Source organism: Panicum virgatum, chromosome 8K (genome assembly GCF_016808335.1).
Source record: "Panicum virgatum strain AP13 chromosome 8K, P.virgatum_v5, whole genome shotgun sequence".
Taxonomy (NCBI): Eukaryota; Viridiplantae; Streptophyta; class Magnoliopsida; order Poales; family Poaceae; genus Panicum; species Panicum virgatum.
Window position 1 is genome coordinate 50636868 of NC_053143.1, and position 71875 is coordinate 50708742.

The 71875-nt window shown below is 48.0% G+C and overlaps 2 protein-coding genes and 1 long non-coding RNA gene across 7 annotated transcripts; 1 reads left to right on the forward strand and 2 right to left on the reverse strand.

Annotated features, from left to right (window-relative positions):
* Positions 1-8077: 8077 nt before the first annotated feature.
* On the forward strand, positions 8078-11112 carry LOC120645083. Its single transcript, XR_005664123.1, has 3 exons — positions 8078-8298; positions 8403-8883; positions 8999-11112. It is a non-coding gene; the product is annotated as an uncharacterized LOC120645083 (long non-coding RNA).
* Positions 11113-11230: 118 nt separating this feature from the next.
* On the reverse strand, positions 11231-50095 carry LOC120645079. Of its 3 annotated transcripts, none has more exons than XM_039921828.1 (4): positions 49878-50095; positions 47625-47795; positions 22741-22920; positions 11231-11588 (listed from the first exon to the last, which is right to left on the reverse strand). In XM_039921828.1, the coding sequence occupies exons 1-4, from the start codon at positions 49960-49962 to the stop codon at positions 11509-11511; spliced, it is 516 nt and encodes a 171-aa protein (XP_039777762.1). In that variant the 5' UTR covers positions 49963-50095; the 3' UTR covers positions 11231-11508. The 3 variants fall into 3 exon arrangements, 2 of the variants coding, with proteins under 2 accessions (XP_039777762.1, XP_039777763.1); XM_039921829.1 differs by having other exon boundaries at positions 47625-47805; XR_005664119.1 differs by lacking the exon at positions 47625-47795 and having other exon boundaries at positions 49878-50089.
* Positions 36390-40599, reverse strand: LOC120645078 (translation initiation factor IF-2-like). Of its 3 annotated transcripts, XR_005664118.1 has the most exons (4): positions 39245-40586; positions 38472-39157; positions 37481-38386; positions 37272-37402 (listed from the first exon to the last, which is right to left on the reverse strand). XR_005664118.1 is itself a non-coding variant. In XM_039921827.1 (2 exons), the coding sequence occupies exons 1-2, from the start codon at positions 38645-38647 to the stop codon at positions 37855-37857; spliced, it is 708 nt and encodes a 235-aa protein (XP_039777761.1). In that variant the 5' UTR covers positions 38648-40599; the 3' UTR covers positions 36390-37854. The 3 variants fall into 3 exon arrangements, 1 of the variants encoding a protein (XP_039777761.1); XR_005664117.1 differs by having other exon boundaries at positions 38472-40587; XM_039921827.1 differs by having other exon boundaries at positions 36390-38386; positions 38472-40599.
* Positions 50096-71875: the final 21780 nt, after the last annotated feature.

The following is a 71875-nucleotide window of genomic DNA, read 5'->3' on the forward strand; positions in this document are numbered from 1 at the left end:
GAGGAGCAAGGGATTGGTCTTCGGAAGGGCGGTGGCCGCGGCCGGCAGCGGACGGACGTGCGGGGCGGCCGCTGGACTTGAGAGCAGGACCCGACCAAAACCAGGGGTGATTTTGCAAAACTCGAGAGCGGATGGACGTGCGGGGCGAGGGCTACCCCTAAATATAGGGCTTGAAATGCAAATATCCGGATCGTAATTGGTAATAACGATCCGACTTAGGAGTGTATATGAAAATACAGGCGTTGCTAGCACCCGGACGTCCGATGGAAATTTCCCATCGGACGCTCCATTGCAACATTGTAAATACACACTTGCAACATAAAAAATAATATTTGCAACATCGAAGTACGTATTGAACACACAGCAAGCACGTGGGATGCGAAGAGTTAAAATTCCCGCTGCCCTGTTTCATTCAACATCCATTAAAAAATTATACAACATCAAAATAAGACTATTGCAACATTTCAAATCAACCATTTGCAACATACAAATCATTCTACTGCAACACCATAGCAGCCTCGCCGCTGCCCCAATCTCCCATGGCCTGTGGGCTGTGGCCTGGAGCTCGCCGGCGGCGGCCTGGAATTCGCACGCCGGCCTCGTGCGCCACCACCCGGACCTCCTGTGGCCGTCCTCGCGTGCTGCTGCCCACACAGGGCTCGCCGCCGCGGTTGGGGCCTGGCCGCTGTTGGTACTTTGAAACTTCACGAATAAAATCCGTAAACGCACGGATATCACTGTAGCTTTCACCCAAGAGTATTCCAGAGTATCGTATCCACTGGAGAACGTGAGTATGCTATCTACGGGTTCAGGCTCATCTAAAGACACACACGCCGGTGTAGGAAAAACAGAAAAGAGGACTTCCTAAGATCTAGAATCTATGTCGAGAAGAAGGGATCACGTCGCCGTTATACTTCGAGCTACTGGTTTCGACCGGCTTATACAAGCTGATAGCTCTAGTAATACGTGCTCTATCCAATATTCGAACGTGGAGGATTACTAGGGCTCGAACAGGGCTGTCACCACCTGCCGGCTACCTCTACAAACTGTGGAACTATCAGACAACTGAGTGGTATAGTCCAGCCTAGACACCACGTCTATGCCTTTCCCTACTAACCTAGCCCTGGCCAAGACTACCCTTTTTTCTATCCGGAGTCTTAAGCTAAGATCAAATGCTACTCTCTAAGCATACACATCAACTTATATAAGGCAGATATGATAACTTGCAACCTAAACTCTAATTCTAAATAAAAAAGTTTCTAATACTTACAACCGAATAAGCATCCATCGAGATACAAGCGGAGAAGAGTGCCGACAACCCCGGCGCTTCCCCCGACTCCTCCTCACTCTCCCCGTCTTCTTCTACACTTCCTAGACTACCTAAGCATCTAGGATGAAGGCCTCAAACTCTAAGGGAGAAAGGTGAGTTGAGTTGTGTTGAGTGGTGTGTTTCATTTCTTCACCCCCTCTATATTTATAGATGGGAGCCACGGCCAAGGGGAGCGTCTTCTGCAGCTGAGCCTCACCAAACTGATGTAGGCATCCAATGATCTTCCTCCACATGGCAAGCTTAAGTTGGTGGGGCCCACGAGCTGGTCGGCCGACCACCCTGTGGCCCCAACCGACCTCGGCCTTCCTCGGTTGGGTTGTGTTCTGGGCCCACATATCATTGGCACCAGTCTTGACTTTTGGTATGTCGGTTTCTAGCTCTTTTGGGCCCTCTAATCTATCTTCTGACACGTGTCGTGTCCTGATTTGCTGGAATGTTGTGTCTTGGATCATGTCATACCATTACGCTGCAAAATTAGCTAAAAATCACCTACACGCATTCTAGAACATTTTCTGTGGAATTCGTTAGTAAATAAGTCTATCCTAGCATTTATTCCAAATTATGGTTCAATTTTGTGCATGAGTTGACGGTCAAAATGGGTCGTTAGTGATCGTCAACAAGATCCCCCAAACTTGGCCCTTTGCTCGTCCCGAGTAAAGGTCAGGATTGAGGTGCCTTGGCATCTTCCTGATAGAATGTCCTGCACAAAAGTTATTCCATACCTTGCTTTTGCTTGTGAGCTTGAATGTGTCTACCATGATGTGTTGAAATGATCTTGGGTTCAAGTGTCATTCTGTCATACTGCTAGACTTGGGTATTTTTTTAAAAACAATTCACAGAAAAAGTGTTCATGGTCTTACTCTTTTATCTCGATGTCACTCTCAACTTCTTTACCAAAACTTACCCTTACTCTACCTCACCAGCCTTGATGGCGTATGTGGAGTTTAATTGGTAGGGTAGGAAGGCATCTGCTTGACTCAAATCTTGTCACACCCTGAAATTTTTGAATTTCAGGATGTGATTAAAATTAAAAATAAAACAACAATTTTCTCACAATTTTAAAATTTTCTCAACATTTATTTTTCTTCACAGAGAATTTAGTGTAAAAGAAAATAAATATTGGTTGTTTTTCAAATTAAATGATGTCGTTCTTCTGGTGATGCATTCATGTCACATGCATAGTGTTGTTGAGTGTGAAAACCTTTCAAAACGTGTTCTATCATCAAAAGTTCTTCCCAGGAATTTTCCGGATTTTTCTGGATTCTTTCCCCATTTTCCCTAGAGCAAACTCTAATTTTTAGAGGCACTTCCAAATCTTCTCATTAGCTCCAAATATTTTATTTGAGTTCGTTAGGTCCCAATATATTTCTTTGATTTTTCCTAGAATTTTCGGGCCATTTGGAATATTTTTCGGACTTTAAATATGAATTCTAGATTTTTCTAGAATTATTTTAATTTCGAAAATAATTAATTCCGAATTTTAAATGGGCTAAGTCTATCAAAAGTACATAAATCTCTAATGGACCTCAAGGGCCCATTCGTGTGTTCCCTAATGGGCTAAAGGCACGTAAAGCCCATTAGCATGGGAGGGAGGTTTAGTACCACATTGCTAGTTGATGTGGGATGGTGAGACTTTTCTCCCTATATATTAAACTAACCTCTCATGGCAACTCCACACAAAAATATAGACTACCCATAGGGAGGCTCCTTGTCTGGAAATCCCTAAAATAATCTTTTCCCCAGAATCCCACCATCCACCGCATCCGTGCATCTCCGGTGAAATCCGACACCACCCTAGTGCTCAGCTCGTCGTCCCCTTCGTCGTGGTGTCTTCCTTCTCGCGAGTCGTCGCCATTTCGCCGTCGACCCCGTGCCTTCTCCTCGACAAGTTCACTGACCCAGAGTTTCACAAGGTAGCAAGGGAGCTCTCCGACCCTTTTTTTCCCCTCCCCTTCTCGCTCCTGCGATCGCGCCCGCGCCCGTGCCCGCCGCCGCTCGCCACAGAGCCGCCTCCTACCGCGCGCAAAACCCTATCCTCCGCAGCCGCGCCGATTGGAGCTCGGAGCCGCCGCCGCGTGGCCGTTCTGTCGCGCCCCCGCCGTCTTCGAACCATCTTGGAGCTTCGAGTCGAGGTAGAGGAACTTGCCGACCCGTTTCGCCCTCCCTCGTGCTTGTTTCCGCCCGGTCCTGCTCACCGTCGCTGCCGCCCCGCCATGAGCCGCCGCGAGCTCCACTCCGGCCATGAGAGCCCGCGCCGCTGCCCTAGATCACTTTCCCGCCGCGTGCGTTTGCTCCCCGGCCTAGTCGCGCTCGATTTCGGTCCCCGGACGGCTGTTTTCGGCGAAGTTCGAAGACTCTCTGTCGTGCGCCGCCGCCGCCGCTCTGCGCCGCCGCTAGCCCACCCCAATCCACTCCGGCCGTCCGATTTAGATCCAGCGGCCCAAATCTAATATGACCCGAGTCAACTAAACCAAATACCGGTCAACCGTGATCATTTTTGCAAATAAACCCCTCCGTTTTTGCAAAATCAACCCTCCGTCCATCGCAGTTCAAAACTATTTTTGTTTTAGTCCAAATCTTTACTGAAAACACCCTGAGCTTTTCCAAAATAGAACCCTCCATCCTTAGTGCGTAGTTTTGCAAGCTAGCCCCTGTAGTTTAGGTTTAATATCGTTTTAGTCCTTGGTTTCTTTATAGCTAGCCCCTTTTCTTTCAAATCTATCGCAGATAAGTCCCTAGAACCCTGTTTTAATCATAACTTCTTCGTTTCAACTCCGTTTTCATCGAGTCTTGCGCTCACGTGATCCTTGTGACGTGTGCAATAGCTTTATGACCTTGTTATCCTCTATGAGCACAGTTTTTTGTGCCTTGCAAATCTTTTCTGTTAGTCCTTAACCCTTTGGTTAATCGTGACTAATAAATTCCTGACTCACCGTTTAACCCATAGAATCGCCGTTTTAGTTCCGTTTTCCGCGTTTCTTGAGCTCTCGTAACCATAGCAGTGAGCCCTATCCTTTAGTATGCCCTTTTAAAGTCTTTCTTTTGTTATGGTGTAATGTTCTTAGTTGTATCTTTTTGTTTGCTTTGTATGGTTGCTCGTTGATCACCTCGAGTAGAAGGATCGCCATTCGAAGATTGAAGAATCAAGAATTCCAAGTGAGCAAAAGCTGAAGAGCAGTAAGAGTAGTTTTTTGTTGGAGAAAGGCAAGTGACTCTGACCATCTTTCTATCTATGCTTATATACAAGAGTACTTGATTTAATTGGAACATGGAGAACCACCCAAGAAAACCGTACAACCACAATACTATATGGCTCTTGTCTTGGCTAAGTATTTAGATGAACTATATGTTGTGTTGGGGTTGTTCGCTTGGTGGTTATGAGTTTGTGTTGTGGAGCGGGTGAAGGAAGCTGCGTCTTCTGAGGGACCGCAACGGCAGGGACCAACACATACATATAGGGATTCTTTGTAAAGGCCTCGTAGCATCCCTATGCAATCACACCTCGGAAGTGTGGTATTGTGCCTAGCTAGCACATTGTGTGGTTGGGTTCAAAGTTCTTCGGAACTTTTACGCGAATTGTGGTGAAAGTGTACAACCTCTGCAGAGTTAAAACTAACCAGTTAGCCGTGCTCACGGTCAAGAAGGCTTGGACCCTCACATAATTAATTTAACTTAAAGATGGATTTAAATCATTTTCTGGTTATTTCTTGTGGCCTTGCTGAGTACCAACCAAAAGTGTACTCACCCTTGCTTACTGCTGCTCAGAAGGAGAAAGTTGTGGTGAAGTCTTTTGAAGATGTTGCTGAGTTCTAGGCGTACGCAACCCCCAGTCGATTGCCTGTGAAGTTTGGAGCCTTCGTTTCCAGGATAAGCTGTAAACTCTGATAGTCTTTTATTTGTTTTAGTTCTCTTTTTTGGATACTGTACTGATTATTCACTTATGATGTCTCTATATGTATGAAACTTGATCCTGGCATACATATAGCTATGCATTCGGTTTTGTCCTTAAAACCGGGTGTGACAAATCTGTTGCAAGGTCAAAGATTGGATCCATAGGTTGATACTTATATTTACGAACTGATTAGGCTAGTGCACAGATAATCACATGCTTCTTTTCATGTCTGACTTTATTTGCTAGGTCATGCTTTTTTGGCATGCCATCTTTTCTCTCTATCTCTCTCTTTTTTGGGTCATGCTTCTTTATCATGCCATCTTTTCATCTCTCTCTCTCTTTTTGTATACTATTGTCAGACAGTATTTAAGGAGCATGGGTTTCATCTGAACATATAACCTTTAATCAAGAGTGTAAACAAAGTAAACCGTGATGGGTCACAAAATTTGATCAAGCTCAACATGTAGTCAAGAGACATATGCACGGGATTTTCAAGTGGAAAGTAACATATAGCTTTGGTAGGATGGTAGGTAAAGAGAAAAGACCATGAACTCAATTTTGTTTTTATAAATACAATTCCCAAACTGGTCAACACGAACGAGATGAACAACTTTAAAAAAGACATATCACGTTAGTCAACAACTAAGCATCATGGGTTCCTATAAGATACGGTTCACAAACTTAAGCGCAGCATGAAAAACATTTATGCAAGGCATCTATCAAAACTCCTGTTAGCATATTCTTAAATAATTTTAAGTATTTGGAATGTTATGCTCATGTTTAGAAACGCTAAAGGGAGGAAACAAGTGAGGTGGTGCAAACTCAGGAGTCGGAACGGGAGGTGCGTGTGATGTGTGAATGTGATGTGAATGCATGGCGTCATGGGATCCCCCCCCCCCACACACACACACTTGTTTTCGACTTGCCAATTGATCATAGACAAAATAAAATATGAAAGATAAAGGGGCTCTGCCGGCACTAACACCGGGGAGCCAAAGTTTTTCAATCCAAGCAAACTAAATAAACCTGAGGCGTGACTAAACTAAACTAAACCTAAACGAAATAACTAAAGACTAGCGCCCAAACTAAACTAATGATAATGACCTTTTTAGGAGGTGACTCCTAATAAAGGTCCTTGTGACCCGTAGCCTCATACAAGCGCTGCAGCTTAGCGCTCAACCCACGACGCAGAAGACGGAGGTCGTCCCGAAGCTCTTCGACCTCGATCTTCCTCTCCGCGAACTGGTCCTCAAGGCGCCTATTCTCCAGGCACAGCTGCTGGACCATCGCGGTGAGGTCGGCGATGGTAGGTCCCTCTGGTGTAGCATCGCCTTTGGACTTTGCAGGCGACGACTGAGATTTGGTTTTCTTCGGGGATGGACTAGCAGCTACGCTCCTCCTTTGAGCGTCCGGAGTCTGAGTTGGGGTTGCCCCTTGTACAGGCTCTGGGGCGCTCCTCTGTGGTATGGGAGCGGTCTGTGCAATCTGAGGTGGCGCAGACGATCCTGTTGCCGCTCCATCCTTGAAGAGCTTCTTTGCGATCGGCCTAAGTAGGGACAAAACTTCCTTGGAGGGTCTTCCGTATGGGCTCTACGCGCGTGCCCTGGACTTCCCGATCTTGAGGGGCGATGGCGACCTTGCGGTGAAGCCGGGGCGGTGGATGTCACGCCCCCTGGTCGGCCGACCAGGGTGGTCGGCCGATCGGTGGGTGGCGCCCACCGGCCCTCCGCCGCTCCCCGTGGCAGGGATCATCGCCAAGGGCTGCACAAAGGTCGCCTCATCTTTCAACATTGCTTCAATGGCAGGGATTAGTGCTTCGGATGGCGCAGGACTCGCAGGATGAGTTGCAGCCGGCGTGGTGGCTACGGTTTTGGGGTTTTCTTCGCCGGCCATGGGTTTCAGATGGTGGGATGCTGACGGGAATAAATAGAGGCTTTGGGAGTAGATGGAAACAAGGTGGAGAAGAGAGGGTTTAGATTTTCTGAGAGAGATTTACGAGAACTCCTATTTTCTCCTCGCGAACGCCGTCGTCCCTCACGGATTCGGGCTCAAGATGGGTCAAGAAACCAAAGCTGGGCCACATTGGGGCCAGCCCATGCTCGGCCGACCATGCTGGTCGGTCGACCATGGCTAGGCCCTAGTGGGCCCCAGCTTGTTGGTCAACAGGTGGGGTTAAATGTATTTCAGGTATAATGGGCCCACCTGCCCTTTTGGCCTATAGGGCTCTTAATTAGATATAAACATGTGATTGACTAAGTCAATCACGTATATCTCTTCATCAAGAGCTTTATTATGGTCTAGGAAGAGCTTAAGTCATTGATCATTTACCTTATAGACGTTACCGTCGTCATCTTGTATTGTGATAGCTCCATGAGATGATGTGTCGATGACTCGGTACGGCCCTAGCTATTTACTTCATAGCTTCCCGTGACCAAATGACTTGATCTTGGAATTGAAAAGTAATACCTTATCTCCTGGGTTGAAACTCTTGGGCTTCAACCGCTTATCGTGCCATCTCTTGGTTCTTTCTTTGTAGATCGAGGCACTATGATAAGCTTTGTCTCTCCATTCCTCCAGTTCCGAGATCTGACGCCTCCGGTACTCTCCGACTTGTTTTAAATCCATGTTCCATTTCCGGATAGCCCAGTGCGCTCTGTGCTCCAACTCTACGGGTAAGTGGCAAGTTTTTCCATAGTCGAGTTGATAGAGTATCATCATTTTATTACATGTGTGATTATTTTCGTGAATTTAAATAATTTTTTTGTCATGATTTGCACAAATTTTTTCGAATATTTAGTTTTCACCAAATATGTTCCTGTAAATATCTCCCGGCGGACATGGCAACCGTGGCGGACTCTTGCTGCCACCGGCGACGTCTGGTATCCTCGCGGCCGTGCATCCTGAGCTCGGCCTCCGTAGATTCCACACGCCTGGTCGTCGCCTCAGGACTACCTGGTGCGCCGCCGCTGGCTGGCTTTCGGTCAGAGCCCTGCTCGCGGGACCTCTGGCACCGTCCCATGGCTAGCATCGCCGGCCCATGGCTAGCCTAGCCGTCCTCGTGCATTCCACCTGCAAGGTATCGGTCCCTTCCTTAATCCTCCAATGAGTGCCATGGTCTCTCTCGCCGGCGCCGGTCTGTATCTCCGTTGATTGTTGCCCCCGCATCGTGCGGCGCTCCAGGTGCTCGATGCTTTGCCCACAAGGAGGGAAACACAGAGTTTGCTACCGCCTGCCCTGTTCACTAGCAAGCCAGATCAACTTCCATGGAGTGGAGAGCCTGCAATCGGGGGAGATGGAGGCTGAATTCAATGCAACTAACCAAGGCCACTCAGCTTCCAATCTATGGTGGCAACGGCGATCCGTGTTCTTGGTAGAAACTGCTTGGAGTGATTCTTTGAGGAGATGCAGACAAGGAGGAAAAGCCAACCCGGAGAAATTATTTCATCTGAATAAAGAAGTTTGTGGCTCTATACTGAAGCCAACGTACAGGATGATGCTTGATGGAAGTATTGTAGCCTCCAGTAATAATCTGACGGTGGCTGATGTTTTCAAGGGTTGATGAAGGAGAATTATGTCTAGCAGAACTTCATTATTCGGTGAGAGTCTGAAGGCCTTGGAAGCTTTGCAACAAGATTGTGCAACGAATTCTCTAATAACCACGGTAAGAAATTCCAGTACAAATTTATGTGGAAAATAACAATTCCTCTAATTCTTACACTGCACTCTGGTCTACTTTTTCTGAACTTGTTCAATATTTTGTGTTTCTGTTAATGGAGATCAAGAGAGGATGGATCTACCTTACCTGAAAATTTAACAGCACTGGACTACGAACAGGGACAGAGTAGATGCTGGTTCCATTTTTCTTTTGGGACTCTGCAGGACTTTGACTTCTGACCTGGAATATACGTTTCTCAAGTGATACGTGGCAGTATAACTTGAAATCTACAGGTTACATAGAGAACATGACAGCACATGTGGCAGATTTGGGCATCGCAAGATTTTGAGTAATGACAACTACTTTATCACTGCAAGCACGCCTGGAAAACTTGGGTACGTGGAACCAGGTACTGCCACTTGTAGGCCCTGTTTGGGACCGCGAGCGTGATAAGCGCGAGTAGGATAAGCGCAACTCGGCTCGCAGCCCGCTTATGCGATTCTGGGCCACGCAGTTCAGTCTTCGCGATTTTCAGTTGCCGGCGGCCGGGCAACGCGCGTTTAACGCGAGCCTTTTGGCGGGTTTATTCCGCTTATTTGGCTCAGAAGCGAAGCCAACGCGGAAACAAACAGGGCCATAATTTGCTGAAATAAATCCTATGCTGTTTTCTCTAGGACTACTTGGATATGGATGTATCATCGTGAGCAGAGTATGGATCTCTCGGGAAGGCATGGTCAAGAGCCATGTGTTCAGTTATGGAATCATGCTCCTAAAAGTCTTCACTGGAATGAAAGAGATTCACAGATCCTATATATGTTCCTTGGAGAGATGAGCATCAGGCTGTGGGTTTGTCAAGCATTTCTAACTGAACTTCCCTCTGTTCTGGACAAGCAGCTACTGCAACTGCAAGATGCTTATCAAGTGACTCACCTGACGAAAGACAACCTGATGAAGAGAAAATAGGCAAGGCTGCACCAAATGTTCTTTCTGCTGCTGCGATAAAACGATACATCACCTTATCTTTGAATGCCATATGGCAAGGTTCATTCGGAATGCAGTCTATATCACTTTTGGTATTCAACCACATTCTTTTTTTAGATAATGGATTGAAAATCCGGCTTCATCAACCTAATGGTAGAATTAGACTGATATTACAACGTTCAACATCTAGCACAAATCAAAGAGAGCTGTAGGAACAAAGTCACAGCACTTAAGGTCTCAAACAACCGAAATAGAGTTTATGACTACGCAGCACCAACTCTCCTAAGAGAGAGCCAGCCATTGGAGTGAAAGAAGTGCAATGCCGAAGATTCAAGATGACCGGCTGCTTGCACAAGTTCTTCACAACGGTCCTCATGACGCTGAACCTTTGCCCACATTCTGGTGTATCAAATCTGTTTGGTTCTTGGCTTGGAAGTTTTTCTTCGAAGTTTGGTTGAGTAGAAATGATGTAGCGTTCAAAAAGACCAAACCTAACTCTTTTTTGCAGGTCACTTTCAGATGGACGTACCGGACAAGGTGCTGGTCACTACTCTCTAAAGAGGAAGAGGAGAATGCCCGAAAGAAAAACTATCGTCTTTTGGAGATCACAGTGATGGAGATTCTAAGCAAGTTTGGATGGAAGTTCAGCAACAGAATTGAAGCTTGAGTCCTTGCTTTTATCTTTCTGTTCTGCTGTCTGTTTTCTATGGCCGTATGACAACTTGGGCCTGAGTACATGTTTTGTGTGGACTCCAGTGGCTGTAAGCATCCACTTGTGCTTCGATTCCAGCCAAGGTGATGGCAGCGGCGGTTGCAAGCGGATGTGCCGGAGCGGGAGGTGCCGATTCAGGCAAAATCAGGGGCCATATGCAAATATTTAGACCACGATTAATAATCGCGATCCAAACTAGGGGGCTCCTAAAGGACATTCTTCGTTACGAAAGCGCTAGCTAGTCTTTAGTGCTGTAGGAATGAACAGCAGTTTCACTAGTCTAATTCCTCAAGCTTGACCTGGCAGCTCCTCATCAGTTTTTGTTATGGGTCTTTATTTGCGATTTTGGGCTGTTTCACTGTCTCAGTGCTCTGCCTCAACGTATATCTGGAGCTACTCCCTGCACTCCGGAGCGCCTGCCCTATCCTAGGCATCAACACCTGATGGGCTGGGAGGCTGTTTCCTATGGTCGTCTCAAACATGAGTAGTCACTAAATAGGTGGCCATGGTGGCCACGTCTGTTTCTTGCTCTAGGAGGGTTGTGTGCCCTACTTTGTCAGCGTGAGCCCTGCTCCGCGGTTGTAAATCAAACATTCCGTTTTTTTAATACAATGATGTGCAGCTCTCCTGCATATTCAAGAAAAAAATATTCTAGATATGCACATGAAGTATCAAAATAATATATTTTATTCACAGTACGTACATAGAAGATTTAACCATTCACAAATTTTCACGAAACTGTACCCACTACATGACACAAGCCTTCTGCACCCATGGAAGGTGGACTAGAAAAGATATATTTTTTTTATCTCACAATCATGCGTGCATGCGCAGAGAGACAAGAGAACCTGTGAATTCATTCCCACTGAAGTCAGCCTTTCTCACCGGTTTGAAAACGTGCATTATTGTAACACTGCTCAGATCCTGAGTCCGGACAACTAAGAATTCGGACATGGTGGCCGAGGACACGGCTTATGTCCAGGATCCGGAGGGCAGTATACACTGGGGTCGTTGGTACCTTCCACATAATTGAAAAGGTAAAATATCAGGATGTAATTTATCACCGTGTGTTCTCCTTACAAGAAAAACCTTGTTCTAGAATCCATGTACCATAAGGGAATCATTCGATCCTTTCATATACTTCATAAGCTGCAAAATCTAATTTTAATGTTTTAGTTTTAGATGCTAAAACCTTTAGAATTCTACAATGAGAATTGATTAAGGCAATGACTAAATTGCGGCATACAATTTCTTAAAAAAATGGCTGTGACCTTCTCAACGTTGCGGCACCAACAAAAATATGAACCTTGTGTTGCTTGAAATGCTTTGCTCGTTGTCATGTGGCTGCGCCCCTTTTTACGCGTGAAACCAGCATGATAGCCCACACAATTGCGTGGGCAATTTTGTGATTTAGGCTATATAGGAGGCTCAGATGATCACGTGACATCAACTTTGCGTTATTGTCAGTTTTTCTTTAACTTTTTATTCAGGTTTGAGGACCAAGGGTGGTCACCCTTGGATAATGAGTGATTGGCAACATTATGCGAATTTGATATGTCTCTTGGCTCGTGATGTGCAGATGCAGGATGTGACGTGGTGGTCGACGGATGCGGTGAAGGTCAAGCGAAAGGTTCATGCGGATGGACCAAAGGCGGTGAAAGATAGATGCGAGTAGGCTTGGACCGAGGGACCCGAGGAGTCTGGGCAGAGTCACGGGCGATCCACGTGGTGCACTGAAGAGCAGGAGTACATGACGGATAGAGACGGCGTCGGTCGAGTCAAGCGGGACGGAGGCGTCAGAGGCTTGGCGGAGACTGGACACGCGTTGACATCAAGAAGGTCATGTGGCGGCCAAGTGGAGATGGACGGCTTGGGTGGTTTGGGTCTCAAAACCACCGTGCAGGCAGGTTTTCCGGTTTTGGCCTCAAAACCGGGGCGCGTCCGGTGTGGCCGTATTGTCGAGGTGGAGGGCATATGGCGCTATCGCGAAGCTTGCGTGGAGACGAAGCAAAATCGTGAAGACGGCGTATCCGTCCGATACTTCTGTAAAATGATAGACCGTTTTGCCCCTGCTTAGATGGTTATCGTAGTTATTAGCAAAGGGTTTTTTAGTCTTTCCTAGAGACCTTATTTAGAGTGGTATGGCTAGTTGGAGTGATCTTTCTCTCCCTCTCTTATTTTTATTTTCTTCTTGAATTTTTTATTAGGGTTTTTTTGAAGATTTTGATGGGAGTGAAGGCCCTAACCTCCTTCTTGTGTCCTCCGAACTTCAACATTTGAGTGATCTTCGTGTTCACTCTTGTTCCCTTCCTTTTTCTTTTTCTACGATTTTTGAGGTATATTTGATGTCATTTTTGATTTGTAAGATATACTTAATTTTTTCGCAAACTTCTTTTTAGATCTGTTAAACATTGAGGTTGCGCATTTATGGCTCGAGTTTCCTTCCGATTCGTGGTGATTTGAGCGAGTATTTTCGATTTGAAGTTCGGTTCGCGAGTGTGTTGCTCCTCTCGTTTTTCTGTTTCTTGTTTGCTCGGTTGCTCGATCTGGCCATCTGGGAGAGGAGTTCGCGACGCTAGCTAGCAGCAGCAGGGTCGGTCAGCGGGGCGGCGAGCGACGGACGCGCGCGCGGCGCGACGGCGCTGCAGGCGCTAGCGGCGGCGGCGCTAGAGCAGGCGTCGAGCTCGGGGTAGCTCGAGCGTCCCTGCTTAGCGGCGCCCAGGCTGCACAGCAGGCCGAGCGCGGCCCACGAGAGGGCAGGCAGCCCACCAGCCCAGGCGGGGCTCGGCACCAGGCAGCCCAGCACGGGTCCCGCAGCCCAGGGAGACAGGCCCAATGTGTAATTTTTTTTCAAATTTGCAACGAAGTCCCTGGAGAAAAAAAAACAAGCCCTGTCGCCCGTTGGGGGGGCGACAGGGGCCTGTCGCCCGGCCCACGGGCGACCGTCGCTGGGCCCGGCCCACAGCCGCGGCAGGGGGCCTGTCGCCCCCCCCCCCCGCGCGGGCGACCGGGGTCTCCCCCCTTATAAAAGCCCCAGCCCTCCCCTTCCCTCCTCATTTGAGCCCGAAAATTCCACCAAAAATCCAGAAAAAAAAGAGAGGAGTGAGGAGAAGGAAAGCGGCGAAGCCCTGCCGGATTCAGCACTTGTGATCTGCAGGTTAGTACATTTAGTTTAAATATTGTTATATTTAAGTACTACGTATTTAAATATGAGTAATTTAATTTAATTAGTGCTATAGTAGATCCATTTAAGTAGGAGTTCAATGATACTTTAGTTTGTAGTTACGTAGTAGTAAATTAATTTAGAAAATTAGTTCTACGCATTTATTATTACAATTGCAGTGCTATTAGAGACATGTTTATAAATTAATTATGATTTAGAATAGAATTTGGCATATGCAGTATAGAATTCGAGAGTCATCACGTAGTTATGAATACTTATACGTTGTAGTTGAATTTCATACTTAGTTTTTACGGATTATTGAATAAGGTAGTGAAGTAAAGAGTATAACTCGATAAGTATTATGTGATATACAGATATGTCGAGCAAAATGCAGTTTCAAGTATTTTATGGTGAATACAATGTTATGTATGGGCCAAATGGAGTAGATCTTTCTGCCTTTAAGCGCACATCTAGCGGCATAGATAAACCTCTGAAAAGGAGTTTTGGTTCCATATGTAAGTGGCTGCAGCGTGGGTTCCATGTTGATCCGTTGACACATGTGATCACTGTCCAGTCTCTTGTTAATTGGGAGGTAGAAAGTGAATTATGGGAAATAATGATGATATACAGCACTGATGACTGGCAGAAGTACATGCAAGCAGCTCTAGAGCGTGGGTGGCCTCTGGCCATTCTTGTTCAAATCCGGGAGAAGACACAAAATGAAATCCAACATTGTGCAGATCAAGGAACTCCGAGTATTCGAAGAGAGACCAATTATGTTGAGCAAGATGAGTCAGAAGAGACAGAGAACCAAAACATGGGACCACAGGGCCTTGCTGATGAGGGAGAGAGGATACATAGCATTGTGGACGAGATGGAGGCAGAAGACCAAACCGCAATAGAGATGGAAGAATATGAGGACTCATCTGATGACGAGCAGTACTCATTGCCAAAAGAGTGGAAAGAGCATGGTTTTGGCAGTCATATCGCAGAAGATGTACGAAATCAGGAGTGGGAGTACAGAGGGAATGAGGTAGTGCAAGGTGCAACATATCCAAACATTGAAGCCGTAAAAGATGCTGTGAGACTATGTGCAATCTCATTGAAACGAGAATTCAGAGTCGTGAAGTCTGGCAGTAAAGAATATGAGGTGAAGTGTGTGAATGCTGGATGTCCATGGCGAGTACATGCATTCAATGGAAAATAGAAGTCAAACTGGAAATGTTCCATTGTAACAGAGCACACTTGTTTGCTGTCAGAAGTTATTCCCTCGCATCGCAATATATCATGCGACTTTGTTGCAAAGCAAATGTATGGGTTTATTATGGACAACCTAAATTATGAGCCAAAAATGATTATTCGACACATTGAGCAGACTTACCAGTACACTATCAGTTATTTGAAGGCATGGCGGGCTAAACAAAGGGTGTTCGAGATGCGGTTCGGCACATACGAGGCATCATATGATAACCTACCTCATATGTTATCCCAGGTTGCTGCTAGAAATCCTGGAAGCTTTTATGACACATACCTTTTACCAGCCGTGACTAGGGGACAAAGAATTATGCAACGAGCCTTCTTTTGCATAGGTGCTTGTGTTAGAGCATTTCAGTTTTGTCTTCCGGTGATCTGCATTGATGGCACATTTTTGACTGGAAGGTATAAAGGTCAGATACTCACCGCAATCGGTGTAGATTGCAACAACCAAATTGTTCCGCTCGCATTTGCATTTGTTGAGAATGAGAACATAGACAGTTGGTATTGGTTCCTTGAACGAGTGAAGAATCATGTTGTTGCTGCACGTCCAGATGTGTGCCTTATTAGTGATAGGCATGCAGGTATCCTGCAATCAATACTGAAATTGCAACGTGGAACTGCGACAACGCCTCCATTATGGCCTGATGTCCAAAACAGGTGGTGCATTAGGCATATGGGTGCAAACTTCTATGAACACTTCAAGAACAAGGATCTTAAGAACCTGTTTAAGAGGTTGTGCACCCAAAATCAACAGAGAAAATTCAATGCATTATGGCAGATGCTTGATCAGTTGACTGCAGAGCTAGTGAAGGTAAGGGCATCAGGAGCAGGCACGAGTCAGGCTGCAGAGGCTAGGGATTCAATTGAGAAGCCATTTTCACACTGGATTCGAGGTGCACCTAAGGAGAAATGGTCATTCCTTTATGATACCAACGGAATACGGTATGGTATTCAGACAACGAACCATGCAGAGTGTTTCAATATGGTTATGCGTTCTTGTCGTGCCTTTCCACTTGTGGGAATTGTTGAGTTCATCATGTATGGGTGCATGAAGTATTTCAGAGAGCGTTACACGGCTGCAAGCATAAACATCAGCAACCCCCAAATTCAGTTTTGCAAAAGAGTGACACAATATATGCAAGAGAAGATTGAAAAGGCAAAACTGCACCGCGTCATATCCACAGGTACAATGGAGCATAGATTTGAGGTTCTATGTAAGGATAGAAGTGGTCGTGGTATCCGTAGAGATAGAGTGGTACAGGAGAGTTTGATTACAGTTGATGGCAAAGCATTCTGCTCCTGCATGAAGCCTAAGTTATTGCATATGCCATGCTCCCATCTCATTGCGGCATGTGCAGAGTCTGCGTTACAGCCAGGACTATTTGTTTCACCGTACTTCAGCAAGGAAGCAGCTGTATCCACATGGGGACATGAGGTATACGGGATTGGAATTGTGGGGCCTTTCACTCAGGATAATGAGAATAAGATGTTTATTCCTGATCCAGCCACTAAGAAAGGCAAAGGCCGCCGTCAGACACGTCGTATTCGGAATGGTATGGACGAGTCGGAAGCAAGCAAGGCACAAAAGCGTTGCAGCCATTGTGGATCATTGAGTCACAACTACAAGAAGTGTCCTCAGAATGCACTTCACGATGCTGCTGACGTCGGTCCTTCCGGAAATCCCAGAGATGGAGCACCTCCTACGTTCAGACGAGCATCGGCGAGAATTGCTCGTGGAAGGCATTCGGTGTCATGATCCACAATTGTATTTCATTATTTGTAATATGTAGTAATGAAATATGGCAGGTATGTAATGAAGTATTATTGTATTTATGTGTCCAGTTTGTATGAAATATATATTTACCTATGTGTTCTCATATATTTTTGAATGCAGGTATGGAGATGGACTCCTTGCTAGACCCAGTGATCGACTCGAGCCACAGGTCTTACTTTGCAGCTGTTGAGCACCGAGCCCTAGAGGTGCTACGTCCTCGTCCACCCGGCGAGGCGATCTCTATACACCACGATTGGTGTGACCGGTATGTAATGAAATATTATTGTTTATCACTTTTGTATTCGCCGGTATTCCTTTGTTTCGACATTTTTTGTTTTTTTGCAGGTTACGTGAGGCCGGCCTACTGACTCTGAGCCGTCTTGTCGAGGTTGGGCCTATTCAGCTCGACCGATCCCTCTTGACGGCGCTCGTTAACAGATGGAGGCCGGAGACACACACGTTCCACCTCCCGTGTGGGGAGATGACTCCTACGCTGCAGGACGTGGCCTACCTCCTCGGCCTCCCTATCGTCGGGGAGGCTGTAGGTCCGCGTGTGGTGGCGGCCTCGTGGAAGGATGAGCTGGAGGCCCGTTTTGCCCTGGTTGACCGCGTGGACGAAGCAGGTCCGATCAACCCGCACCCGCGAGCAGCAGGTCCTTCGAAGACCTGGTTCCTATAGTTTACAGTACGTATTCATTGCATATATAAATTTAATTGTTACAATTCACATGTTCCATTGCCAGTTGAAACCATTAATCTTAATTGTTTATGCAGCCTGCCTTGTTGGCTGCGGATGCCGACGAGTACAGTGTGACCAGATCGCTGGAGGCGTACCTACTTTGGTTGTTTGGTTACATCATGTTCAACAACACTCATGGCAACTCGGTCGATAGGATTCTCCTTCCGTATGCACGGGAGATTGCGGATGGGGACGAGGACGTACCGCCCTACAGCTGGGGTGAGGCGGTACTTGCAGCCACTTACCGTGGACTCTGCGATGGGTGCATGAAGACACATGGGAACGCTATCCTGTCAGGGTGCCCACTACTGCTACAGCTTTGGTCGTACGAGAGGCTAGCCGTTGGTCGCCCCTTGGTCAGCCACGAGCCTTACCACGGGGGCATGTACGGCGACGAGGAGGACGAGAGGCCCACTATGGGAACTATCTGGATCTGGCGTCAGGTATGTTCGCAACAAACCTAATTTTGTTATTCATTGTTACATGATGTATTAGCGCAATTTTAATTTTACTTATTCGGAATGCAGAGGTCCTGGGCACATGCGCGGGTTAAACGCGCATATCCTGAGTTTGTTTCGGAGCTCGACATGCTGACGCCCGAGGACGTTGTCTGGGAGCCTTACAGCCCAGAGGCTGTGGCTACCCGTGCACCAGCAGGCCTGTCTTCGCACTGCTCCGCGAATGCGAGCCTGTGGCTTACTTCCGCCGTCCTGGTTTATGACATCGCGGTTGAGGCATATTGCCCCTGGAGAGTCAGGAGACAGTTTGGGCAGCGCCAGGAGTTTCCGGTGCCCACCGCGTTGGAGTGTGTCAGTCGCCAGGACCACAGGTAATTATGAATGAACTTGGCTCATACATTCGTGTTGAATCTAACGATTATTCGTGGTCCACTTTGTAGGTTGTCAAGGAGTGGCTTGCCGTGCTCTGATGATTGGCTCACCAAGATCCAGCCGTGGGTGGACCAATGGGAACAGGCAGACGAGCACTTGGTCCATCCAACAGGACAACACACAGATAGCTCCTTTAGGGCTTACCTCACCTGGTACTTACCCCGGACTCGGGCTCGTCTGGTTTTTGTTGACACTCACCCGCAGCCACACCAGGCGAGGCCTCAGGATGGCTATGCCCGGCACCACGTGGAGGCACTAGCTGGCGCGGTGAGTCTCTTGATCATATTTGCATATATATATAATCATATTCATAAGATAATTCATGTGTTTGTAACTTTACTGAATTGATGCAGCTTCGCCTTTGCAACATGATGGAGACGGACTGCTCGACTTACCTGACGAGGGTACGTGCCGGATCCCCAATGACCCAGTTTGAGCAGACAGAGGCATGGTCGAGGCAGCGTGATCAGTTGCGTCAGGTAGCGCACAACTTCGGAAGCCGTGTGCAGTACGAAGACAGCCACGGGTCGTCTCAGGCCTCGTCGTCGTTCCCGTGTCCGTCGACCATGCACGGGCCGACGTCGCAGTTCTTCCCAAGTGCAGGTAACATACATATCTCTTTAAAATTACATCAAGTGTTCCTACATATTTACTAATATCACATACAGGATACGATCCAGCTACTGCGTTCGGCCATACTGGAATGTTTAGAAGGACAGCACCAGTTGGCGGACCGTATCCAGGGATGGTACCGGGGCCACAGATACCGGCCTACACAGGTTAATTTATGTTTCGTATTTCGGTTTCTACATGTCATTACGAAATATACGAGCGTACGCTAACATCCACATTTTTTGCGTAGGATTCTACCCCGATGCGGGCGCCGGACCTTCTTCTTCCTCCTTTCGACCAGATAACGAGACATTCACCTTAGACGACTTCGACAGCCTGAGTCCAGAAGAGCCTGCCGCGCAAGGTGACCCCGATGTCTTGGGGTATTCACAGCTAGGAGGAGCACCACTTGGGATCTCTCAGCAGCAGACACCGCAGCCCCTTGCGCGTCCTGAGCGACAGGTGAGGTCTCCGGATGTTCTCACCTACTCCGAGGGACATGTCCGTGCCCAGCAGAGGGCTAAGAGGGTCCGATGCCCTAGGGGTGGTTAGATGTATATGATGTTTATTTGTAATGAGATAGCTGTGGACCGCTTATTTGTATCCGATGTTTATGATTGTGGTAGGTTACTTGTCATTTGTTTTTATAGATATTATTTATGTGAACTTATTATGTTTGTGGGTTCCATAATGCTCGTGAAATAAGGGAAGTTCTTGTGATTTTTTTCCGTGATTTAATGAAGGACAAGTTACGTGCGGTAGGAGTTAGCGGCCGAGATCTTGCCGACGATGATGACGAATACACGCTCGAATAGCTCAAAATAGGTCCCTGCAAAAATAAAAGTCCGAGAAAAAAAAGGGGGGCCTGTCGCCCCCCCCCAACGGGCGACAGGCCCCTGTCGCCCGTTGGGGGGGCGACAGGTCCCCCCCTTTTTTTTCTCCAGGGACTTCGTTGCAAATTTGAAAAAAAAATTACACATTGGGCCTGTCGCCCTATGGGAGGGCGACCGGGGTATATTTTTGAAATATTTGAAAACGGACATATATTTTTGAAATTTTAATTTTTAAAAAATATAAAAATGAAAAAAGTTCGGAGGGACGCACGGTGCAGGTCGAGTGAAGCCGAAGCAGCCCAATTTGCAGCGCACGGTTTGCATTTTTATCTTGCACATGCGAAGTATTTTGGAAAAAGTCCTTTTTGTCTCTCTGAACTTTGGGCCGAATCCGTTTTTCCTCCCTAAACTTTGAAACCGGCCGACCAGCCTCCTCGGACTCTCGAAACCGGTCGCATGACCTCCTTGAGCGGGTTTGAGGGCGGTTTTACTATTTTTCTTTTATGTCTATTTTAAATGAATCATAAAATAGAAAAAAATTATAATTATTGGATCATGTATGACTGAGTTTTAAATTTATCTTGGTTTATCTATAGATTTGTCTAGATTTTTTTTGTAGATTTATCTAGTTTATATAGATAAATATATTGATCAGTCAAACATTATTCAATAATTATAAAATTTTTACTACATCTCAATCATATAATGATTAGTCTGCCATAAAAATTTCACCATAATTGGACGACGAAAACTGTAGCTATAAATTAATTATAAAAAAGTATATATCTAAATCTACAACAAAAAAATGTACTAAAGTATAATATGTTCACTGCGTATATCTACTCATGTGGAGTCCAACGAAATTGGATTTTCTATTTTATAATTTTTTTTGTGATTTACTATGATTTTACAAAGATTCAGTTAAAATAAACATAAAAGAAAAACAGTAAAACCGTCCTCAAACCCGCTCAAGGAGGTTGTGCGACCGGTTTCGGGAGTCCGAGGAGGCTGATCGGCCGGTTTCAAAATTCAATGAGGAAAAACGGACTCGGCCTAAAGTTCAGGGAGGCAAAAAGCACTATTTCCATCTATTTTCTGCTGGATTTATTTACTCAAAACTCCATTGCTTTAGACTAGTTAATTAGTAGTTGCTTTTGTTAATCCCGGTTAGCGTTTGCATGGTTAGTTAGTTTTTGTTAACTAGCTTTTGTTCTCGCTAATCTTGGCTAGATCCTTGCATGCTTGGTTAGTTTGTTTTAATTAATATTTTTTCTTGTTAATCTTTGCTAGTCTTTGCATGCCCAGTTTAGAGTACTCTTTTAGTGATGAGTTCTAATTTTTTTGGTGAGACTCTTGATCGACTTTTTGTAAGGCTTTGCTTCTGCTTGGTTTTGGGCTGTGCTTATCTTTGTTAAAACATCGCATGCTTGGTTATGTGAAACTTTTGTTGATAACTTTGCTCGAGTCAATTGCTTTAAATTTGCATCCACTTTGAATCGAGCTTTTTCTAATCGTTTCTAGGATGAGCATGTCACCAGTTGACTTGTGTCATCTTGACGATTAGATGAGAGTTGTTTAGGGCAGTGAATTGGAGTCGGCTTTAAAAGATTTTTTAAAGGTTCCCATTCATCCCCCCTCTGATCGCCCGTTTTGGTCCCACAAAGTTAAATGATAATTTAAACGGATTATTAAATGTACACGGCTAGCTACCATCTAGTTTTACATGGCATGTAAACAGACTAAACAACCGGGCGAACAGTGGTTTTTTATGACGTGAAGAAGTTGCTATTTGTGGAGGCACAGTTCATAGGTGACAAGCAATAATGCTCTTCGTTCCACTGAGGATGCAGGAAAGGCGTGTAGTGTTTTAATCTCACCCATGTAATTGCCTAGATAATGTCTAGGATAGAGATAGCGTGTGGACAACAGTGATTGTATTGTTCTAGTGAATTAATGCATTTTGCTTTCCATAATAATTTGAGAATTTTTACAATGCTTGAAAAATGAGAGCTGTCAATCTGACAGAATCATACAGTAGTCAATGCAGTAAGTACCAAAAAGTACCTCGACTAAAGTAATTGGTGGTACAAAAATGTGGGACCAAGTACCAAAGAGTAGGACCGAATACTAATTTAATCTAATTTTTTATAGATCAACGGCCAGAAAAAATTTAAAGAAAAAGTACCTGAAAGTACTCTTTGGTACTTTAGAATCATCGTAACAGAGCTCTAATAATTTTTGTTATTGGTTCCTCTCAGATCGAGTGCGAAAAGAAGGTAGCGGATATATACGAATCTTGTGGAAACCTATTTCACAGTGACTTGGTGGCAACATTTGACGCTTAACACATGGCATATTGAGCAGCAGCTACCACATGCATGCACCAGTCTACATAGTCCATGTGTGAGCGCTGTGCTCGCAAACCTAGGTCAGCACATGCAGTAGCGATGCATTTTTGCAATTTGCACACACAATACGACGGTTATGGAGTAAATTGCAATTTGCACACACAATACGACGGTTATGGAGCAATTTGCACACACAATTCTGCTACCTTAATGTTTGTCAAGGAAATATATGCAAACACATCACCTTTTATCTAACCTCATGTATACTAATGCTATTATATTAAGGATATTTTGGTGCGTATATACGTTGTTGTGAAACTAAAAGAAAGGCTAAACAAATTCAATTCATGAAAGAAACCAGCAATACATTATGCTTGCACGAGCAGTTTATAAATACCGGCATTCATCTGTTACTAAAAATTCATGGAGAAAGTGAAAAATGCTTGCGCGAGTGCGTGTGGGTGGGTGGGTGGGGGGTCATCAGAGACTAGTTCATCATTTGCAATCAATAGAAAGGACTGTAGCAAACAAGAAAAAGGGAACTAGGCACTTACAACCGTCCGTCTCAGCTCGTATTATTGCCTGCGCCAGGTAGATGCCAGCCAGCTGGACCAGCAGGAACATGGCCGCGCGAAAGAAATACCTTGCCGGCATGGTGGGCGTAGTAATGTTATCAATTTTGAAGGTGCATCGTCCTTGGAGGATGGTTGTGGCGCAGTGCAGACTGTTAGAGCCTGAGTACCAGAATCGTAATGATATATATAAGCAAAGGGTATGGCGCTGTGTATCTGCTTCTACAACATCTTTAAAGCCACACACGTCTCGTTCTCAATGCAATCCATAAGTTTGTAGGTATGGGCAATATGGTCAATCGGACTAACATCAGTACAAATAATTGGCTCCCGCTGTTCCACGATTGATATATATGTCCTGGTTTCCAAACCATGAAAAAAATAAAGAATTATTGTGTTCTTATCCCTATTTGGTCACAAATTGCCAATTTTTGTGATTTTACCTCTATTTTATAAAAAACGAAGAGAGAGTTTCCCTTGCTCCGTGAGGACTTAACGGTGTGAAATGGGGGCTGGTAATAAAAGACTAGTTTACCCTTGCTTTTTGCTCCTATTTTCGTAAACACTTTGTGATTTTACCCCTATTTTGACATTAAACATATATATGAGAAACATTTTATTAGATATAAGAATAATTTTATCAACTAAAATAGACAAGATTAAAATAGGGCAATAGTAAAAAAAATTAACAGCATCATAACATAACTGCATGTATAAAACCTAAGAACACATCTGTTGTTGAAATTTGTTCTCACACGAATCTGAGTCTGAGAGTTTAAAATCTAGCAGAGATTCCATGCTTTCAGATGCCAATCGAACACGATGGTGCTCCGCGGCGGCTCCGGGGCCTAGGACCTCCTTACTCAGGTGGAGCACATCCTGGACAAGCACCCGGAAGAGGAGGTGTTGGGGGACACGTAGCGCACGTCTTATGAGCAGCTGCCGTTGATGGGGGCGCTGCAGGCATTGGGCGGTCGCACATCACTGCCGCGGCTGGTAGGTCGGGTCGCACGCCCGCGTCGGCGTCCCTTGCTGGGTCCCTCACTGGGGGGGGGGGGGGGGGGGGGGGGTTTACTTCAGAGTTCTAGAGGTGTAAACGGGATAAGGGTATTACTATCTTTCCACACTAATATGAAGGATTTTTCTTTTTTTTCTTTTAATTTGTATATTTGAGATCCCACTAATCAAGCTAAACGGAGGGGCAGATGGCACTGCTAGAAAATCTAACATTTGTACCGGTCAGCAACCCCTGTTTAGTACCGGGCGGCTGACCGGTATCGCCTGGTCGGTACTAAATGGCATGCCAATTAGTACTGGCCAAAACGCCCGGTACTAATGTGACAATTTAGTACCGGTCGGTATTACTAAACGGTTTTGCATGCAAAAATTAAAGAAAAAAGGGATGAGTAGCTAGGAGGCGAATTTTTCACGCGTAAATGCGCGTGCGCGGTCGCGAGGATTCGAACCCATGACCTTCGGCCTCGCGCGTTGCTTCCTTACATCTCACCTATGCATCACATGTGTCTGGGTCAGAGATGCTTTCCTTTTGAACCAACCTGTGGAGGACCATTTAGTACCGGGCCAAGCCACCGGCCGGTACTAAATGACGCATTTTAGTACCGGTCGGTGTTACCGGCCGGTATTAAATGGACGCGGCCTTTTAGTACCGGCCGGTAACACCGACCGGTACTAAAATGCGTCATTTAGTACCGGCCGGTGGCTTGGCCCGATACTAAATTGGCTCTGAGGGCTTTCAAATTTGGACCCAGAACTAAAATAGCATCGGGACAAATTTAGTACCGGACCAAATTACGACCGATACAAACAGCCAGGGACGAATGAGGCATTTTCTGGTAGTGTGGAGGCTTCGTTTTCATAAAACAGGGGTAAAACCACAACATTGTGGAAAGTGACGGTAACATCACAATTCGTGTTTAGAGTTGGGGTAAAAACACTAATTTCCCCAAAAAACAATTTCATTAATCGTCCTGTTTTTACATGCTAATTCTAAATCAATGGTCTACATTTTTTTAAAAAAAGGAGGAACCTAAACACCGTAACAAGTCTCAAGAAAGTTACTATCTGGCATGGTTTGTAACATATGATGGTTGCATCATTGTAGCCCGCGTCATTGTGGCTACGTACTCCGCTGTGCTTCTTATAGCTCTTTAATTTGGAACCATTAATCAACTCTTTTCAAAATAGCACTATCTCAAATGTTTATGGAGTGCTTTACACATTGTTTTTGGTATTGCTCCACCATCACATAAATTATCTTACTATTTACCAATTGGAAGCTCCTTTGAATCCTTCACGTGAAGCCACCTAAAACACTAGATGGACACTCTAAAAAAGGTAGAGAAGTCATAGAAATTTGCGCAAAAATTAGAAATATCTGGCCATAAATCTGACAACTCTAATCATAATAGTTAATAGATATAATATTTTTCCTAATAAATTACCCACATCTGCTATTATAAAAAGAATCTAATGTAACCCTTTGATATTCATGTAAATTACCCACCAATATCATCATAAAAATAATGCAAATAACCCCTAAATATAAATTTAAATTATATAATTGTAATAAAACATTAAAGTATGTACCAATATAAAATTTTAAATTACTATTTCTATCTTTATGTACGGATTATGTCTGATAAAAAAACAGATCCATCATATTTATGACTACGTATGGACTACCATAACCCTAATTTGATTACTTATGGGTTAGGGACAATTTTGTTGTAGTGGAATGCATATTTACGTCAAGAGTAATGCAGTTATCGTATATTGGCCTACTGGCCTAGGCCTCGTTTGGTTTTCTGTAGCACACCTAGCGCTATAAGGGAATTTTGCATGTAAAGAGTACAAAATGAAATTTATTTGCAAAACTTTTTATATATGGGTGCAACTTTGAGCGACGAATCTAATGAGCATAATTAATTAATTCATGATTCGCTACAGGAACTATCGTCTAATCATACGGTCAAAGGCCTCATTAGATTTGTTTCGCGAATTACCGCAGGGTTATGGATAGTTTTATAAACTGTTTTTATTTAATGGTCAAAGTTGACTAAAGTATCTTACAAAACCAAACAGGACGCTAACAGGAAGGGTCAGTCGTCACGCATCGTGCATTCATGTCAGGACGCAAGTGGCGGTGACTCTTCACAGCAACAAGTCTGTTCAGCGATTCCATGAGCTGATGTTGAGACTTGAGAGACGCCGATTCAATGTATCAGAATGTGAACGTGGAAGATGCGTCGTCGCCGTGCGCCCTGCTCCACTCCCCTAGGCCTTGCGCAGCACCCCTAGGTGAGTCCGTCATCGCCTCCGCTAGCTCCCCGTCCAACCCCGAGCATAAACCGAGCCGGACAGTCGTTTTAGGCCGACGCCGGCGAGCCGACGCCGCGCAGTCTCGCTGTCGGTCGTTAGCGCCGCCGGGCCGCCCTGCCAGCTGACCGCCGTTGGATCTTGATCCAATGGCCCAGATCTAATCTAATCCGAGTCAAACCAATCTTATACCGGTTAACTGTAGCCTCTTTGCAAAAGAGCCCTTAAGTTGTCTGGAAATCAAGTCTCAGTCCAGGCTGGTTCAAAAATATTTACAAACCAGTCCATTTGTTTCTGTTTTAGCCTCTATTATTTTCTAGAATAGAATCCACCGTCCCTAGCCCTGACCTTTTTCATATCTAACCCTAACATATACCCTTTTCGCAAGGACTGGTTGCTGTGTCTTGCAAAATTTGGCAGCTAGCCCCTGAAGTCTACGGTTAATCACGACTAGGTCCCTGAGTCACCGTATAGCTCATAGAATCGTCGTTTTAGATCCGTTTTGGTCCATTCTTGTTGCGTTAGCTTTGTTTTAGAGAGAGCTATCAATTATTAATGTTGTTGTACCCTAGTTACTATTATAAGATAAGTTTATAAATAATTTGATTAATGACTAATGAAATTTTCTAATTAAAAGCTAATTAGATGTTACTCCGGTTTTCATAATCAATGTTAACTTGATTAATAGGAACTCAAATGTGTTTGTAATTTAATTTATTAGTTCCACACGAATCATATAAAGTTGTGCGTTTAGATGTCTCACAAGTTTCTTCCTAAACAATTGTCTAATTAAGTAGTAAATTGTACATAGATAATTATAAATAAAATTGGACTAAGTTCTACTTCGCCTTTTCAAATAAAAATATATAATGAGTTAATTATAATTAAAGGAATTTCTTTTAAATATATTTTACATGTGATTTCTAATTAAAATAAAAGAAGCTCATTGTTCTTTTGTTCAATAATAATACAAATCTTTCGATAGCCGTTTCTTTTCAACCCTAGCTCTATTTTCCGCGTTTCTTGCGTTCGCGTGGTCCTTAGAAGCGAGCCCTATCCTTTAGTGCGCTCTTTTAAGGAAAAAAGTCTATATCACCCCTCACCTATGGGGGGTGTACTATATAACCCCCCAAACTATGAAATGGTATATATCACCCCCTTAACTTTCCAAAACCGGTGAAATTACCCCTTAAATCAGTTTTGAAAAATCATAGTGATTCACAAAAAAATTATAAAATAGAAAATCAAATTGTGTTAGACTCCAAATGAGTAGATCTACACAATGAACATATAATATGGTATGCTTTAGTACAATTTTTTATAGCTATGAAGAAAAACATAGATCTAAAGCTACAACAAAAAAATATATTAAAGCATATTATATTATATGTTCATTGTGTAGATCTACTCATTTGGAGTCTAACACAATTGGATTTTTCATTTTATGATTTTTCTATGATTTACTATAATTTTTCAAAACTATTTTCGGGGGTAATTTGACCAGTTTTGAAAAGTTCAGTGGGTGATATAGACCATTTCATAGTTTGAGGGGTTATGTAGTCCAACCCCCATAGGTGACGGGTTGATATAGACTTTTTCCCTCTTTTAAAGTCTTTTTTTGTTTTGGTGTATTGTTCTTAGATATATCTTCTTGTTTGCTTTGTATGTTTGCTCCATGATTGCTCCGAGTAGAAGGATCTCGCAGTTAGAAGTTTGAAGATCAGGAATTCCAAGTGAGCAAAAGCTGAAGAGCAGTAAGAGTAGCTTTTCGTGGAGAAAGGCAAGTGACCCTAACCATCCTTCTGTCTATGATTAATTATGAGAATACTATGATTTAATTGGAACATGGAGAACCACCCAGGAAAATTGTACAACTACAATACTATATGGCTCTTGTCGGGTACCACGATTAGGGACACCCTAATCGGGGTACTAAGATCACCCTAAAAAACGCAAACACATGTTAGGCGACTGAGCGCACGAAGGCCCACGGCCTCCTTCCAATATGAAAGAAAGGAAAGGACTCAAAGAAGCCCAGCATGCGGCCAATTCACATCCCCCCTCGGACCCGTGGGGCGATTTCCGCCTCGCTCGAGGGCTCCCATCGAGACCCTCGACTGCGCCCCACATCTCCACCTCGCTCGAGGGTAGCGAACCTACCCTCGAGCAGGGCGAATCATCTCCACCTCGCTCGAGGGTAGCGGACCTACCCTCGAGTAGGCAACTCATCTCCGCCTCGCTCGAGGCCACCCCTCGGCGTAAAGGACAAACGGCCCTGCCGCTCACCCGCCCGTCGTACGGAGGCATTAAGTGCCAACCACTCCTCCACAGCGCCCAGGACAGACGGCGTCAGGCCGCCATTCCCCACAGTGGCTGTGACCGGAGTCCCGTCCGCCAACTCCGGTCACTGCTCCGCCATCCCGGACGCTGTGGCAACACTGTGGGACCTGCGACGTGGGAAGAGGCTCGGCACAGTTCCTGTTACTATTCTGCCAACTCCGGCTCTCCGGACTCCACCTCATCACACGTACGTCCCCGGACCCGCCCCTTGCTCGGTAAGGGGTCCGGCGTCGCCACGTACCCCTCAAGGAGGGGCACACAGCACTAGTAGCCGGAGGCCTGGACCTCCCCCCCCCTCGAGGGGTCCGGGACCTCCACGCGACCCTCGGACCTCCTCAGTGCACACGCTAGCACTCCGCCCCGGGGGTCCGGGACCGCCACGTGCCCTGCTACCGATGATGCATGTATATATGCAAGACCCTGACCTGCAGGGTCCATGGAGCAACACCACGGCACATCTGGAGGACTGTACACCCTACAGCGATGACCACGCCGCCTGCTGGGGCTGGCAGGACGCCGGCGCGATCTCCGCAAGACCAAGGACGATACCCAGGACGACTGCCACGCCCGACGCCATGCCCCACAGTGTACTTCCTATAGTATTCGACCACTGCACCCCTGTGATTCGGGGAAAAACGACGACTTCCCCATTCCCCTGCGCATGTACACCGTCCCTCCTTATGACTATAAAAGGTGGAGACGGGCTTCCTTTGAGGGGGACATTTTTTTTGCGACCATCCTTACACGAGCACAACGCTCAGCGCTCGATATTGGCACTCGCCTCAATCAGCTTCTCCTCTAGCAGAGACCTGGGAGCTTTCCTCCCTCTCTCGCCTCTCCTGTACCCCCGACTACAGGCAGCTCCGGTGCAAGATAATACAGTGCCCTCGCACACCCCCCTTGCTGGACATACGGCCCCGCGGCCGAAACCAGGATAAACCCATGCGTTACTGTGTTGCTTCTCGCATCAACATCTGGGACGAGGAAACACGCAGCATTTACTAGTTGGGATCCGGACCGCCGGGTCAGGACACCGACATTTGGCGCGCCAGGTAGGGGCCGCTGCGTGACATTTTCTCTTTTGTTCCCATTTGATCTCCAGTGATGGTGGGTAAATCCAACCCATACCCCATGGGCGTCTCGGATCCGCTCCCAGCAGGATACGTGATCTGGTTTGGGAGTCTTGAGTTCAGAGCAACCGGCAACGGTTACCTCATGGAGCTCCTCTCGCCCAGACGCAACCCGGACACTCCGACTTCACCAGCCCGGCGCAACAGGCGCTCGGGCCAGCATTCGCGACAAGCGCGCGAAGAGCGGCGCCGGGCGGCACGCCTCACCTCCCCTACGTGGGTTGAGGTTGCCATGTCACGGCTCAGCGTCGCGACCGACGGGGCCATCGCTTCGTCATCACGTGCTTCGGCGTCAGCTGCGCCGGCGCCATCATCGACTGCAGCTCTGGTGCCTCCCAAGGGGGGCGCGACTGCGGCGTCGCCCTTCCCCATTGGGATGCGCAACGCTGCATCCTATGCTTCTTCGTCCAGCACTAACTTCGCCGAGTACGAGGACTTGCCGGGTCATCATCTCCTGTCGATCCGCAGCCTCATCGCATCATCTCCTAACGACTCCTACCCCGAGACGGCGAGCTCGATCGCCGACGATGTCAACTTCTTCATGGACAATTTCATGGCCGAGGAGGCCGAGGACTACTCTGGGGTCCGCGACCCTGGCGCTTTTCGCTCGTTCCAGCTGGCGACGGCTTACTGCCTCACTTGCTCCGAGGACTCCAGCGAGGGGGATTACGATCCTGCCCGGGAGTGCTTCATGGTCCAGCTCGCGGACGGGCAAGACGACAACGCTCCGGGTGATGACGGGAACGGCGGGGCAGACTCGCAGGTGAACCAACCGGTGGTGCCACCTGCGGCCCCTTCTTCTTCGTCAAGCTCGGCGGCGTGGCAAGCACAGCTGGCGCAACTCAAGGAGCTTCAAGCCAAGCTCAACGAGCAGCGTCGGCAAACCCAGGAGCTGCGCACCGCACTCGAGCAGCAGCATACCGCGCGTGGTGCACATGCCCAGGCGGCGGGACGCATTGCCCGGGAGCGGATCCTAGCCGACGACAACGTCGACAAACCTCCGAAATTGAAAACAGCCGGCGAAAAACTCGTAGCTGCGGCCTACCTACTCCAAGCGATGCCCAAGCCATCGACGACTTCGGGTCGCAACCTGCGCCGTGAGGCACAGGCGCTCATCGAGCAAGCTGCTATGCAGCAGGCCGAGAGCTCTGCGTCTCGCATGCTCTCGATAGCCCCGGAGCAGCCCGGTGGGACTGCACGCCAGGACCACGAGGCTTCGGTGCACACTCCACCAGGAGGGAAAGAAAAGGCAGCCGTAGCGCACAACGCGAAGGCACCCTAGGTGCACGACCGCATCGGAAAGGCTCCCGCAAGGGAGCGACTCCACGACGCGCGTGGGCATGCTGGCGATGGCGACGCCCACTATATCATCAACGGCAGGAAGTACACCCCTCGACGGGGTGGACGCTTTGACCCCGAGCACGATAGGGGTGAGTCACCGGAGCCTCCGGGCACCCGGGTGTTCAGCTGGGAGATCCGAACCGCTTCTTTCCCCCGCGCTTTCGACAACCCACCACCCTCGTCAAGTACTCGGGTGAGACCGATCCTGCAGTCTGGCTCAACGACTACCACCTAGCATGCCAGCTGGGCGGTGCGACGGAAGACGCGGTTATCATCCGTAACCTTCCCCTTCATCTCGTTGACGCCACACGAACGTGGCTCGAGCACTTGCCCGTGGACCAGATCTACAATTGGGCCGACTTGGTCCAGATCTTCGTCGGCAACTTCCAGGGCACTTACGTGCGCCCTGGGAACTCCTGGGACCTCAAATGGTGCCGTCAAAAGCCCAATGAGTCCCTGCGTGACTACGTGCGGCGCTTCTCCAAGCAATGCATCGAGCTCCCCAGCGTCACGCACGTCGAGGTCATCAACACTTTCCTCGAGGGCACGACGTGCAGGAACCTGGTGCACGAGCTTGCACGAAGCCCTCCCGCCAACACCAACGAATTGTTCGATGCTGCCACCAACTACGCCGCCGGCGAGGAGGCTGTTGGTGCCATTTTTGACGACAAGCCAAACAAGCGTAAGGAAGATGCGCTCGCGGAGGGCGGCAACCTCAAGCCCACGCCCCCGCCAAGAAGCAAAAGCGGGGGAGAAAGGGAAGAAGCAGGCCCCACCAATCTAGCATGGACCGGGGCAGGCAGAAGACTCCGATGAGGCCTTCGTCGCCGCCCTGGACCGCAAAGGACCTCGAGGTGGAGGCGGCCTATTCGATGACATGCTGAAGAAATCGTGCCCTTACCACAAGGGCTCGGTCAACCATACCCTCGAGCAGTGCGAGATGCTCAAGAAGTACTACAACCGCGTCGCGCATCGCGACGAGGACACGAGTTCTCCCCGGTATAGAACGCCTTCTTCATCTTTGGAGGGCCAATGATGAACATGACCTCTTGGCAGCGCAAGCGCGAGCGTCGGGAAGTCTTCTCCGTCACAATGGCCACGCCGTCCTACCTTGACTGGTCGTAGGACACCATTTCCTTTGGCCGCGAAGACCACCTCGACTATGTCCCGCATCCGGGACGGTACCCACTTGTTGTCGACCCCATCATCGGAAACACCCGCTTCTCCAAGGTGCTCATAGACGGAGGCAGCAGGCTCAACATCATGTACGCCCACACCTTGGAGCTCATGGGGATTGGATTGGACAAGCTTCGCCCTAGCAAGTCGCCGTTTCATGGAGTTGCGCCGGGGAGGCGAGTCCAACCCCTCGGCTAGATCGATCTGCCTGTCTGCTTTGGCACGGCAGCCAACTTCCGCAAGGAAGTACTCACCTTTGAGGTGGTGGGGTTTCGGGTATCCTATCATGCCATCCTTGGTCGTCCCTACTACGCCAAGTACATGGCCATCCCCAACTACACCTACCTCAAGCTGAAGATGCCAGGTCCGAAGGGTGTCATCACCGTCGGCTCTTCGTTCGAGCACGCCTACGAGTGCGACATGGAGTGCGTTAAGCACTCGGAGGCTCAAGCGGAGGACGAGGCCCTCACAGCCACCCTCGACAAAATGGCAAGCGAGGCCTTGGACTCCACGCACCGACACGTGGGAAGCTTCAAACCTGCCGAGGGTATCAAGAAGGTGCCCCTCGACCCGAATCGCTCCGACGACAAGGCGTTGCAGGTCAGCGCCACCCTCGACAACAAATAGGAAGTGGTGCTCGTCGGCTTTCTCCGCGCCAACGCAGACATCTTCGCGTGGAGCCCCTCGGACATGCCTGGCATACCAAGGGAGGTCGCCGAGCACTCCCTTGATATCTGACGCAACTCCAAGCCGGTGAAGCAGCGCCTGCGACGCTTCGACGAGCTCAAGCGCCGGGCGATCGGCGAGGAGCTGTAGAAACTTCTGGCGGCCGGATTCATCAAGGAAGTATTCCATCCCGAGTGGCTAGCTAATCCTATATTAGTGAAGAAAAAGAATGGGAGTTGGCGGATGTGCGTAGACTATACCAGTTTAAATAAAGCATGTCCGAAAGTTCCCTTTCCTTTGCCACGCTTTGATCAAATCGTAGATTCAACTGCGGATGTGAAATTTTATCCTTTCTTGATGCTTACTCCGGTTACCACCAAATCAAGATGAAAGAGTCCGACCAGCTCGCGACTTCTTTTATCACACCTTTCGGCATGTACTGCTACGTTACGATGCCCTTTGGCCTCAGAAACACCGGAGCTACATATCCGCGGTGTATGCTCCACGTTTTTGGGGACCATCTTGGGCGGAACGTAGAGGCATATGTCGACGACATCGTTGTAAAATCCAGGAAGGCAGACGACCTGGTTGCTGATCTCAGGATCGCATTCGACTGCCTAAGGGCCAAAGGGGTAAAACTCAACCCCGAGAAGTGCTTGTTCGGAGTCCCTCGAGGCATGCTCTTGGGCTTCATTGTCTCCCAGCGGGGCATCGAACCCAACCCTGACAAAGTCTCGGCCATCACTCAGATGGGACCGATCCGAGACCTAAAGGGGTACAGAGGGTCATGGGATGCCTAGCGTCCCTCAGCCGATTCATCTTGCATCTCGGCGAGAAAGGCTTACCCCTGTATCGACTCCTGAGGAAAACCGAGCGCTTCACATGGACCCCCAAAGCCCAAGAAGCCCTCGACAGGCTGAAGGCATCGCTCACTCACGCCCCCATTCTCACGCCACCCGTGTATGGCGAGCCCCTCTGTCTGTACATAGCCGCGACGACCCAAGTGGTCAGCGCGGTGGTCGTTGTCGAAAGACAAGAGGAGGGCCATGCTCTGCCTATCCAACGGCCGGTGTACTACATCAACGAGGTGTTGTCTGAAACTAAGACACGCTATCCACAGATTCAGAAGCTGCTGTACGCGGTGGTTTTGGCACGGCGCAAGCTGTGCCACTACTTCGAGGCCCATCCTGTCACCGTGGTCTCGTCTTTCCCTTTGGGAGAGATAGTCCGCAACAGGGAAGCCGAGGGTAGAATTGCCAAATGGTCCGTGGAGTTGATGGGAGAAACTCTCACCTACGCCCCCCGCAAAGCGATAAAGTCCCAAGTCTTGGGTGACGTCGTGGCTGAGTGGACGGACACTCAGCTACCCCCACCACAAATCCAGGCCGAATGCTGGACCATGTACTTCGATGGATAGGTGATGAAAACCGGTGCCGGTGCCGGCCTCCTCTTCATATCACCCCTCGGAGACCACATGCGGTACGTGATACACTTGCACTTTCCTGTGTCTAACAATATGGCGGAGTATGAGGCCCTCCTCAGTGGCCTCCGCATCGCCATCGAGCTCGGCATCAAACGCCTCGACGTGCGTGGTGACTCTCAACTCGTCATCAACCAGGTGATGAAGGAGTCTAGCTGCCACGACCTGAAAATGGAGGCATACTGCAAAGTAGTGCGCCACCTCGAGGACAAATTCGATGGCCTAGAACTCAATCATGTCCCGCGCAAGTACAGCGAGGATGCCGATGAACTAGCCAAGATCGCGTCGGGGCGGACCACCGTCCCCCCGAACATCTTCGCTCGCGACGTCACCAAGCCCTCCGTCGAATTCAAGGATCCGGCGGAGCTAGGCCCCTCGACCGCCTCCGCGGACGAGGCCGAAGCGATGGAGATCGACGAGGCCCCCACTTCGCAAGATTGGCGCGTCCAGTACCTTCACTGGATGATTCGAGGGGTCCTACCCTCGAACCGCGCTCAGGCACGGCGCCTCGATAGGCGGGCCAAGTCCTTCATCCTAATCAACAACGAGCTATACAAGCGCAGTCCCTCGGGCATCTTGCAGCGATGCATCCCCATCCCCGAGGGCAAGGAGCTAATCCGCGACATCCACGCTGGCACTTGCGGTCATCATGCCGCACCACGAACCCTCGTGGGTAACGTGTTTCGGCAAGGTTTTTACTGGCCCACCGCGGTCGCCGACGCCATTGACGTCGTACGGACTTGCGAGGGTTGCCAGTTCTACGCTCGAAAAACACACCTCCCATTCCATGCTCTGCAGACCATCCCCATCACATGGTCGTTTGCCGTGTGGGGACTGGACCTCTTCGGTCCGCTGCAGAAGGCGCCCGGGGGCTTCACCCACTTGCTGGTGGCAGTCGACAAATTCTCCAAGTGGATCGAGACTCGCCCCATCGGCAAGATTAAATCCAAGCAAGCCGTTCTGTTCTTTACCGACATCGTCTTCAAGTTCGGGGTCCCGAACTCGATCATCACCGACAACGGCACCCAGTTCACGGGCAAGAAATTCTTGGCATTCTACGACAGCTTCCACATACGTGTGGACTGGTCGGCTATGGCGCATCCATAGACGAACGGGCAAGTGGAGCGTGCCAAAGGCATGATCCTCCAAGGACTGAAACCAAGGACCTTCAACAAGTTGAACAAGTTTGGCCGGAGGTGGCTCACGGAGCTACCCTCGGTTATCTGGAGCCTGAGGATGACCCCAAGCAGAGCCACGGGCTTTACCCCGTTCTTCCTCGTCTATGGCGCCGAGGCCATACTCCCCATGGACTTGCAGTACGGGTCGCCAAGGTTCATGGCCTATCAAGAGCAGCAGAACTAGCGAGCCCGCGAGGACTCGCTGGATCAAGTGGATGAGGCTCGAGACGTGGCACTCCTACACTCTGCGCGCTATCAGCAGTCTTTACGAAGGTATCAAGCGCAGAGAGTCCGGCACCGAGACCTCAACAAAGGGGACTTGCTGCTGAGGCTTCGACAGGACAACAGGGGCCGCCACAAGCTCTCACCACCGTGGGAAGGCCCATACATCGTCGCCAAGGTGCTCAAGCCCGGCACGTACAAGCTGGCGAATGAAAATAGCGAAGTCTTCACCAACGCATGGAACATACAGCAGCTACGTCGCTTCTATCCTTAGAGTTCCGAGCTATTTGTACATCGTTTGTACTCGCATTTCCGATTTCCCGAAATAATAAAGAAGTACGCTTTACTTGTTTATTTTTGGGAACCTTCCGGACCCTCGAGGGCTCTGATGCGCACGAACACTGAGGTTAGCTTGGCTTTACCCTCGGCAAAGCCAAGCCTCCCTCGGGGGCTACTACGGGGGGAACCCCCGAACGTCCCCAAAAATCGCCAACATTTTTTCGAAAAATTTCCGTCTCGTCTCTAAGCTTCTCGTATACTTGGAAAAAACGGACGCGAGGCGTAAGCAACTATGGTATGGGGCCGGCCGAGTTGTGGGGCCGCCTACGCCTCCGGGATACGGCACCCCCCTCACCACCCCACGCCTACGTCGCTTATGAACGCGAAATTCCTCGCAGAAGTTTATCTAAGTCGCATATGAGAACACTAAAGTAGAGTAAAGAAAACGAAGGCTCGAATACACAAGGCCTCGATGGGCCACACTGTCGATTTAATGATAACGAATTTCTTTATTCATAAATTCATAAGTATGATTACAACGAACACTAATCCATTACATGGGCTTCGAGGCCCAGCTTTCCTACAGGTTATCATCCCCCCTCTGTGGATCTGCAACAGCATCAAACTCGGCTATCGGGGGGATGTCAGCTTCGAGCTTCTCGGCTAAGGCAGTGGCGAACTCCTCGGCGGCTGCGTCGGCGTCGTCCATTATAGCTGACGCGGCGTCCGCATCGGCGTCGTTGGGATCGACGTACCCCGACGACACCCTCTGGAGATCCATGATGTAGTGCATTGAGGCCACGGCGAGGGCTCGCAGGACACCGAGACGGAAGGTGCTCTTGGCATGCTTGGTGATCCGGCCACCTAGCGCTCGCAGGCGGCTGATCACCGAGCTACCAGAGATGGAGCCCTCCCCCTCGAGCTCCTGGCACATGCTCACGGCGGTTCGCTCCAGGTCAGCGTACTCCACCTGCGCCGCCATGAGCGTGGTGTTGACCACCTCCTTTGCCACTATCTCATCTGCCACTTGCTGCCTTAACTCTGATCAAAGAAACGAGGATAAGCTACGAACGACTAGAACCCAACAACATCGCATTCCGGAGGGCCTCCTCCCTTTCCTCGAGGGCTTTGCCCTTCTCCTCGAGGGTCCCGGTCAGCGTGGCGATGGTTGCCTTCTTGCGCTGGAGCTCAGCCTCCTTGCGCTGGAGTTCAGCTTCCTTTAGCTTGAACGCCGTCCTAGTGCGCTGCAGCTCGGCGGTTTGTGCCTTGGCTTCCTGAGCCTTCTGCTCTGCTGCAGCCCTTTGGACATCACGCTCGCCGGCGGTCCGCGCCAACTCCTCCTCCAGCGCCTGCCGACGCGCCTCCAGATCCGTCATCTTCGTGTTGGCATCGACACTCTGGAGCACCAGGCCAGCGTTGTGCTGCCCAAGCCAGCGTACCTGGGAGTACAGCCGAGTCATCTTGGCGCTTTTCTTGTGTGAGATGTCCCTCAGCCGCTGCAAGAGGAAAGGCGTGGGTAAAACAAATAAAATCAGGGCCAAAATATGAACGATTCTCGGGGAGGAGCCGCTTACCTAGCTGATCTGGTAATCTGTCGTCTGATGGAGCTCTAGGGCACGATCGAGGTGGTTCTGAATCTGAGAACCTACCTCGATCTGCGCCTGCCAGACGGCCTCCTCCTCTAGCTCATCGCGGAGAAACTCCGGGGGGACCATGGACTAGATGATTGCCCCGTGCTGGGGCCCCTCGGATGTCCCCTCGTCGAGAACCTCCGCGAAGGCCGACGTGAACTCAGCGATCTTGTCGGTGGTGCTTGCCGCAGCAGCGGAGTCGATGTCCCTCGAATCCCCGTACTCCTCGCTGCTGTCTGGCAGCTGCACCACCGGGATCACGCTGTCCGCCGCCGCCTGCGCCGTCACCGTCTGCGCCGTCACCGTCTGCGCCGTTATCACCACAACGACACCCTGATCCTGGCCCTCTGCGGGCACTGAGACGTGGGCTTCCTCCACCATCGGTGCCCTCTGCGCCGACTCCTCCGTGACTCCCTCGACCACAGCCCCCGGGGGCCCGGGGACGAGGGTCTCTGCCTCCGCCTGGCTGGCGGGGCGCTCCTGCGCCCCCCACCAGATCCTTCCTCTGCGACCAGCCGGGCGGCGCTATCCGTGCCGCTCCGACCAACCTCGGCATCGACGTCCGGCCGGGCGGCGTCGTCTACACCGCCCCGGCCGGCCTCCCCCACAGCGTCAGTTGGGGTGGCTGCTCCCATGCCACTCTGGCCGGCATCGTCCCCGTTCCCCGGCGCTCGAGCCTGTTGGGCCGCTTGAGCCCCTCGTGCCATGGCCTCCCGCAGCTTTGCGGCCTCCGCCACGATGTCCACGACAGGCGGGGGCTGCGGCGCCGAGTGTGGCGTGGCTCGCATCCCGGTCTTGAGGGCTTTGGTCAGTGCGAGCGGGGCCGCGTCCTTGGCAACAGTCCCGGAGCTGGAAATTGGGGAAGGAAGGGTGAGGTTAGCAGGATTGGGGGAGTGATCAAATGAACACAACAAATAAAACCAAAGACACTTACCCAGACCGGGCACTCATGCTGCGTTTGCCCGTGCCGCTCCTTCGGGCCTGCGGCACACCGACGCCCCTCGACGCCTGATCTGAGGGTGTCACCCTTGGAGCAGGCTGAGGCCTCGAGGCCATCTGCGCGGACATCTCCGTGCTCGCCGCGGACCCATCGCCGCCCGTCAACATCATGGGCGCGGGGACCCCCTCGCCCGTCACTGGCAGGGGCGACCTCCACTCTGTTGCGGGCACAGACAATCCTCCACCCACTGCCGGTGTGGGTGACCCTCATCCCGCCACCGGCGTGGGCGACCTTCGCTCTGTCCCCACGAGGGGCGGGTTCGCCAACGACCCTGGTGCGGGCCTCGCCTCATGCGGTGTCGCTGGCGCGTCCTCGTCGCCGGCCTCTTGATAGACCGGCAGGGAATCCGCACCTGTTGCCGCCTCGCCACCACCCGGAAGGTGGGCCTCGGCATCCGAGGCGTCCTCCTCATCCGTGGACTCGGGCGTGGCAGGCCGCAGCTTCCCCTCCGTGCGAGCGATTTTGCACGCCTTATCGTGCTTTGCTTTCCTCTTCCTTTTCCTCTCAGCGGCAGCCTCCGCCGCTTCCTTCCGCCTCTTCACCACCTTTGCGTGAAGGCAATTGACCTCACGTTCCTCCGGGATCGGAGGCCTCGAGGGGTGGCACCTGCGGCTCACCCCCTGCAAGACATAATTAAATCGGAGTCAGGAAGCAGGAGGGGGAAAGGAATAACACGAATCGACAACAGATCGAAATCGAAGACTTACCAATGAAAGGAACCCCGGCTCGGGGCGCATCTTCATCTCCCAGAGATCGGTTGCATCATTGGGGAATTCCGCCACCGCATTCCTTGCCCTCTAGGCAGCGATGCCTCGAGGTAGCAGTACCATCGACGTCCTCGACCCCGAGGCCGGAACCCTGGGGGTGAGGCCGAAGATCGGCAGGCTTCTCTCCGTTAGAGGAATCACCCTCTGCTGGTGGAAGTTTGTGATGATGGCAGCCGCCGTCAACCCCTTCCTCGCCAGGTGCACCAGCGCCTCGGTGAGGACCTCGAGCCTGGCTTGGTGCCCTGGGGGTGACACCCCCCAGTCCCACTTGGCTGGTCTCTCCCGATGCACCTTGTTGGTGATGGCCGGGAGCTTGTTGCCGAAGTTACGCAGGTAGAACCACCCACGAGTCCACCCGGCATTGTTGGTGGTCATCTTGTTCGGGATGTAGAGATTCTTCCGACTCGGACGCAGATGGAGCATCAGGCCTCCGGCGCGCGCGAACCGCTTCGGCTGCCCCCGCACGTTCTAGATGAAGAGCTCGCCGCGGAAGAGGTGGATCCACAGATCCCAGTGGGCTTCGATCCCCAAGTATCCCTCGCAGACAGCGATGAAGACCGCCGCCTGCGAGATGGAATTGGGGCCGAAGTTGTGCAGCTCTGCTCCGTAGTGATCACACAATGCCCGCATGAACCTGATGACGGGGACGCTGAATCCCCGCTCGTGCAGACGCACGAGGCTCACGACGTAGCCTTCGGGGGGATTTAGCTCGGTCTCCTCCTGCTGCAGGGCAATCCACACCGGCCGCTCCGGGCTCATGTTCATTGGTAGCAGCCGGTCGGCCGCCAGCTGCTCCAGAACCGCCTCCGTGGCGGTGGACTTCCCCCACGGCACTGGCTCCCGGATATCTGACATGGCTTCGAACTACGGGGAGGTGTGGGAAGACAAGCTTTGTGGTGCCTAAGGTACGCTCTCGCTCTCTCCTTCTTCCTCTCGCTCTTTGCTGCGGGCTCAGGATGCAGGGGAGGTGAAGAAGGCAAGGGAGACGAAGGCAAATGGCCAGGTGAGCCCAAACAGTCCCCCCTCTCTTGCTTTTATTCTGCCACGGCGCGCGGATACGCCGCCACGGCCCGAATCCGCCGCATTCAATGCGGTAGATTTTGCCGTCGCTGACGGATGGGTCCCACGACAGCAGAGTCTCCCACGCGCGCACTCGGCAATAATTACGGCGCGGTAATCGACGGGCGTGGCGCGACTGTTGCGCTGTTCCATCCGTCAGCCGCCGCACACGCCGCTTCGTCTATCCGAGGTAGCCGCCTGAAAAGGCGCGTGTAAGGATCACCGGGGTGTCCGACCCTAGAGGGGGAGGGGGTGAATAGGGTCGCTAATCGCTTTTTTTAAGCTAGGGCTCAATCTAATCACATAAAATAAACCTAACACGTCCTACACATGCTAGTTATGACTAAGGTTTATATATGCTACCTTCTACTTACCCCAAAAGACTTACAACCTATAGCCAATCCTAATCAAACTAACTAGTAAAGTAAAGGTAAGCAAGAAAGAGTAAATGCGGAAATGTAATGGGGTAAGTAAAGCGGTAAGGGAGAGGATATGCAAACTCCCGTGAAGACACCAAGACACACAATTTAACGTGGTTCGGTTAGGACACCAAAGTCCCTCCCTACGTCCACGGCCACTTGTCCAACACGAACAAGTGTGATGCCGAGTCTCTTCGCTTGATCACCATCTTGCCATGCCTCCATGGCTCCCGACAAGCAAAGGCTAAGTGACGCCAAGTCACAAAGACGAGGTCACCGCCACCGTCTATCTCGAAGCGTCACCACGGCACCGTCTTCACTATCTTGGAGCTTTAACACCAAGTAGGGGCCTCCTTCCCCGCACAAAGTGTCGTTGCCACTCCACACCAAGTCGGAGGGTCACACGACGAGTACACAAGGTGCTTGCCGCAGCAAGGCTTTCTCTCAAGCTAGTTCTCTCAAGAACTAAGCCTAAACAAGCACTAAGCACTCTCACAAGTGTGCTTAAGCCTATATGATGTACAATGAAGCTCTATGGTGGTTGGAGATGATCTTTAGCTCTTGTATACTTCCTTGAACTCTAGCACTCTCAAATGACCTGGCCTTGGGGGTATATATAGGCAGCACAAGCAAATATAGCCGTTGGAGAAAAGCTGCCCGAAATGTGCTTAACGCCGGTTAATCCGACGTACCTCAAAAGCCATCATCGGTTCAACCGGTGTATGTAAACTGCCACTTGAAAAACTAGCCGTTAGCAATCAATCGGTGTAACGCCGGTTTAACCGATGTAATCAACCGATGTATGTAATATTAGCGTCGGTTTAACCGGTGAGTGTAACTTCTTCACGTTCCTCCAAAAACCACCTCTCTGGACAACTGAACCGATGCAATTGACCGATGCATCGTCGGTTCAACCGGTGTATGTAATTTCCTCGGTCTTCATCTGCCAATGCACCGACGTATATAACTTCCGTAGCGTCGGTTCATCCGGTGTAAAACCCTAGCCTGCAGACCTTCTCTGTGATTGTACCGGTGAGTTCATTTTGCCCTACGTCGGTTTAACCGATGATAGCAAAATGCCTCAATGCCCTACGTCGATTTTGCCCTACGTCGGTTTAACCGATGATAGCGGAACCCCCGTAGGGGTGGCCCTTCGGGCCTAGCTATGCTTATCTTCTCTTTGTCATCACTTGAACCTAAAAGCCTGAGAATGATTTTCTTAACAATCATATTAGTCCAAGTGTTGTGTTGTCTATATCAATCACCAAAACATTATATTGAAATATGGCATGAGAGGCCATTTTCGCTACAGCGCGCCCGCACCTCACCGCACGAATTGGGCCACATCGCCCACGACCAGTGGAAGACCTGCGCACACGACTAGCGACTCCGCGCCGCTTGCGAACCGTGACGGAATATTCCTTTCGGGAGCTTTTCACCCTCAAGGAAACATTATTCCGAGGCCTTACTGATCAGGGGTTCGAAGCCTGGCCCGTCGAGGGTTCGACAGGCGCCCCAGATCGCCAGAGTCAGGGGCTGTATGGACGTGCCATACAAGCTACCCTCGAACGCGGAGTTCGAGACATCCTACGCAGTGTTCAAGGCCAGTCGAGGGTGCCTAGCAGGGGGATCCCATCGAGGGAGAGCATCGAGCCCTCGGACCCTATCGAATGGGTCCGAGCCCCGCCTAGCGAACCTTCACGAGCACTTTATGTGACGTGTCCACGGACCATGAGCCGACCCTTATCGAATGGGGCACGGATGTCCACTTGAACTACCCGATAACAGCTCACCGAAGCAGCCATAGCTCACGGCCCGGGCATGGGTAGCATAGTGCGCTTCACCCCTCCTCCCTGCGGAAGGGCGACGAGGGCCGTAACCAAAGTCGAGGGTTCCCTGAATGCCTTTACGTAGGCTGAGGCTCGGGGGCTCCTCGCACACCGCGGCTCAGGCCGCACCCTCGAATAGGTCGATGACCGTCGATTGTGAAGTTCCGCGTGTCTAACCAAAACTCCCACTCTTAACGCACGCCTGCTTGATGGTTAAGTTGGATACTGGGTCGCTGTGCCAGCACTGAGAATGCCGAGGGCGGCTGAAAGAGTGCCGATGCCAGCTGAAAAAGATGCTGGACGGCCACCCCAGTGAAGCAACCAAGCGGGGCGACATTTATAGCCCTTGGACGAGTACAAACACTCCTCCAAGGCCTCGGGGGCTACACCCGTGGGTGCGCTGACGCACCCCCACGGAGGAAACTTCACACATTCGAGGACTAAAATCTCCTGCGGGGGTGGCACCCACCCACACACTTTCGATCGTCCTATCCGTGAAGGAGAAGGAGACTTCATTGCTCTTTACAAACAAAGATTACAAAGGGCTACCGGCTTAAAGCCGTCGAAAAGTACAAACGCATTGCCACTTGCGTGGCAATTTTCCCTGTCTTGGGGAGGAGTGAGCGATGAAGAAGAGCACCAAGCCCCTGGCTGGCGCGACGGCTAGGCTGCTAAGGATTGCGGGGAGCAGCCCCAAACCGTACGGGTCCAGCGGGATGCCCTCCTCGCAAGCTTTCTTCTAGCGTCTCCTCCACCGAAGAACATGTGGGGGGTCAAGCTGGCGGACAGCACCCTCCACATCATCTCCCCGAGAGCAACCTTGTCGTCAAGGGCGACGATGCGAAGAACAGCCACCAAACCTGGCACCAGCGCCATGGTCAGGCGTCTCCAACCCCCTTCAGGCTAGGGGACATCGCATAAGCGGGACCCCACGGGCCCAATGCTCTTCTGCTAGTCCCACTGAAGCTAAGGGATGGTGCGCACGCCCTCTCCGGCTTTCCCCCGCCGCTCGCAAGCATTCTTCTAGCACCAAAGCCTAAAAAAGCCAGACAATCCATCTGGGGGCTGGTCGTGAAAGGCAAAGGAAAACATTACGAGACTTAGGTGATGCTAGAAATAAGAGCAGGGAAGTTGGAGAGGAAAGGGAGTCTCACGACCCCTATTTATAGCTGCGGTGGGCGCCAAGCTTCAAGCCTGTCGAAGGGCGAAGGCTTGGACCGCCCGTGACGGCGCGGCCCTCCACGAGCGAAAGATACCCTCGGTTACGTGCTGAGACATGACACGATGAAGCAAAGCTGAGCCCTTGAACGCTGAGCAGCGCAGCATCGGTGCTGGCCGACTGCCCTCGAACGGCGCGTCGCAAGGCGACCAGGGAAAGCGGGGCCGAGACCCTGAGCACGGGACAGCGTGGCAAACGCACCAGCTACAAAGCAACAGGCGCCATTGTGGCCCTGGCCCGCTCAGCACGCTGACGCGTCTTGTCCCCGGAACAAAACAAAAAGGCACACACTCCTCGAAGTACTTTCCCCGCAGGCACACTACCCCGACCGACGAGCTGTCACATCCGCTGGGCCGGCACACAGGTGCGCCCGGCGGGAGCGCTGCATCGATCGATCACATCAAGGGGTGAAATCGCCGAAATACCCTTTGGCCGAATCCCATGACTCGACCAAAGCCTCGGGAGCTACTGTCGGGTACCACGATTAGGGACACCCTAATCGGGGTACTAAGATCACCCAAAAAAATGCTAACACATGTTAGGCGACTGAGCCCACGAAGGCCCACGGGCTCCTTCCAATCTGAAAGAAAGGAAAGGACTCAAAGAAGCCCAACATGCGGCCCATTCACATCCCCCCTCGGACCCGCGGGGCGATTTCCGCCTCGCTCGAGGGCTCCCATCGAGACCCTCGACTGTGCCCCACATCTCCGCCTCGCTTGAGGGTAGTGGAACTACCCTCGAGCAGGCAACTCATCTCTGCCTCGCTCGAGGCCACCCCTCGGCGTAAAGGACAAATGGCCCTGCCGCTTACCCGCCCGTCGTACGGAGGCATTAAGTGCCAACCACTCCTCCACAGCGCCCAGGACAGATGGCGTCAGGCCGCCATTCCCCACAGTGGCTGTGACCGGAGTCCCGTCCGACAACTCCGGTCACTGCTCCGCCATCCCGGACGCTGTGGCAACACTGTGGGACCTGCAACGCGGGACGAGGCGCACTTGGCACAGTTCTCATTACTATTCTGCCAACTACGGCTGTCTGGACTCCACCTTATCACACGTACGTCCCCGGACCCGCCCCCTGCTCGGGAAGGGGTCCGGCGTCACCACGTGCCCCTCAAAGAGGGGCACACAGCACTAGCAGCCGGAGGCCCGGACCTCCCCCCCCCCTCGAGGGGTCCGGGACCTCCACGCGACCCTCGGACCTCCTCAGTGCACACGCCAGCACTCCGTCCCGGGGGTCCGGGACCGCCACATGCCCTGCTACCGATGATGCATGTATATATGCAAGACCCTGACCTGCAGGGTCCACGGAGTGCCACCACGCCACATCTGGAGGACTGTGCACCCTACAGCAATGACCACGCCGCCTGCTGGGGCTGGCAGGACGCCGGCGTGATCTCCGCAAGACCAAGGACGATACCCAGGACGATTGCCACGCCCGACGCCATGCCCCACAGTGTACTTCCTAAAGTATTCGACCACTGTACCCCTGCAATTCGGGGGAAAACGACGACTTCCCCGTTCCCCTGCGCATGCACACCATCCCTCCTTGTTACTATAAAAGGAGGAGACGGGCTTCCTTTGAGGGGGACGTTTTTTTTGCGATCATCCTCACACGAGCACAACGCTCAGCGCTCGATATTGGAACTCACCTCAATCAGCTTCTCCTCTAGCAGAGACCTGGGAGCTTCCCTCCCTTTCTCGCCTCGCTTGTACCCCCTACTACAGGCACCTCCGGTGCAAGATAATACAGTGCCCTCGCACACCCCCTTGCTGGACGTACGGCCTCGCGGCCGGAACCAGGATAAACCCGTGCGTTACTGTGCTGCCTCTCGCATCAACATCTGGGACGAGGAAACACGCAACATTTACTAGTTGGGATCCGGACCGCCGGGTCAGGACACCGACAGCTCTGGTCTTGGCTAATTAATTGAATGAACTATATATTGTGTTGGGGTTGTTTGCTTGGTGGTTATGAGTTTGTATGGTGGAGCGGGTGAAGGAAGGTGCGTCTTATGAGGTATCGCATAGTAGGGACCAACACATACGTATAGGTTCTTTGGAAAGTTCTCGTAGCATCCCTATGCAATCACACCTCGGAAGTGTGATATTGTGCCTAGCTAGCACATGCGTGGTTGAGTTCAAAGTTCTCCGGAACTTTTACGCGAATTGTGGTGAAAGTGTACAACCTCTGCAAAGTGTAAAACTGATATATCAGCCGTGCTCACGGTCATGAGAGGCTTGAACCCTTACATGATTAATTTAACTTAAAGATGAATTTAAATCATACTCTGGTTATTTTTTGTGGCCTTGCTGAGTACTAATCATAAATATATTCACCCTTGCTTACTGCTGCTCAGAAGGAGAAAGTTTATGAAGTCTTTTTGAAGATGTTGCTGAGTTCTAGGCGTACGCAACCCCCAGTCGATTGCCTGTGAAGTTTGAAGCTTTCGTTTCCAGGATAAGCTATATAACTTTGATAGTCTTTTATTTGCTTTAATTTATCTTTTTCATGATATTGTTACTGATTATTCACTTATAATGTCTCTATATATATGAAACTTACATATAATTATGCATTCGGTTTTGTTTTTAAAATCGGGTGTGACACCGGTGTCTATTCGTTGGAAACATCCTTTGTTGATCGTTTGATATGTTCTACACACATGAAGTTTCAAAATAATATATTTTATTCTCGGTACACAGAGGATTTAACCGTTCATAAATTTTCACAAAACTCTTCCCACTTCTGCACTAAATGACACACGTCTGCATCCATGGAAGGTGGACATGAAAAGAAATGTTTTTATCTCACAATCATTGATAGACAAGGGAACTTGTACATTCATTCCCACTCGAGTCAACCTTTCTCACCCGTTTGAAATGTGAATTGTAACGCTGCTTCTAGCAACAAGGTAACTGTGTCAGATGAGTTGTATGGTGATGAAACTCTCCTCACATCCCATTAAATTACATTATTCTCTTTCTTGTCATGTCAGCAAAATTGATAATATTTAATGTCATGAAACCCTCCATAAAATTTTCATTGAGACTAGTCTAAGAACGCAGACATGGTGGACGCTGACACGGCTGATTTGGAGAGCCCGGAGGGCAAGACACGGGACGCTGATTTGGGTTTCCGGTACCTAGATCGAAAAGGCAAAATATCAGGATGTAATATATCACTGTACCGTGTGTTCTCCTTACAGGAAAAGCCTTGTTCCAAAATCCATGTTATTAGCTCCGTACTTTCATATGTATAATTAAAAAGAAAATCATCCAATCCTTTCATATAGTTCATAAGCTACAAAATCTATTTTTAATGTATTAATTTGGAGAAAAGTGGAATTCTATTTTTTCCAGATAGATTTGTGGTGGTGTGAAAAGACTGATGCCCACATTTGTTTGCCACACATCCGGTTAGTTTTGGTATACAAATTAAATATGATGTTGAGATTCAATTTTTAGGATTACACTCTTTAAGGAATTTTTCCAAACGTTAGGATTGCACTTTTCATGAGATGGAGGGAGTATATACTAATGGTCTATATGATATTGAGGATATTTTAGTTTGTACGTTGTTGCGGAACTAGAAGAAAGGGTAAACGAATTCATGAAAGCAACCAACAAGATATTTGCTTGCACGAGATAGGCATTCATCTGTTACTATAAATTCATGGAGAAAGTGAAAAATGCTTGCGCGAGGGGGGGGGGGGGGGGGGGGGTTAGTTCATCATTTGCAATCAATAGAAAGGCCTACTCTACCAAACAAGGAAAGAGGTGCTAGGCACTTACAACCCGACGGAAACCCTGCTGCGTGTTCCAAGTAGATGCCAGCTAGCTGGACCAGCAGGAACATGGCCGCGCGAAAGAAGGACCTTGCCGACATGGTGGGCAGAGCAGTGTGTGGACGGTTGTGGCGCGGTGCATCCTTGGAGTTGGAGGACGGTTGTGGCGCGGTGCAGACTGTTAGAGCCTGAGATTCAGAATCATAACGCGAGAACTAGTACTGCTAACCAACTGACCAAGCTCAGTTTGCTCTACATGATTTTTATGAATTCCAAAAAAAATTATCCAACTTGGATGTGCACCTTTTTCTACAATATGTTCACATCGTTTCGAAATTCGAACATTGGAAAAATATCCATATGCAGACAAGTCAGTAGTAAGAGGTGTAGATAAAACAACGTACCATCGCATCCTAACGTTCATGTCAGCAATGACTAACCCATGGAAACGTCGTTTGTTGAAAGAATTGCATGAGCTGATGTTGAGATGCTTGTTTGATTATTGTATCCATGGTCTGAAGTTCTGAACATGGACGCGGAAGATGACTACGTACCATCTCGCATCCTAACGTTCATGTCAGCAATGACTAACCCGCGTTGGAAACCTTCCTTTGTTGAACGATTCCATGAGCTGATGTTGAGAGGCTTGTTTGATTGCATCCCTAGTCTGAGTGCGTGGATGTGGAAGTTGTAACATCCCGGATTTTTCCGGAATGTTATAAAGTCGAAAAATGTGGATTTCAAAATTTTTTCGGCAATGCTGTAAATAATTCATCTAAGTAGGAATTCTACCTCTCTAAATTCCTAGTAAATTAAAAACTTTGTTTATAATTAAGGCTATTGTTTGCTAGTGTGAAACATTTGGAGTTACTTGGATTTTAATTTGGCTCTACCTTGTTTAATTCGATTTGGTTTTGGATTTATTTTATTGGGTGAAATTGTGTGGAAATTAAATCGAGGCGTGCCCCTCAATTTAATTTCAAACGCTAACACTTGTGTCGGGTTTAATTTGAATTGAGCCATTCAAATTAAATCCGAGCTCTAACCTCTAACAACCCGCTAACCATCTCTAACCCTAACCCGGAGGTGATTTGGAGAGCCCGGAGGGCAAGACACGGGACGCTGATTTGGGTTTCCGGTACCTAGATCGAAAAGGCAAAATATCAGGATGTAATATATCACTGTACCGTGTGTTCTCCTTACAGGAAAAGCCTTGTTCCAATCCATGTATACATGTTTTTAGCTGTGTACTTTCATATGTATAATTAAAAGGGAAATCATCCGATCCTTTCATATAGTTCATAAGCTACAAAATCTATTTATGTTTTAATTTGGAAAAAAAGTGGAATTCTATTTTTTCCAGATAGATTTGTGGTGGTGTGAAAAGACTGATGCCCTCATTTGTTAGCCACACATCTGGTTAGTTTTGGTAAATAAACTAAATACGATCACTTAATTAGGTAGATAATTGATATTCAATTTCTAAGATAGCACTCTTTAAGGAATTTTTTCAAGCATTAGGATTGCACTTTTCATGGAATGGAGGGAGTATATACTAATGCTATGATATTGAGGATATCTTAGTTTGGACGTTGTTGCAAAACTAGAAGAAAGGGTAAATCAATTCATGAAAGCAACTAACAAGATATTTGCTTGCACGAGATAGCCATTCATCTGTTACTACAAATTCATGGAGAAAGTGAGAAATGCTTGCGCGAGGGGGGGGGGGGGGGTGTTTGAGATCAGACTAGTTCATCATTTGCAATCAATACAAAGGCCTACTCTACCAAACAAGAACAGAGGTACGAGGCACTTAGGCGATGTCCAACGGTGCCCTGTAAAGGGCCCTCCCCCGCACGTACGGGGAGCTTTGGGGGGAGGAAGCCCTCCAACGGCTCCCCCCACGGCCCCCCTTATATTGGGGGGAGTTGAAACTCCCCCCACGTATGGGGGGAGTTGAAACTCCCCCTATATCTCTAATCACACCGTTTCTTTGCGATATTAATTCCGTTTGAGCTCCGTAACACGATAATAATGCGTATTATGATAGTATAAATACTGTATGTTTTTTTTTAAATTCAAAAACGTTAAATAAATAGTTAGTTAATGAGTGATAGTATATATGGGGAATAGATATGTGGGGAATGGTTGGAGAGAAGGAGTTATAGGGGGAGGAATTTTTTGGAGGGAGGTAGTAAAATATAGTAAATAGTACGTTTGAGGGGAGTTGGATGGGGGGAATGGTTGGAGAAAGCCTTACAACCCTTCGACGCATGCGCCAGGTAGATGCCAGCCAGCTGGACAAGCAGGAACATGGCCGCGCGAAAGAAAGACCTTGCCCACATGGTGGGCGTAGTAATGTTCAATTTTGAAGGTGCATCGTCCTTGGAGGATGGTTGTGGCGCAGTGCAGACTGTTAGAGCCTGAGTACCAGAATCGTAATGATTTATAAGCAAAGGGTGTGGCGCTGTGTATCTGCTTCTACTACAACATATTTAAAGCCACACACGTCTCATTCTCAATGCAATCCAGGAAGTTTGTAGGTATGGGCAATAATATGGTCAATCGGACTAACATCAGTACAAATAATTGGCTCACGCTGTTCCACGATTGATATATGTCCTGGTTTCCGAACCAGAAAAAATAAAGAATTATTGTGTTCTTACCCCTATTTGATCACAAATTGTTGTGATTTTACTCTTATTTTACCTCTATTTTATAAAAATGAAGAGAGAGTTTCCCCTGCTCCGTGACAGGACTTAACGGTATGAAATGGGCTGGTAAAAGACTAGTTTACCCTTGCTTTTTGCTCCTATTTTCATAAACACTTTGTGATTTTACCCCTATTTTGACATTAAACATATATATGAGCAACATTTTATTAGATATAAGAATAATTTTATCAACTAAAATTGACAAAATTAAAATAGGGCAATAGTAAAAACATTAATAGCATCATAACATAACTGCATGTATAAAACCTAAGAACACATCTGTTGTTGAAATTTGTCCTCACACGAATCTGAGTCTGAGAGTCTAAAATCTAGCTGAGATTCCATGCTTTCAGATGCCAATCGAACACGACGGTGCTCCGCGGCAGCTCCAGGGCCTAGGACCTCCTTACTCAGGTGGAGCACATCCTGGACAAGCACCCAGAAGAGGAGGTGTTAGGGGACACGTAGCTGACGTCGTATGAGCAGCTGCCGTTGATGGTGGTGCTGCAGGCGTTGGGCTGTTGCACATCACTGGTGTGCTCGTCGATGAGAGCCCCGCGCTCGCGGCGCCCCAGGCTGGTAGGTCGGGTCGCACGCTCGTGTCGGCGTCCCTTGCCGGGTCCTGCACCGTGGACTGCCTCCGCCTGGGCCTGAGCCGCCGCCCCTGCGTTGAATCACGCGGGGGGGGGGGGGGGGGGGGGGGGGGGGGGGGGGGTTTACTTCAGAGTTCTAGAGGGGTAAACGGGATAAGGGTATTACTATCTTTCCACAGTAATATGAAGGATTTTTTCATTTTTCATTTTTTTGCGGGTGATTTTCTTTTTTCTTTTAATTTGTTTATTTGAGATCCCACTAATAGAGCTAAATGGAGGGGCAGATGGAGGCTTCGTTTTCATAAAACAGGGGTAAAATCACAAAACTGCGGAAAATGACGGTAAAATCACAATTCGCGTTTAGAGTTGGGGTTAAAAACTCCAATTTCCAAAAAAAAACAATTTCATTAAACGTCTTGTTTTTACATGCTAATTTTAAATCAATGGTCTACATTTTTTTTAAAAGGAGGAACCTAAACACCGTAACAAGTCTCAAGAGAGTTACTATCTGGCATGGTTTGTAACATGATGGTTGCATCATTGTAGCCCGCGTCATTGTGGCTACGTACTCTTGTACTTCTTATAGCTCTTTAATTTGGAACCATTAATCAACTCTTTTCAAAATATCACCATCTCAAATTTTTATGGAGTGCTTTACACATTGTTTTTGGTATTGCTCCACCGTCACATAAATTATCTTACTATTTACCAATTTGGAAGTTCCTTTGAATCCTTCACATTAAGCCACCTAGAATACTAGATGGATACTCTAAAAAAAGTAGAGAAGTCGTAGAAATTTGCACAAAAAACAGAAATATGCAACCATAAATCTGACAACTCTAATTATAGTAGTTAATATATCTGGTATCTTTTCTAATAAATTACCCAACTTTACTATTATAAAAAGAATCAAATGTAACCCTCTGATATTCATGTAAATTACCCCACCAATGTCTTCATAAAAATATGCAAATAACCCCCTAAATTTATATATAAGTTACCCAATTATATTATTATTTAAAGTCAAAGTAACCCCTAAATATAAATTTAAATTATATAATTGTAATAAAACATTAAAGTATATACCAATATAAAATTTTAAATTACTATTTCTATGTTTATGCACGGATTATGTCTGATAAAAAGACAGAGCCATCATATTTATGACTACGTATGGACTACCATAGCCCTAATTTGATTACTTATGGGTTAGGGACAATTTTGTTGTAGTGGAATGCATATTTACGTCCAGCGTAATGCAGTTATCTTATATTGGCCTACTGGCTTAGGTCTTGTTTGGTTTTCTGTAGCACATCTAGCCTTATAAGAAAATCTTATATGCATGGAGTACTAAACGAAATTTATTTGTAAAATCTTTTTACATATGGATGTAACTTTGCGCGACAAATCTAATATGCATAATGAATTCATGATTGGCTATAGTAACCATCTTCTAATTATATTGTCAAAGACCTTATTAGATTCGTCTCGCGAATTAGTGTAGTGGTTGTGGAGTTAGTTTTATAAATTGTTTTTATTTAGTGTAGTGGTTGTGGAGTTAGTTTTATAAATTGTTTTTATTTAATGATCAAAGTTGACTACAATACATGTGCTACAGAGACGCTAGTACGAAGGGTCGTCACTCATCGTGCATTCATGTCAGGGCGCAAGTGGCGGTGACTCTTCACAGAAACATGTCTGTTCAGCGATTCCATGAGCTGATGTTGAGACTTGAGAGACGCCGATTCAATGTATCAGAATGTGAACGTGGAGGATGCGTCGCCGGCGCCGATGACTGACCGGTAATAAATGCACCAGAATCGTAGTTGACGACGGACCGGCGACTCTTGACAAGAAGTTCTCCGAAGACTCCGAAGAATCTGATGTCCATAGATCATTGTGTCCGTGATGTGAACGTGCACAATGGCCTGTCGGAATAATCAAACTAACACATGTGGAAACAAATATCTCACTACTACAAAAACAATTTATAACAATGCCTCGTTTTTTAGGGGCTGACCAAAAAATCACTCGTCCCTATAAATAGAGCGAGGGTACTGTAGAAACAATCCGCCCCTAGAGATGGCATCTGTAGGGGTGGCTGACCCCTCTGCCGCCCCTAGAAATGGGAGCCATTTTCAGGGGCGGGTGAAGGCGTCAGCCGCCCCCACAAACAATTATTTTTAGGGGTGGCTCACCCCCACCCGCCCCTAAAAATGCCCTCATTTTCAGGGGCGGCTGAGGGGGTCAGCCGCCCCTACAAATGATTTCTCAATTATTCGAAAAATTTATTTATTTCAAATGGAGATGCAAAATACTTCAAAACAACGTGTAATTTTTATCATAAGCATAAACTGTCATGTAGAATTGTAAAAAAAATATGAAAAATATAATTCAACACGTTTAGTGTTGAAGTTTATTGAAAACACAAAGTTAACCTTAAGTTGTATGACATAGTAGTGTGACATAGGTATACATTGTTGTTTGAAAACATTTATTCATTATATGCTATGAAATATGATTTTGATATTTTTTTATGTTACACATATTTTATTTTTCCTATGGTGAAAATTTTACAATTTTATCATGTGTTTTACTATTTTTTTAGATAATTTACAAAAATATTTGTTGGGGCGGGCCGGGCCGCCACCCGCCCCTACAAACCGGCCCTATATTATGCACCGCACCTCCTCCGCTCCCTCCTCCTCCCCGTAGCCGCCACCTCCCCTCCTCCTCGCAGCCGCCGCCGCCACCTCCTCCTCCTCCTCGCCGCCGCCGCCGCCACCTCCTCCTCCTCCTTGCGGGATTCGCCGCCGCCACCTCCGCCTCCTCCTCGCTGCCGCCGCCACCGCCGCCACCTCCCCCTCCTCCTCACGGGAGGCGCCGCCGCCACCTCCCCCTCCTCCTCGCGGGAGGCGCCGCCGCCACCTCCCCCTCCTCCTCGCGGGAGCCGCCGCCGCCACCTCCCCCTCCACCTCGCGGGATTTGCCGCCGCCACCTCCCCCTCCTCCTCGTAGCCGCCGCCTCCACCACCTCCTCCTCCTCGCAGCCGCCGCCGCCACCTCCTCCTCCTCCTCCTCACCGCCGCCGCCGCCGCCTCCTCCTCCAACGACGGCGGGATCCGCCGCCTCCTCCTCCTACGATGCCGGGATCCGCCGCCTCCTCCTCCTACAACGCCGGGATCCGCCGCCTCCTCCTTGCAGCCGCCCCGACCTCCGCCGCCGCAACGCCTGGAGCTCGCCGGGGAGGACCCGCGCCGTCGACGCCGCCACCAGCTCTCGTCGGTCACGACTCGTCCAGCGCCGCCCTCGTGCCTCCTCCAAGCCACGCGGTAAGTACCATTGCCTTCCACTAGGTTAGGGTTAGGGTTAGGGTTAGAACGGTTACGGTTAGGGTTAGGGTTAGGGTTAGAATGGTTACGGTTAGGGTTAGGGTTAGAACCTGTACGGGTTAGGGTTAGGGTTTAGGGTTACAATTTCCATTTGAATGAGAATGCGAGTACATGAATTAGTGAACTTTTGTTACACTATGAATTTCGTTATTCATATTTACTCAATGTGAATACTGTTAGATGTTCCGTGGTGGCGGTCGTGGTGGCGGTCATGGTAGGGGTCGTGGCGGTGGTCGTGCGCTTATGGACGATGTTCAACAGCCAGGCATACACTTCCATCAAGAGGTTGGCTTGCCACTGGGTGATCGAATGCGTGGAACAATTCCTAACGTTATAAGTTTCATTTGTTATTAGTTTCATATACTTTTGCATAGGCTCACATACAATGCAGCTTCAAATAATTCTAAATTTCATCACATACAATGCAGATTATCAACCTTATTAGATGGCTTCAAGATGTTGTCGAGGGTTTGGGTGGTACTACTTTTGTGGCTCGACAAGAGCTTGTTCAGCAACCAGATGTCAAGAGGGTACATATTTCTTTTCAAATACCTGTGCGACATGCAGAGTGGACCACAATGGTACCAGGATCCTCCTCGACGATACCCATGGTTTCAATTGCCGTTGTGGGTGGAGAGGCAAACATTTGGACAACTTATGAGAGGCTAGCAGTGGAGGCATGCTTACAGTAGCTAAAGAATCATGGGTACTTTGTGACCGACTTTTCATATTTTTCGAGTTAAGCAGCTACAGGCGAGAGAATCCAATGTTATTCTGACTACAGAGAGGCTTTGTCGTCTTAATCGACAAGACAGAGTATGAGATTTTCTTTTTAGTCATTGTTAACTTTAGTAATGATGCATTGTTCTTTCAACTTTCATAATGTTATTATCACCTTTTTGCAGGATCTCATTGATCATCAATATATCATTGCATCAGTTAGCTTTTGGGCTATTCTGAATCAAGTCGTGGACACCTTAGGTTTGACTTGGATGGGTGGAGAGCCATGTTTTCTCCACAATTGCAAGTTTCAAGCAAAGCTCTCCTTCTGCAGGGCAAGTCAGCTAAACACTCCATTGTTTGACATTTGTAGTTCTATCTGTAGCAACCAATGGGAAGCGGAGGAGAGTGCACTTGTTCGTGCACTAGCATATTTTGATGAAGTTCTAGGGTGGACGATTGGAGACCGCAACTATCTTATCTATCTACGAATGCGAGCAATGCAGTAGCTACAAATTTGTAATATGCATGGATGTATAGCTACTATTGTCATTAAACAGCTTGTATATATTGCTACTCTTTATCTTCAGAAATTATATTTGATTGCATTGTTATTTGAGTGTTGGATCAGATTTATAAAGTGGGAATTCAAATTTTAAAACACTGCGAAATGAATTAAAAATGAATTACTAATTTTTTTGGGCCTGAAATTCATTTCAGGGGCTAACCCGCCCCTGCAAATTCATTTTCAGGGGCGGGTCACCGCCCTGCCCGCCCCTGAAAATCCATTTGTAGGGGCGGGTGGGCTTGTGGACCGCCCCTACAAATATATTTCCAGGAGCGGTTGAGGGGGTGGCCCGCCCCTGGAAATGGATTTTTAGGGGCGGGTTCATTTTCCGTCCCTGAAAAATGGGTATTTTTAGCAGCGAGAACTAGCCACGGATTTTCTACCCGCCTCTAAAAATATGTTTTTACCCGCCCCTACAAACTTTTATGGTAGTAGTGTCTGGTATTAATATATAACTTGGACTGACGCACAAAGGTTGGCACGGTACCTATCTAAATGCTTCCTTCGTCCATTTGCACAAAAGTTAACACGCTGATTGTACGTTTCCTGCCTCATTCATCTCCCTCTTCTCTCAATCTCTCCAGTCTAACCCCGCTATCGGGCCATCTGCCCTGCCCTCCGACCCGCTCACCACGTCCACTAGAGTGTGCACCGCGTGAATGAAAGTGACACACACTGGCGCCATCACTGATGCGACCCGACCACCACACTTGGGAGGCGACCCGAGCGGCGGCATTGGACGGTCCCATCAAGTGGCGGGATCGACTAGTCGGCCAAGAGGAAGAACAAGAGGAGGGAGATGGCGTGATGAAGAAAGCCATGAGCAAATGCTTTAATTCTCATTATAATCCACATTAGCAGCCTCAGGAAGTACAATCAGCTTGCTGTGTCCGTACTACATGCATTCCGTAACGAATATGACCCCATTTAGGCCATTTGGAGTGATTTTGGTGATCGAATGACAACACAATTAATGAGACTAACATTTTATCAAGATTTACTTTGAAGGTGGCTATTAGGTTCCAAGGATGTAACGAAGCCATTCAAATGATCAAATATGAGAAGAAATAAAGCAAAACAAGCAAAAAGCATTGACACACTAAATCGGTCAATTGAAAGACTAAACTCGATAATTGACAGACCAAATTGACTGACAAAAGGTTGACACGCTGACTGTACGTTTCCTGCCTCATTTATCTCCCTCTTCTCTCAATCTCTCCAGTTCTAACCCCACTCTCGGGCTATCTGTGCTGCCCTCTGACCCGCTCACCATGTCCACTAGCGCGTGCACTGCATGAATGAAAATGACGCACACTAGTGCCATCGCTGATGCGACCCGACCACCACAACGGGAGGCGACCCGAGCGGCGGCGTTGGACGGCCCCAGCCCCATCAAGTGGCGGGATCCATATGTCGCTCAAGAGGAAAAACAAGAGGAGGAAGATGGCATGGTGGAGAAAAAAACCATGGATTAAATGCGTTAGTTCTCACTATAATCTACATTAGCACACTACGTGAGAAACTGCTTCTAGTATCGGGCAAATGGCATGGTTAGTACTGATCGGGCTGACCAGTACCGCTTAGCCGGTACTAACTGGAGGGGTTGTTTGTACCGGTCGCAGCGACCGATACTAAACTCGCCACCCAGAAAATAGAAAAAATATTACAAAGCCCTAGGACTCCCGCACACGCGCATCATCACAAGTCACGCGAATTTTTCACATGTAAATGCATGTGCGCAGTTATGAGGATTCTCACTCACGTGCGTAGCTTTCTTACCATCCTACCTATGCATCATACGTGACTAGGGAGAAATGCATTCCTCTGTAAATAACCATTTAGTACCGAGCCAAAACCCCGACCGGTACTAAATACCACCATTCTCTCACATACCACAGACTTGGACGGCGACTCATACCTTGGACAAATTGTCCGCGCTGAGCTTCCGCGTTACCAGAGTATCACGGCCGTTCAGGTTGGGGACGGCACTAGGACCTCCTTCTGGCACGATCGTTGGCTCCTAAGCGATACGCTCGCTTTGGCCTTTCCCGCCCTTTTGTCACACTGCCTGCACCCTGACCTGTCCTTTGCAGCCTTCTGCTCGTACGGCCCGTCTAGTCATTTTCGGCCTCGGCTCACCCTCGCTGCCGACGCCGAACGCCATTTGTTGTTCGGCTACCTCGCCTCCCTCCAACTCCGAAATCACCGGACCAGTGGCACTTAGCGGTGAGCACAGCTGACCCTTTCACCTCCCGCGAGGCCTACCACGTTCTGCACCCCACTGATTCCTCAGCCACTGACTCAATGTACAGGCTACGAGGCTGCCTAACAAGGTCAAATTCTTTGGTACGTACCATGGGCGTTTAAACACCAGCGCCCACCTCCACCACTTGAGAGACGCCGATTCAATGTATCAGCATGTGAACGTGCACATAATAGGTCTTTGTTCCAGGTCATTTGTCCCTGCAGATTTTGGGCCCGGGACAATAGGTGTATTTTGTCCCGGGTGCAACGGCTAGCCGGGCCAGCGGAGGGGGGGGAGGGGGGACATGGGCGTTTTGTCTCGGTTGGTGGCTCCAACTGGGACAAAAGGCCTTCGCCCCCTTATCCCCTTCCCTCTCCCCCGCCCGAGCCATTCAGCTCACTTGTTTCTTGCTGTTTTTGGCTCGGGAGAGAGGAGTTATTGCTCATTTCTTCACCACATTTGTGAATATCTTTGATTCCCTGTCCATCCATCGGCGCTAAAGGTTTGGGGCTTGTTTTTCTCTTCTTCCTTGGTTTGCATAGCTCATTTCATGCTTTAGAAATAGAGAAAATGTGTAGCTAGCTCATTTTTTGGACATTTAGCTAGATTGCATATGTAGATGTGATTTTCTTTTAGATTTAGATGAGTATGTGGATAGTAGAAATTTTTAGAATGATTGTAGACACTTCATGTGATGTACTTGTATATATGACCATATTATGGCTAGTTGATTTTTGTATTCATGAATGAATTAATGAAATGAGTATATTAGAATTTTTTGTATTATGAATGGATTATTTTGACACTCTAGTGATGTATTTATTCAGGCTCACATTGAAACCATCTAGGAGCTAAAAAAATCTTTATTTCGAAACAAGTGTACGTCGTTAATCTCCATCCAACGGTGATGGCACTACCTTTCGGGGATACACGATGCGCTATAAGGACGTCGCGAATCGGTTGGTCGCATCACCAGCACTTCCAATTGATAAGAAGACATCATTTGACGCAGTCAGCATGGCCGTTGTTGTACTGAGAGCATATCAATGAGCATGCTGCCTGTGCCAAGTGCTGTGCCTATTAATCGTAAATGTTGGTGCTGCGACTGGCCGATTGGTGACATCCTTGTACCACACCGTGTCTCCCCGAAAGGCAGTGTCATCACCGCAGGGTTGAGGTTACTGACATATACATTTTCAGACATAAATGTTTATTTTTCTTCTAGAGGGTTTCTGGATATTGAAAAGAGTGTACTCCTGGAACTGAAGGGTGTCAAAGTAATTAGAAGTTATAGAGATTTCTTTTAATTAATTAGAGATTTCTTGAGGATTAATGATACATTTCGTCTTTTTATATGATTTCATTGTTATTTGCAAGAGTTATTAATCTGATCATTGTAATTGTAATAGTAAATAATTTTTGCATTGTAATGGTAAGAATTTATAATTTTGTGGAAAATAAATGTATTTTTCCAGTAAAATATGGCTTCAGCAGCTGGAGGGAGTGGCACCGGTGGGGGTGATCGTTATCCTTCTAGAGAGAAGGGCACAACTCAAGTAGGTCGTCGGTCCAAAAAACCTAGTGCTTTTCATAGGGCAGCGCTCCGTTATTTGGAAAAAGAATATAGAGAATGCATGGCAAGGGGCGAGGAACCTCCGTTTGATCTTGAGGATTTATTGCGGCGTTACGGTTCGTCACCACCAAACTCGGAGGTTTCAGCTCCGCCATCTTCTTCTGCGCCAGCAAGAAATCCATTAGAGCATTCTGCGTTCCAACGCAAGGACGGTTGAAGACCTATGTGTTGTTGTCCGAATTTTTAAGTTTCATGTATAGTACTCCTTTGTTAAGTTCTATAATGGATTAAGTACTTCTTTTAATTAATCAAGATGTATGATGGATATTGCATATCTTTTAATTATTCATGTTATGTTACATTTAGTTTAATTTAGGTTTGATATATTTTATTTATTCGATACATGTAAAGAATTCAAATCGATTTATTTAAAATGTAGATGGACCGGCAATGGATGTACAATGCGGACCGACGTTCGAAAGAATTCATTGATGGCCTGCATTATTTTTTGTATGTGGCTGAGGCAAACAAGCAGAATAGTTTTATGTGCTGCCCGTGTGTTCATTGCAACAATAACAAGGATTACTCATCTTCAAGAATCCTACACAGTCACATTTTCGCAAATGGTTTCATGGAGAAGTATGTTTGTTGGACGAATCACGGAGAACAGAGGGTTACCATGGAAGACAATGAAGAAGAAGATTTTGACGACCACTTTCCCGGGAATGCTAGAATCGGTGCATTCGATGACGATATTCCCATGGAAGAGCCTGAAGTAGATGTAGCAGAAAATGATCCCAGCGACGATCTGGGGCAGGCATTGCACAATGTGCAGGCATACTGTGAGAGTGAAACAGAGAGGTTGAAGTTCCAGAAGTTGTTAGAGGACCACCGTAACCCAGATTGTCAAAATGGATTGAAGAAACTTGGCACCACCTTGGAGTTGCTGCAATAGAAGGCGACAAATGGTGTATCCGACAAGGGATTTGGTGAATTACTCAAACTTGTTAAAAAAATACTTCCTAAGGACAACGAATTGCCTGCCACAACGTATGAAGCCAAACAACTTGTTTGCCCTTTAGGATTGGAAGTGCAAAAGATACATACATGTCCCAACGACTGCATCCTCTACCGAGGCGAGTACGATAATTTGGATGCATGTCCCGTATGCATTGCATTGCGTTACAAGATTAGAAAAGATGATCCTGGAGATGTCGAGGGGGAGCCTCCCCGGAAGAGAGTTCCTGCGAAGGTCATGTGGTATTCGCCTATAATACCACGTTTGAAGCGTCTGTTTAGAAATAAAGATAATACTAAGTTGATGCGATGGCACAAAGAGGAACGCAAGAAAGACTCAATGTTGAGACACCCCGCTGATGGGTCGCAGTGGAGAAAAATAGATAGAACATACCCTGAATTTGATTTGGATGCGAGAAACATAAGGTTAGGTTTGAGTACGGATGGCATGAATCCTTTTGGTGAGATGAGCGGTGGTCATAGCACTTGGCCTGTGACTCTTTGTATGTACAATCTTCCACCATGGCTCTGCATGAAACGATAGTTCATCATGACGCCAGTGCTTATCCCGGGTCCAAAGCAGTCCGGAAATGACATTGATGTGTACCTAAGACCATTGGTCGAAGAGCTCTTATTGCACTGGGGCGATGAAGGTGTACAGATGTGGGATGAATAAAAACAGGAAAACTTCAACCTACGAGCATTGCTGTTCGTAACGATCAATGACTGGCCTGCTCTTAGTAACTTGTCAGGACATTCGAACAAGGGATACATAGCATGCACACACTGTTTAGATGATACCGATAATATATGGTTGACTCACTATAAGAAGGTTGTATATATGGGTCATCGTCGGTTTCTTCCCATCAGGCATGCGGTACGAAAGAAGGGCAAGCATTTCAAAGGCCAAGCGGACCACCGAACAAAACCGATGCACCGTAGTGGTAAAGATGTCTTCAATATGGTAAAAGATCTAGAAGTTATTTTTGGAAAGGGATCTGGTAGCCAACCTGTTCCGAACGAAAACGGAATGGCACCCATGTGGAAGAAGAAATATATATTTTGGGAGCTACCATATTGGGAAGTCTTAGATGTTCGTCTTGCAATTGATGTGATGCACCTCACGAAGAATTTTTGCGTCAACCTGATAGCATTCTTGGGAGTGTACGGAAAGACAAAAAATACAGTAGAAGCACGTCAAGAATTGCAACGTATGGAAGAACGAGATGCCTTAATCCACAACAGCGAGATAATGGACGACAATACTTAAGTCCTGCCAGCTATACTCTTAGCAAGGAAGAGAAAGAAACCATGTTTGACTGCTTGAGCAGTATAAGGTTCCATCTGGATACTCATCCAATATAAAAGGAATCTTAAATTTGGCAGAGAAGAAATTTACAAATCTCAAGTCCCATGACTGCCATTTGCTTATGACCGAACTTCTTCCGGTTGTGCTACGGGGGATTCTGAAGCGCCCCGACCTGAAGATCAAGGCTAAACCATGTATTAATTACCGAATAAGGTCTCCGGCATAATACATGTTACATCAAGTGGAGTCCAGAGTCATACAGAGCTTTATTCAACACGTACACGAGGGGTGAAGTGACAACACAACGCTACACAGAACAACCATAGGATAACGACTAGCATGACGGCAGGGAAGACTAGCTCTTCATCCATCACGGCTCCACTCGATCAGCTTGGGTGCGGACACGATCTACTCGTAGTCTTCTGGCACAAAGTCAGGATCCTCTGGAGAAAAATCAACAGGGGTGAGTACAAAAGTACTCAGCAAGCTCAACCTCACCCTACAGGAGGGGAAATGACATGCACGACGCACATTGAACACAATGCATTAGAAATGCAACTAATGGTATGCAACCCCTTCCCGACACAACCCACAGTAGGTAGCTCACTAGTTGTCAGGACCACACCGTAGCCTGTCCATACAGTGGACACGGACCATTCGAATGGATTATACACTCTGCAAAGGTCGTACACTGTACCCACATGCTCGACTGCCCGAACAGACAACCGACATAGCCGACACCCAGCCGTGGTCACGCCCCAGCCCGGTCGCACAAACCCTCGGGCCCTGACCCCAATGGTCCATACCCATAAACCATCCCTTCGACCGTCAGGCTAACCAGTGGGATTAGGCTAAGTTCGGCCCATACCGGAATCTGTGGTCGTACTAAAGTATGCTAGGTGAGATATCAAAACAACTCGGTCCTTATGGTTCACCAGGGAAGCAACCATCCATCAACATGTCAACTCGAGCCTACCACCACGGTAGCACTCACCTACCAGTCTACCACCACGGTAGCGCCGGCTCCAGCATACCCAGCTGCCCTGGTCTCAGCCAGATCCCTTCGTATCTTATTCTCAGCTCTGGATATGCATGACTACTCAGATGCATGCATGAGCACACTCAACCACTCAAGTACTGGTATATGTAATCGATCCTAGACCCAGGCTACAGCTAAATGTCCTCACATGGATGCAACCGCTCACGTAGGGGTCGATGAAACTTGCCTTCGCTTTCGTACGCGTCGGCGGCGGTGGCTTCTTGCTCGCGGTACGGGTCTTCTGGCTCCTTGGCAAACTCCTCCTCGGTCACTCCGTGATCTACGGGTGAAAACAACACAACCGGCAAACAAACACAAGCAAGCAATAAAATAAGCTCAAATGGAGATGAAAATAGGAGGAATAGATAGTATATGATTTGAGGAGAGTTAAGGAAAAAGAGTTACGTGAATAGGAGTTGATATGAAGGAGATATTGAGTTTACAGTATTGATTGGAATAATGATTTGGATTAAGTGCTCACGGCCTGGTGGGTGTTTTGGGCCTTTATTAGTGTTGTGGAGTTAATGGTCGGGGGAGCTGCCTGCCATCTCACCTTGGCGCGGAACAGCTCGAGGAAGAGGGCCAATTGTTGGAGCTTCATCTCATGAGTGAGCTGGGCTCGTGAGGAGTGGTTCAGCTAGCGGAGCGAAGCGGCTCAGTGTGCTTGGGCTGGTGACGGGGCTCGTCATGGCCTCGCTCCCTTTTATAGGCGAGGAGAGCAGCAGCGGCGTCGCGCGGGGACGGGCGATGGCGTGGGCTGCGGTAGCTCGTCGTCAACACGAATAGTGGCAGCACTGAAGGCGCGAGCGCCGAGGCGGCAAAGCTGGCGAGGACGCTGCAGCGGCGTGGGCGAGGTGGGGACGCGGGGGTGGGCGGCACGGTGTGATGCCGGCGGCGGGGCGCGGTCCCGTCTTGGGGCCGGCGTGTCGCGCGTGCGCGAGCGAGAGCGAGCGGGTGAGGCGGTTCGGCGGAAAAAATCTCGGCCGGCACTGTGCGTGGCGACCCCGATTTATAGCGATGTGGGTGCTGCCAAGACGGGTCATTTCAAGGTCAATGGTGTGGGTACTCTGTGGCTTCCAGGGAATGATGAAGTTATGGCAAAGGAGGTAGGCGCTGTCATGATTGTCTGGGAATTATGGCATGGTACGGTGACTCGAGAGGCTTTTATGGAAAGAGACGAGATGATTTTTGTCGTAGGTGCAAGCATGTGTATGCTGGTTACTGGAGGGAACGAATGTACTAACGCAAGGCAAGAGTATAAAATAGTTTACTTAGTAGTTATGTAATACCTTGTATAACATTAGTATTATTTTACGTTACTAGTTTAATTGCAACATAAGTTTTATTTTAGTGATTGTTGGAAATTGAGATGGCCCTACTAAGTTGAGGATCTACACCAACTCACTTTAGAGTCGGTCAGCTTCTAGTTACTTAGTGTATCGGTCCTTTTGACGGCAGAGCCGCCTTTTGCTTCCGGGAGGCAGAGCCAACCTTCAATGAAGCCCAGACCCTTTTGTGATCCCGGGTGACAGAGCCAACCTTCGATGGATCACAACTTATACACTAAGTGCTAAGCTAAATCGGGAGACTAACACTTATAAAGACGCTTACCTTATTGGAGCAATAAAGGAACACACACCTAGCACACTCTACCTATGCTCACTTCTACCATGCCCTTGGATGTGTGTGGGATGGAGTGGAGTAGTATGGCATGGCAAGGGGTGGCACCCTCCTTATATAGGCACTCATACCCTCTTGGATGAGTGACACATGTCACACTCTAGGAAGTTCCCTATAAATATCTAAGTTCCCTACAAATATCTAAGTTCCCTACAAATATCTATTTCTAGAAAATTCTAAATTTTACCATGACAAGAAAATATCCAAGCTTCATGTCTTCTTATGATTCTTGTGGAACATTCTAGAAGCTTGTCATGGTGAAAATTTTTTTGCCATGGTTTATCCTTATTTTTATAGAACCTTCTAGGAGTTTGCATTATATATTTCAACACTCCCCCTTAATCGTGATGAAAACTGGGATGTTATAGATTCTGCCTAATAACATCCGGTTAACCATCGTGAATATATGTGCCTTCCTCAACGCAGTTTCTCAGAAGATAATTGACCCGGAGAATTTGATAAAGCTGCAAAACGATGTGGTGCAATGTCTTGTTGGCTTTGAGCTGATATTTCCACCATCTTTCTTCAACATCATGACACATCTTCTAGTGCACCTTGTGAAAGAGATTGATATCCTCGGACCAGTATTTCTACACAACATGTTCCCATTCGAAAGGTTTATGGGGGTACTCAAGAAATGTGTTTGTAATCGAGTTTGTCCAGAAGGAAGCATCGCCAGTGCCTACGGAACTGAGGAGGTCATTGACTTTTGTGTTGACTTTATTGATGACCTTAAACCGATTGGAGTCCCTAAATCGCGATATGAGGGGAGACTAACTGGAAAGGGTACATTAGGAAAGAAATCTTATGTCTGCACAGATGATTTCTCATTCAAGAAAGCGCATTATACGGTTCTTCAACAATCATCCTTGGTTGACCCATATATTGAGGAACACAAGAAAATTCTGCTCTCTAATTTCCCGAAAAAGTCTGAGGCATGGATTACACGTGATCACATGAACACTTTCTGCAGCTGGTTGCGGAAGCATCTAATGCATAACATGGATATAAGTGAACAACTGTTCTTATTGGCTAGGGGACCATCTTGGAATATCTTAACATACCAAGGGTACGAGATAAATGGAAACACATTTTATACGATAGCCCAAGATAAAAAGAGTACCAACCAAAACAGCGGTGTTCGTATGGATGCCACGGACAATAATGGAAAAAAAGACACATATTACGGCTACATTGAAGAGATATGGGAGCTGGATTACGGTCCCAATTTCAAGGTGCCTCTATTTCGTTGCCAATGGGTTAAGCTATGTGGAGGAGGGGTAACAAAAGATGAGTACGGGATAACAATAGTTGATCTCAACAATCTTGGGTATAGAGACGAGCCATTTGTCCTAGTCCAGGATGTCGCTCAGGTTTTCTACATTAAGGACATGTCCAGCAAGCCAAAGAAGGGGATAAACAAGCAAAAGGATGAGCCTAAGCGACACATAGTTCTATCAGGAAAGAGAAACATCGTTGGAGTGGAGGACAAGACAGACTTGTCAGAAGAATATAATAATTTTGTTGCCATTCCACCTTTCGAAGTAAATGCTGATCCATGCATCCTGCTAGCCAATGATGATGCTCCATACTTGCGCCGTGATCATAATCAAGGGACATTTGTGAAGAGAAAGTCTGTTACTGCTAATCCTTCATGTACTTGAATCATTTTATATTATTGTATAAAAACGTAATCGCAATTCGAATACTTTTATTATATATGTACTGTACAATTATACTTTATGTGTTATATATAACATTTTTTATATTTTTCACTTAATTACCTGACTCAATTATAATTTTAATTCAATAATGGATTACTGAACTAATTTTATTTATTTCATGAAATTACATTCACATTAACACACTATACTCTCTCGTTAACACACACTATCTCTCAAACTCACACACTACTCATTAATATCATGAAATTACTTAATTTTATGTAAAATTCACTTTTTAAACGTTAATATCGTGATAGAATCCACTTTCTGTCGAAAAGCAACTGTTTGGAAAAAATTTCACCTAATATATTTTTGCATGGTCAAAATAACAAATATGATTTCAAAAAAATTAGATATTTCGTTGACCCAATCACTTGAATAAAAATTAATTATTTTTGCTGCGTGTATCAAGTTTATATAGAGATAAGAAATTTTGTTCCATAATTTTTGGAATCAAAATTTATTAACTGAATTAACAAATGAAAGCCTATTTTAAAAGAGAAGTAAAAAAAACAAAAACAAACATAAGATTTGGCGGGAATGAGGGAAAACGGACCCCTTTTGTCCCGGGTGGTAGATCCACCCGGGACTAAAGGTGGGCCGCGGGCTGGGAATTTTCCCGGCCCGCCCAAAAATACCTTTTATCCCGGGTGGAGCCACGACCCGGGACAAAAGACCTTTTTATCCCGGGTGGTGGCTTCACCTGGGACAAAAGGCCCCCCTTTTGTCCCGGGTCGTGGCTCCACCCGGGACAAAAGGCCCCCACCCCTATATCTCCCTTCTTCCTCCCCCTTCCCCAACACTTGGTGGTTTTCTTGATCTGCGTCGCGCCGCCGTCGTCCCTTGCTCCCACTGTGCCTCCTGCTCGCCGCCGCCGCCGTCCCCGAGCGCCGTCGGTGCTGAGCTCCGCCGTCCCATCGCGCCGTCGGTGCCGAGCTCCGCCGTCCCCGAGCACCATCGACGTCCCCCATCGTCCCCCACGAGCGCCGCGCGCCCGAGCTCGATCTGCCGCCCGAGTGCCGTCGGGCCACCTCCACGCCGCCGTTCCGCCCCTTTGGAGTCGCCGGTGAGGTTCGCCGCCGTGTCCTCCACCCTGTGCGTGCCTCCCCTGGCCCGCTCCGGCCCCGCCTCCACCGCGCCGGCCGTCGTGTGCCTCGACGCCGCCGCCCCCGCCCCTGCGCGCCGCCGGCTACGCCTCGATGTCGCTACGCCGCCGCCTCGCCGCTACTCCACCCGCCGGCACGCCTCGACGCCGACGCCGCTCCGTCGTCCTTGTCCCCGACATGGTATGGGCCGGCCGCCGGCCATTCCTTTTTTTTCTTTTACTATAGAATTATATATATATATATTATTTTTTCTATTATTAAATATTAATCTACAATTTAATTATAGAGATATTTTTGTTGAATTTAATTAAGGTATAAGGTTTGCAGTATTTGATATTATCTAGAATTTAGTTATTAGATATAGTGAGAATTATGGAGAATTTAGAGAGAAATAGAGAAGGAAATGCTTTTAATTATTTAAATAGAGAGTGTATAATGTATTAGAGAATTAGAGAGTGTATAATGTATTTATTATTTAATTATGTCATTCAAAGCCTTTAATTTATCATGTATTTATTATTTAATTATGTCATTTATATTACTTCTCGACCGAATCGTTTCCGATAGTTTCCGATCGTTACCGATCCCGACCGAATAATTTCCGATAGTTTCCGATCGTTACCGATACCGACCGAATCATTTCCGATAGTTTCCGATCGTTACCGATACCGACCGAATAGTTTCCGATCGTTACCGATCTAAATATGTGGAGTATTTAGAGAATTTGTTTAAGGGTTTTATTTGTATTTATATTTTAGTTACGATGGACCCGCGACACACAGACGCGGAAGACGAACAGTTCCTGTTGAATATGATTGGCGAAGGTCAAGGAGATGTCCCTGAACAAGCTGATGATGGCAGCAATACCAACATATATTTTAATATGTCCGGTGATGGAATTGAGCCACCATCTATTCAGGATGACGCTGCTACTGAACAAAGTGCTAATGTACATATCACAACTATACTTATTTGTAGTGACAATCATATTTTCATCTGAATCTATATGAATACTATGAATGTTTTTTTATAGCCGTCTGGATCATCGTCGCAGCAGAAAAAGACGAAGCGAGTCCCAACAAAAAAACTGGAAGGGTGGTTCATTATAACGGAAGTTGGTCCAGATGGCGAACCGATCGCTCCAGAAGTTGCCGCCAAAAAATTCATAAGACAATTCGGATGTATTGTTAGGGACCACATCCCGATCAGCTTCAGGCTCTGGAAAGCTTCCAATCCAAGCGAGGAACGGGATGCAGTACCCGAAAGAGAAAAAGAATGGTGCTGGCGGGAGCTTAAGAAAAACTTCACGGTTCCAGCAGAATCCGAAGAGATATGCAAGCGCTGGACCCTGAGTAAGATGGCCGAATAGCTGCAATCATTCAAGAAAATTTTGACGAAGAAATATATCAAGACCGGGACCACACCCGTATTTACTGGCGAGCTTGAAAAGCTCAGGGGTCACTGGGATGCATTTGTGGAATACAAGTCTTCAGAGCTTGGGCTTCAGAAGGTGCAGAAGGCCAAACACAACGCCTCGAAGAAAGTGTACCATCACACTCTAGGCAAAGGAGGCTACAAGCTTACAATACCCAAATGGGAGAAGATGAAGCAGGATCTGCTTGACAGAGGCATCCAACCTGCGACCATGAACTGGCCTGAAAGGTCAAGGACCTAGTTTTATGGTCACGGGGGAAGCTTGGACCCATTGACTGGTGACTGCATCTATGGGCCAAACATCCAGCGAGCAACCCAGAGACTACAGGAGGCCATACAAGCAGCGGCCGAGGGAACATTCCAGCCGGATAGAGAGAGGGACGAGTTGACTTACGCCCTTGGGAATCCAGAGCATCCGGGCCGCACAAGAGGCAAAGGCGTGGTTCCGTGGAAGTATGGGTTCAGGGATTACATTGAATCATATAGAAGCCGGCAAAGAAGAAAGAATGATGAGCGGGAGCACTTGCGAAGGCTAGAGGAACGGCTCATGTCACATGATCAAAGACAGGAGGAAGAGGTTCAACGCCAAGTGGCCATAGTAATGATCCAGCAACAGCAAGCGCAAACGGTAACTCCAGAGCCTAATGTCGCAGCCGATCATCTGTCTCAGCGGAAAAGCAGCTGCGCTTCCACAGACGTCGCCGTCGCCGAGCCAACGGGGATCCAGGCCGCAGTTGAAGCGACGGCCCCGCAGTGATTTCCAGTGGATGAGATCACCCAGCGGACACTTTGTGACCTGCAGACTACCGTTAAGAACTTAATGTTCACTGTTGCGTACGGTACCGCCATGCCAACCCAACCAGGCGACGTGTACCACGGGCAGCAAATTCCGCCAGGATACACAAGAGTTGGCGTGGAGCAGGTGTGCCAGGGTTAGGAGACGCTCGAGCTTGATATTCCTGGAGGCGATGGGGAGAGGACACTAGCAGAAGCCATTCATGGCTGCATCCTATGGGATAAGCACTACGTTGTCCTAAAGTCGGATGATCAAACACAAAGACTAGCATCTCAGCATGCCTCTCCAAGGCCAGCATCTCCGCAAAACTCCCCAAGGGCAGCACTGTCTCGGCAAGGTTCACCAGCACATTCTCCATCACCATCATCTCATGCGCCGATGAACACTCAAGCGTCACCGTCGCCTCCATGGTCACCCCTCTGCCGCCGGCAAAGAAGCATAAACGCCGCCGGCAAATAAGGTAGCTGCACCGGCTAAGGAGCCTCCAAAGAAGAAGGAAAAGGAGAAGAAAACCAAGGAGGCTCCTATTAAACCCTGGGACATGAGCCTTGAAGAATGCGATCGGATAACTCAAGAAAGAGTTAAAGAGCACTTCAAGCCGAAGTCAAAGCCGGAGCCCGAGAAAGTGATAAATCCGATAGATTTGAAATTTTTTAAGGGAATGTGCGAAGCAAATAAGAGAAAATTCATTCCGAGAGACCCCCTTCAGACTACGAACGCACAATTATCAAAACTACTGAGAAAAAGAAGAGACAATTAAAGTCGTCGTCGTCGGACGTTCCACAGCTCGGAGCCCAAAAGAAACAATCGATAGAGCCTCTCGTAGTGGGACAGACAACGCAAGAACAAGACTTTGTTAGATTTTTGAAAGAATCAAACCTGACGGCGGCTCAGATTGCTGGGGGAGAAGATATTACAAAGGCCGATGTGGTCGTCAAATGGACGTATGAGATCGGCAAATCTCTTGTACCCCCCCCCCCCCCCGAAGTAGTGTCCGTGCTTCCAACGCAAATGTATAAGCTGCACTAGCACTACATGCATGCGATGGCCGATTGCATCTTCATGCAGGGCGCAAAGATTAAAGATGATGATTTCTTACGGGGGGAGGCCATTATATGGATAAACTGGGAAGAAATTTACCAACTATTCCATCAGGAGGCCCTCGACATCTCTATGGTCGGCTTGTGGGTTCTGTAAGTATTTTACTCTCCTTACGTATTGTTTTGCATGATCTCAACATACTGATCTCTTGATTTATTCAGTATCATGTAGACTGGTGATACAAACTTGCAGGAGAAAGGGATACTCTCACCTCGGCTTCATCGACCCAATTACTTGTAATTGGAGGATTCTACGCGACACTGCCGATGAGCTATACCAAAACTTGTTCAAGTACATAAGCGTTCATCACAACAAGAAAATGATATTGTTTCCTTACAACTTTGCGTGAGTGATTCCTTCCGTCTAACTCTTTCTATTCTATAATCGAATTGTTTAAACCTTAACTACCAAGAACTGCCTCCGTATAATCTTGCAGTGAACACTGGGTCCTAATTGTCATAATTCCCGAGAAGAGCCTACTTGTGGTTATGGACTCATTGAGGAGACCTCCAGAACAATACGAAAATCTTCTTAACATGATGAAAAAGTAATTCTACCACTACTCCGTCGATGACCGATAATTTGAATCACTTTGTTACTTGACTATAATTGTTCTAATCATGCACAGGATTTGGAAAGAATTCGCTAAAAATCATCCAGGCAAATTTGACAAGAAATTGAAGATCAAGACAGATTTTGCGGTACGCACTTGGATGATTCGTTGCACGATTCATTAGTTTTATTATATATTCATGTAAATACCTGATAATTTCTTCTCTCTTAAAGTGTATGAGGCAGAAACAAGGCACTGTATTATGCGCATACTATGTATGCGAGAACATCCATGGTCTGTTAGGTCCTCCAAAGGGCTGGACAGATTGGGAGGAGGAAGTAAGTAAAAAACTTGTTAATATTTGAACTCGTATTTTAATTAGTCGAAATCAATTATCCCCTTTTTCCATAGGTCGAGGAGATGCGCGATAAACTCATACCGGAGGAAAAGATTATGGCGATTCAAGAACAATTGTCCGGATTTATTGTTGAGCAAGTTCTCGATCCAAAAGGCGAATTCTATTATGATGGACTATCTAATATTGACAATCGCAACAAATATGATAATATACGCGTATATATGTAATTAAGAACGAATATACCTATGTAAATATATATGTGTGTATGTATTAAATTTCTATTTATGAGTTTGTATGCATTATATATATAAGCACTCCAATAATATATATATGTGTA

Bases quoted from the DNA above. Each gene is read 5' to 3' on its own strand.
- LOC120645079 (XM_039921828.1), bottom strand. From the start codon at position 49,962: ATGTGGGCAAGGTCTTTCTTTCGCGCGGCCATGTTCCTGCTTGTCCAG. The intron at 47,796-49,877 runs GTAAGGCTTTCT...AGGCTCTAACAG, and splicing joins GGCGCATGCGTCGAAGGGTT to TCTGCACCGCGCCACAACCG. The intron at 11,589-22,740 runs GTAAGTGCCTAG...ATTATGTGGAAG, and splicing joins ACGAGCTGAGACGGACGGTT to GTACCAACGACCCCAGTGTA.
- LOC120645078 (XM_039921827.1), bottom strand. From the start codon at position 38,647: ATGATGTTGACGGGCGGCGATGGGTCCGCGGCGAGCACGGAGATGTCC. The intron at 38,387-38,471 runs GTAAGTGTCTTT...CCCAATTTCCAG, and splicing joins AGCATGAGTGCCCGGTCTGG to CTCCGGGACTGTTGCCAAGG.